Raw genomic sequence first — 72,089 nt, 5'->3', positions numbered from 1 at the left:
GTTGATAGTGTCGAGAAAGAATATCAAGACTAACTATAGGAACAGAGTCTTTGGAACAGGGAGAGGACCCAGGACATATGTGGGTAGAGGCAGTGATCAAGGACTCGTGTTCCTGATCCATATCTTGTCCCCTGTCTCTCCTCCGCCATCCACAGCATCATTCCATCCTGAGGCAGGTCACACTTGTAGTCTTAGGATGTTGGCTGGGAGCAGCAGGGACCGCCCCATGATTTCTCACTAGAGTCCAGGCTGGAGAAAAGGCATTGCTTCCACAGGCACTGCCAGAGGACTGAGGAAGAACTTCCCCGGAAGGCCCCGGGAAACTTTCTATATTTTGTTAGTCCAAAGTGGGTTGCAATCCCAATGATAAAGCACTCCCTGCAACGGGGAGTGGATAGACTTGGGGAAATAGGACTTCTTTCTGGAGCTGAGTGTGAGGTCAGCGTCTGCTGAGGCACGTGCCTTTTTCTGTTAGAAAGTAAGAAAGGGGGAAAGGGGTGTGGTACTAGAAAGACCGGAGGTCTGAGACCAGAAAGAACTAGCTTCAAATCTAGGCTCTGCTACTGGGGAGTTGTGTGATCTCGGGGCAAATGCTTAACTTCTTTATGGCTCAGTTTTGTCCTTTTGAAACTGTTGGGTGTGAAGACGGCAAGGGTTAAATGAGATGATCGCATTTAGTTACAGCAAGATTCATATTAACAGGGGTAAGCACTCTTTTGTTTTTAAATATAATTTGAACATCCCTTCTTCTGTTCACTGTAAGTGAGTATAATTTTGCCGAAGGGCTTGGAGCACATCTGTGGCTCCAGTCTTAAGCCCGTCCAAAGGGCAGTCTACTGGGAACATACCTGGGTGACTGCACTGAATGACGTAAACACAAAGAATTACACCTTTCCATTCCACTGGTTGTATATTTCAGACCCCATCTGCCATGTTCCAGAGAAAGGGACAACAGCTCAGCTGCTGTGTGCTAACATCTAACCATTACTATGAGGAGTTTTTCATCCTTTTTGAATAGCAAGGCCTTGATCAGATATCCTTTTTATTTTATTTATTTATTTATTTATTTATTTATTTATTTATTTTGAGAGACAGTGGGAGCAGGGAAGGGTCAGAGAGAGAGGGAGATACAGAATCTGAAGCAGACTCCAGGCTCTGAGCTAGCTGTCAGCACAGAGCCCGACGCAGGGCTCGAACCCACGAACCGTGAGATCATGACCTGAGCAGAAGCCAGAAGCTCAACCAACTGAGCCACCCAGGTGCCCCTGATCAGATATCCTTATTTATCCTAAGAGGGAGAGTCCACATTTTCTTTTATCTGGCACAAAGAATAGGATTTATTTTCCAGGTTGGGATAGCTCCTGATTTAAAAACGAACCAATGTCTCCTGACTCTTTCACCATGAGACAGTGCCTCATTTGTCTAAACTGTCCCAGCAGCACTGCGGATCTACATCTCTTTCTCCTCCTGGTCACCTAGACCAGAGCCACCATATCTTCCTCCTTTACTCAATTTGCTCTGTACTGCTCTCTTTACCACTATCATTTATTTTTTTTAATTTTTAAGGAATGTGAGGGTTACGGAACAGTTCCCAAAACAGTACAAAGAATCCCCGTAAACCTTTCAACCAGATTCTCTAAATATTTGTTTATTTCATTATCATCCTGTCTATCTACCTATCTACCTATCTATCTATCTATCTATCTATCTATCTATCTATCCATCTATCTATCTATAAATCATCTATCATCTCTTTTTCCTGAAATACTTGGGGATAAGTTGCAGACTTACTCCCTGAATATTTGTGTATTTCCTAAAAATAAAGCTATTCTCTTCCAGTTTCCTTACAAAAATCAAAGCGTTAATATTGATTCAATACAATCAGATAATCTACAGAACCTATTCAAATTTCTCTAGTTGGCCAATAATGCTTGAGGTATTTTTAAGGAAAAGAAAATCCTGAATCACAAGTTGCACTCAATTGGTGTACCTCTTTAATCGCCCTTAATCTCAGGTTTTCATGAACTTGACATTTTCTTTAAGGTCATAAGTTTATTTGTCTGAGACTCCCCTGTGATTAGATTCGGGTTATGCATTTCTCACAGAAAAAGCACAGAAGTGATACATCTCAATGCACATTAGAGACACGCTATGTCAATTTGTCTCATTACTTATGATGTTAACTTTGATTACTTGGTTAGAGTGGTGGTGTTTACCAGATTTCTTTACTGTAAAGATTATTGTTTTCCTATTTATATTTCATAAATCTCTTGTGAGAGATACTTTGAGACTCTGTAAATATCCTATCTCTCAACATCCTTGTACTTCATAGATTTTAGCATTCATTGATGATTCTTGCCTGAAACATGCATTACTACAGAGATTGCCAAATGGTAATTTTAGAATTTTATCTTTTTTTAATATTTGTCAGTTGACATTTTAACTTTCCTATCCCTCCAGTTATTTACATACTCATTTGTTTATTCATATCTCTATGGACTCATGTTTTTTTTTTATTCTATGGGTTATAACGCATGGCAAATTTTATTTTGGTCCCACCTTTGACCTCTGTGAGCTCCTTCAAGCTGGTTCTTGTGTCCTTGTTATATCTTCATTGAACACTTATTTTCTGGATCTAAAATTTGTTCCAGGTTCATCTTGTACTTCTGATATCCTAGTTCTGGAATCAACCATTTCTCAAGGCATCTTGATTTCTTATATTGATTAATGCTATTTAGAAACCAAGATCTGAGTGCTAAGTATGCCCCTGGCTACTGGGATGTCATTGCTCCTAAACTCTAGAACACATACACACACTCTCTCTCTATTACATCTATATTTGCACATCTCTATTTTAATAAATGAATTTAGGGGTGCTTGGGTGGCTCAGGTGGTTAAGTGTCCAACTCTTGGTTTTTGCTCAGGTCATAATCTCACAGTTACATGGATTTGGGCCCCGCATCAGATTCTGCACTGGCAGCATAGAGCCTGCTTGGGATTCCTTTCTCCCTCTCTCTCTCTGCCCCTCCTCCATTTGCACTGTCTCTGTCTCTCTCAAAATAAATAAATAAGCTTTAAGAAAAATTAAAAAATTAAAATAAAAAATGAATTTAAACTGAGCCATCATCAGATTTAATTTCCTAACACTTTGCTTTTACCATAAACAAAATCCTTCCATATCTATACCTTATGCAAAATTTTTAGCATTAAGGTTGTTTTTAAATTTATTTATTCATTCAGATAGAGAAAGAGAGAGAGAGGGAGAGCGTGCGCTTAGAGGAAGTGGCAGAGAGAGAGGAGAGAGAGATTCCTCTCACAGGCTCCGCACTGTGGTGTTAGTGTGGAGCCCAATGTAGGGCTCGAATCCATGAACTGTGAGATCATGACCTCAGTCCAAACCAAGAGTCAGACGCTTAACTGACTGAGCCACCCAGGCACCCCTGTACTAAGATTTAAGATATACTGTAGTTTGCCCCAAACCCAAGTCCTCTAGCCTAGCTCTCACCTCTACAATGTCCCTTCCCTGGTATTCCTCTGTCACAAAGAGAGTATCCACTTGCTGTACCATGAACATATCTGTATATAGTCACCTGAATAGATTTGTACTGTTTGAATTCTTCATCATTGAGCATAAAATGAAACTGTCTAAAATATTAGTAACAAGACATCAAACTTGTACAATGGCTACAAGAAATGATTAATCAATAAGAAAAGTATTTGATGTAAATAGCTTATGTACAAGAGCAGAGAGCTGATGCCAGTGATACCCAGCGTCCTACGTTGGGCCTCCATTCACCCCTTTGTCCACATCAAGTCCCCGCAGGTGGTGAGGGGAGCACTCCTCTCACAAACTTCCTCTTCCCATGCAGTCCCTAAGTGTTTATTTCTTGTCCTCCTATGAATAGATCCAGAAAAGAAAGGCATGAAACAGGTGGAAGAAAGAAAATATTAGAAGATAGGCTGAGGCATGTTAAAAAAATTTTAAGAGTTTATTTGAGCAAAATTCAATTCCAACTGGGTAGCACCAAATTGGAAGTGGTCAAGAGTTAGGGAGATGAATCACATAGACAAGGTGTAGAAACCAAGAAAGGAGATTGTTTGATTGGCTATACTGTAAAGTCTAGTTGGCTATTTGTCATTGCTTGTCCTTAGGTTTCAATTTTGTAAGCTTGAGGCATTTACAGGCTTAGATTTGGGATTGCTTATGTAGGCCACCGTGATAATCGTTGTAGTCAGAGTCTCATTGTTCAATTAATGAATGAAAGAAAGAAAGAAGGAATGGAAGTAAGAAGAGAGGGAAATAGATGTTATTTAATTTTTAAACTTTTGAAAATGTGATTTAACCTTTTGTGATACAGCAGTTTAAAAATTCAGATTCAAAGTTTATTTTTTTATTTTAATGGCAGTCGTACATAAAGAAACTATTTCACAACATTATTTAAACCTGAACGAAGAAATGGACAAATGGCTACAGCCACAAAATCATGACATGTATTTTTCAATCCTACTTATCAATTTGCAAAGGTTTTTGTTTAAATTCTACCAATAAATTTTCATCCTTTCTGACTGTTAATTGTAGGGGAACAGCTCTGCTGTGGTGCCAAAGCCAATGTGCATAGACCCCACAGGCAAAGGCTTGAAGCACAGCTAATCTGAGTTCTAGTAGGACACCTCATGACCCTCCTGGGACACTGGAGGATGGGAGGTCCACAGAGGCTGGTATGAGACCATCTCCTACTCACCTCCTTATCTTCTCTGGGATCCTGTCGTAAAGAGTCTCCCATTGCCTCTTGAGTTCCAGTGGGGTGTGGGACTCTCTGCCCCTTCCCCTCAGAACAGAGCTGCTGAGTATAAACCCGTTATTGGCAGTCTGAAATTGGCTCCTCAACAATATCCCACAATTCATATCACAGTCATCGGCTTCCTCTTGTTTTGATGTCTTCTTTACAACATGTGGAACAAGAACGATGGGAAGGGGTGCCTTCTGCAACTCCTTATTTCACTGTTTCTATAAATAATAAATGGTCTGAATCTAAAAGTAGTTCACTGTGTCTTTACTGGTAGAAGTAATCATCAGGCCTTGGTCTTTGCCTTGCTTTATCTTGTGCGTGCTTGACATTTATCAGTTCTTCTTACAAACTTTGCATTCTTTTTTTTTAATTTTTAAGATTTATTTATTTGGGGGTGGGGGCAGAGATAGAATCTGAAGGAGGCTCCAGGCTCTGAGCTAGCTGTCAGCACAGAGCCTGACGTGTGGCTTGAACCCATGAACTGTAAGATCATGACCTGAGCTGAAGTTGGATGCTTAACCAACTGAGCCACCTAGGTGCCCTGCAAACTCTATATTCTTATATTTTCAACAAACAGGCTTAGATGCAATTAGAACCCAGTCTTGGACAATTTTTCAACAAATCAGTAAATTATGTATATAAGTTTAAGTGTTCAACTCTCAAGGTTTTTATGTGTGACATACCTTCATAGTTTTCATTAACAAAAATTAGTTAAGAATAAAAAGCATGCCCAAACACTTATTTTCCAAATGCTCTCTCTCTAGTAGGAGTTTCTTCCTCCACAGGAACTCACTGGTCAACCTCTTCTTGGTCCACTGAATTTATTGGTGCTTTTAACCCCATAAGGTGGTGAACAAAGTACTTGGACCATGAATATTAAAAATATCAGGTTGACCATGTTCTTATTTCCAGTTGTGTTTACATTATTGATATTTTTCTAATCTGACATTTCTTTGCATCAATACTTCAAAGTCACCTATCCATTTTGGGGTGGTCATCTTTGTCAAATTTTAATCATGTATGTGTAAATCCAGTGAACCAAGCACCAGCAAGTGCTATAGACATACTATGCTGAAAGCAAAGGGCTAAGGAGCCCCCCTTTTCTCAAGAGCCTTCTGACATCTGGACCAACAAAAGGCACTGTGACAGTGCTTATCATTAATTTAAGAAAACTTAATTTCTTGATTTAAAATGAAAATATAAACAAATGTATTGATATCTTTTTCCACACTGCAATGGATTATCTCATTCCAAGAGTGCATGTAATACATACTGAAGACTAGTTCTTTAGATTTTCAGTTATTAAGGAGACCAAGTATCTTATTAGGAAGATAAATGTATTAATGAACAAAATAAATTACTTTGGTTCTTAATAGAGAAATCAAAGAATTTGAGATCTAAACAGCTGATTTCATGAAGAATACTATGTGTAAATGCTGGCCTTTTTTGAGGTCAGTAAATACCATAAATGTATAAGTCCTGGTACTTATAACTTGTCTGACAACATAACTCGTTTCTGACCATTCTCTCTCTAACTGAATCCTTACCCAAATCAGAAATGATATTTATTGGTCTTGATCACCTGGTAGTAATTGTTCCATGTGGTAATAATATCTTGATTTCTTATGTTCACCCAGTCCATATGTTTCAGATAGTGTTGAATCCATATCAAGTTTCAAGGGTGGGTCTGATGCAGGCGTGACCAATAAGAGTATTTCATACTTTTGATCATAGTCATTAGTTCAGGATGTTAATGTGATCTAATTTAGTCTACTGGGATTCAGATCTAAGAACTGCTTTTAAATTATTGAGGAGACAAACTATTTTCTGCTGAATTTCAACCTGACAGTCCCACAGGCCTGGAGCTTTCTGGAGCCATCTTGCCAATACATGGAACCCAAGAACAAAGCCAACATGGAGAAGAGTCAGTGCCCCAGTGACATCACTTGCATTCTGGAGCTAGCTGTAACTGTAAGCAGATTACCCCTAAACGCCTTTTAAAATTAAACTGGGTTTGAGTTGGGCTTTCTGTCCTTGCATCAAAAAAGAGCCTTGACCAGATACACCGGAATTTGAGCTCACCTCATTTTCCCCCTCTCACCCATTGTGGATCCCACTCATATCCTTGATCTCTAACCCGGAAAGTCAGTGATGGAGTGAGGTGAGGGACAGAGCAAGGGTCAAGGATGGGGTAAGTATGTGTAGCTCATGCATTGATTGGTCACTAAAAATAACAACTAGAAGCTTCAAGATTTTGGGCTAGCCATGTCAAACTGTGCCCACATCAAGATGGCTGTGTTAAAATGTCAAATACTTTTCAGGTAAAACTGCACCAGGCAGCAGCTTACCTGAATTGCATGCTTCCCGTCTTATGGGAAATAGGTCTCTGAAAGAATAACCCTGGAAAATTGAACTTGCAAAGTGACCAAAACCTGAGAGGTGTTATTTTGAGTGCTGTATACATTTTATGTGAGTAACACTTTCCTGAATATCACTTCCTAGTTTGTAGCGTGTTTCACAGAATTTCCTCCTTGTGATTCTACTAGCAACCCTTTAGGTCATGTATAGGTACTATTATTATTATTATTATTATTATTATTATTATTATTACTGTCTGCCCTGTTTTAAAGATAAAGCATTTTAATCAATTTTTCGTGGTAACCCAGTTAGTGAGGGAGGGAGCCAGGGATCAATCCCAGGTCTTCTGATTATTAGCACCATGTCCCAATTAGCAAGCTCCCTGAATTGGGGTCCACTTTTTACACTTCCTTTTATGTTCCTGTCCATACCTCCGAACCAAGCTGCATGCTTAGGAGGTAAGTCTACAAGGAATACAGGTGAGATGTGTTAGCATGAGCATTTGGTGATTAAATAGATACGGGAAAAAACATAGAGAAAGGTCATATGTAGCTTCAGCGGAAAGACATTCAAACCAAACTAGAGTTTTATCATCCCCAGCCTCCCTCTCTTCACTCCCTCTAACTTTCCATGACCCACATTCTGTAAGAGGACGTTCCAGGTGTCAGTCCCTGGCCTGACAGTAGACAGTCATAAATTGCTACCAGTCTATGTAATTATATATATTATGGGAGGTCCTTGTTTCTGATAATCTCTTACAAAAAAAACAACCTAGACTTGACGTAGTTAATGATATAGGAGGGAAAAAGAAAGAAACAGAACCAAGCTTCATACTTTAACTTTGGTTTTGGTTTACTGAATACATTAATAAACATATGACTGGATTACATATCTATATGACTTTAACAGTTGACAGAGAATTTGGATATGGTGTAGTTTAGATAAAAAAATTAATGGCTCAGAGATATTGGTCAAAGGGTGCCAACTTTCAGTTACACGATGAATAAGTTCTGATGCACAGCATGGTGTCTTTAATAATAATATATACTTGCAGGGCACCTGGGTGGTTCAGTCAGTTGAGTGTCTGACTTTGGCTCAGGTCATGATCTCACGGTTCGAGCCCCATGTAGGGCTGTGAGCTGACAGCTCAGAACCTGGGGCATGCTTCAGATTCTGTGTCTCCCTTTCTCTCTGCCCCTCCCCTTCTCATACATTGTCTCTCTCTCTCTCTCAAAAACTAAATAAACATTAAAAAATTTTTAAATAACAATATATACTTGAAGCTTGCTGAGAGTAGATTTCAAGTGTTCTTACCACATACACAAAAAGTAGTAACTATGGGCGGTGATGGATATGTCAGTTATCTCGGTAAGCATTTCACAAGGCATACTCGGTATACAAATATGATATACAAACATGCAAACATCGTATTTTATACCTTAAACACATACAACTCCTACTCAGAAAAAATGAATTAAAATGTCTTTTTGAATGATGTCTCAAAAAGACTCTGACTTGTCTCAAAAAGGACATTTGCTCAACCTGTTACCTAGTCTCATTTGATTATATTTTTATTCTCCTGGGGCCCAATTGGAGTCATTCTGAGTTTAGTCAGTGCTCACTCCAGAATCTCTCCGTGAATAGTTCAAGGCCATCCCAACACTGGGGTGAGCAGTGTTCTCAGCTCCTCGCCAAAGATGGTGGATCAGGAGAAAACTCAGTCTCTACAGAGATGGACAAAGCCTGGTGGGGAGTTCATAACCTGAATGTCACTACTGTGTTGGGATGGTGGGATTGTGGTCATTGTTTTTCTCTATTTATAATATTTTTTGAAGTTGAGTTCACAGTGTACAGAGCTTAAAACACTCCAGTTGATTTTATAGAGATCTGTCTTAGAACCTGAATAACGTTCCTTGGACAAAGTAGTTACTTAAACTGGCTAAGCCTCAGCTCTACCTACATTGTAAGCTTATTTTAAAGCTCAAAGGAGACGAAGGCTTGTCTATAACAGCCTCGGCCGTAAGGCAGGGCAGCGTGGGAGCACCCCGGAGCCACGAGGGACCTGCCCTGGTGTAGGAAAACAGGCAGGTGGGAGGAGGCCAACTCGGTGACATGGATTGTGGGCATTAGTAACAGAAATGAGGGTGATGCTGATAACCAACGTCTATTGTGTGTTTACTATTAAGGCACCACGCCTAGGACTTGACATACATAGATTTACTTCACTCCCACAACATTCCTGTACCTGTGAGGTGACGGTGAAGAGAAAACTGATGTCCAGAAATAAAAGCCTAGATTTTCAAGCCCGGCAAATGCAAAGACAGGCCTTTAACTAGATTGTACGGGGGCATCATTAAAAGCAGGGATTTTGAAATCTGAAGTGTGTCTCTTCTAGCACTTATGAGCCATGACTCAGATTTACTTTTTCCTCTGTGCCTTGGTTTCCTTGTTTTGAAACAGAGATGTAATATTATCTACTTTGGAGAATTCTTTCAGAATTAAGAGGATTAGGTTGGTTAACACGTAAAGCGCTAGCCTATTCCCAGCCTTTATATAGACACCAAGCACCTGCTTGAGTTGCTCCCATTACACTGAGACTGAAATTAAAGGACATGTGAAGAGCCCAGAACCCGAGTGGGGCCAACGTGCAGCTGGTGGGTGCAGCCCATGACCGGGGCCGCTTGGGGGCAGAGGAAGGCAATGGGGTGAGCAAGCCAGGGGCACTGGCAAAGCCACGGGTGGTGCGAGCTGACAGGGAAGTGGAAAGAATAGGGCTGATGGGGGAATAAAGGAGCCCTGCAGCTGCTGTGTCTTTGAGCAAGTGCCTAGCAGTGAGGACGGGAGGGAGAAGAAAATGAGGTTCTGGTGGGAAGATGAGGACTCCGCTGAGATGGACCATTATGGGTACCACTTATGGAGGTTTGATCTGGTTGGGGGTGCTGCAGCTTTTAAAAGTATAGTTACTAATCAACTCATTGTGAGTACATGGCATTGACCCAAGTGCTTTAACTTTATTAAGATATTTCACCCCCATAGGTCTGAACCCAGGCAGGCTAGCACGAAAGGTCGAGCTCTTCATACTAGGTCCTCTCTGTAGGAGACTCCAGTCATGAGGGTCGTAGTGCCGGCCACAGGTGGGAAGGATGGCCCGGGGAGCTGAGGGACACTTGCCTGGTAAAGGAGAGAGGAAATGAAAATAAATGCTGTCTGTCTTCCTTTTTTCTTCCCCTGAGGCCTGAACATATAAATCCTGCACAAATCAAGACTTAGAACTCCTGAGGCAGATTACCCTGAGGTGCTAGAGCTGTAGCTACACCAGGAATCAAACGGTATGCCCACTTTCCAAACATTTTCCTGAAGAGTGTATCTTAAGGACACTTAAAAAAGATGAAATAAAAAGTAGATACATTCTTTGAAAGAGGACAGATAACATATTGGTAAAACAACAAGCAGAAGCAGAGGATAAAAAACTTTAAGAGCTGTGAATGGAGCATCTGATGTGATTCTGGATCCAGGCAGATCACGTGACAGAAAACACCAAACAGCTTAATCAGTCCTGTTCTTTGTATTTCCATTCACCATAATGTGGTCATGGTCACAGTGATTTCTGTTCCAATGAACAGAAATCCAGAAAAGGAAAGGATTAGGTGAGAAAAAGGGGAGAGGGTGGAGGGGACGGGTAGGACAGGAAGTTATCTGATACTCTTAGCTCCACCCCAGAGGGACTTAGCCTGGACTGGGTTTTCCTTTTATAAGAGGCCACTGCTGGGTTCCTCCTCTTCTAATGAGGAAAGAATGTTCATGAAACATTAGATGTTAATGGAGCACTTGCTCTGTGGTGCCCTCAAGCAACTTGAAATCTTGTGGGAGAGAAGACATGTCTACAAGGCAAGACAAAGTAGAAGATATTCAACAGAGGCAGATGAAAAGATGAAGGGCTGACTAGACCTGACTTTCAAGGGTTCCCTCAAGGGCAGAGCTGGTGAGCTGCTCTTACCATCTGCTTTCTCTCTCGGTTCCCCAAGTGGGAACACAGCACGTGGGACTCCCCTAATGGAGTTTAACTCAGTTGACAGGATGCTTTCCTTCTGGACACTCAAGGAAGTGAGGGGAAATGAGGCAGGCAGAGAGTTTGATTCTCATAGAGGTTAACCAGAGGTCTGGGCCTGCTCCGGGCATAGGGAGGCCTGATGGAATGGACTGATGGAATGGCCTGGGGTAAACTGTGTGTGCCTAGGAGGGTGGGTCCAGGGCCAAAACCAAAGATGTCAGGAAAGAGGTTGCCATCCTGATGGAAGACTGGCTGACCGGCAGCTAGAGAGGGCATGTGTAGTTTCAGGGTATGAGAAGGAAGGGAAGGCAGCGTGATGAAGAGGAGGGCGGGGTAAGGCCCTCATGTAGCATCTAGGCCCACCCCATGGTTGCCCCAGGGCCGCTTCCCTATCTCCTCCCCACGTTCTGGAGATCTGCTCCCAGAGGCTTATATGGGAACTGAATGTATGTAAAATGGATTCTATTTTCACACCTTCCTATATTATGCTTCCTGAGATGTTTTATCATTTTGGTTTGGTCCTCAATTTTCAGTGGTTTCACAAACTTTAACAAACTTTCTCTATTGCAATCTTTCCTCCCCAAGCCAATCTTCTCCCTAATCCCTCCAACCTACATGTATACATTCTTAAATGTAAAGACAAAGTTTTTGTTTAAAGGAACACTCTGTGAATTCCTACTTATAATTCTGCTTTTCTAGTTACGGATTTCCCTACTATTTGTAAAGAGGCAGAGTGATGTCAGACCATCTGAGTCACATTAAGGCTCATACACTTAGTATCTGTGTGACCTCAGGTAATTAAATTATATCAGCCTCAGTCTTTTTCATTTAAAAAGTAAGGCTACTAATAACACAACAAATCCACCTAATTTAGGGCTTGTGCCGAGAACTAGCGGTGATTCATGCAGAGACCCTGGTGTAGTGCCTGGTGCATAGGAAGCATCCGGTAATGAATAGCTATTATGATGTCTTCAAAGAGGTCATGTCAGTGCTTTTTAACACCCTGGTAAACAACCCACAGCACAGTACTGGGAATTTGTACCTCTTATTTCATGAGAATTGCTCAGAATTTATGGAGCTTTCAGGCACATCCTGTTTGGGGGGAAGTTTAGTATTTCATCGGGGTTTTGGATATGAGAATCAAAATAAGTTCAGTTTTCACTGTGAAATGAGATCCTGTTTATTGTCTGACTTCACACATTAGAGTCTAATGTTCATGAGATTAGGATTTGTTTCTCATCTTACTTATTCCTGTATCCCCAGTACCTAGAATAGTACAGTTGATTGCTTAGTAACGTGCGGGTTAGATGCCTTGGCCTTCCGCGCAGTTGAAAATTTGCATATAATTTTTGACTCTCTAAGAACTTGACTATTAGCCTGCAGTTGACCAGAAGCCTTAAGCATAATATAAACAGTCAATTAACATATTTTGTATGCTTTATGCATTATGTACTTTATTCTTACAATTTTCTAGAGAAAAGAAGATGTTATTAAGAAAATCATAAGGAAGAGAACACACATTTATGGTCCTGTACCGTATTTATCCAAAAAAAGCCTACATATAAGAGGGCCTGTACAGTTCAAACCCATGCTGTTCAGGGTTTGCTTGGCACATGGAAGGCACTCAAAAAATATTTCCTGGTGAATAAATGTATAGTCAGATTATTCCCAGTAAAATGTTAAGGAAACAAACATGTATGCATATCCGCATGTATCTGTACATCCTTTTTAAAATGTTTCCCATCATGACAAGTCCACTCTCTAGTCTCCATCCCCTAGTTCACCCATCCCCCCCCACCTCCCGGCTGGCAACCATCAGTTAGTTAAGAATCTGTTTCTTGGTTTACCTCTCTCTCTCTCCTTTTTTCATTTGCTCATTTGTTTTGTTTCTTAAATTCTTAAATGAAACCATATGAGTGAGATCATCTGGTATTTGTCTTCCTCTGCTGACTTATTTCACTTAGCATAATACCCTCTAGTTTTGTCTATGTGGTTGCAGATGGCAAGATTTCATCCTTTTTATGGCTAAATAATATTCCAATGTATAAACACCACATCTGTATCCATTCATCTATCGATAGTTTGGCTCTTGTAAATAACGCTGCATTACACACAGGGCTGCCTGTATCCTTTTGAAGTTGTGTCTTTTGAGTTTGATGAGTTTAAATACCCATTAATGTGATTAATATTTGTTTGTTTTGAGATCTGACAATATTGGTAATTATACTAAATGCAAATAGATGAATCGTTTTATTGGGGCGTGCGTGGAAGGACATCAGTGACTGAGGAAGGGGTGCCAGTCTGTGAACTTGAGGAAAGCTCATTGTGTGTGAGGTGCCCTGGGAGGCACGAGAAACCATCACACCTAAAGAGGAGGCTTAGAAGTGGTTGGGAACCAGATGGTCCACCAGAAAGGCCTGGCATGAGAGTCAGGAGGAAGCACAGTAAAAGGGCTCTGTCACCAGAGGTCACAGTAATGTGTGACCATCCAGAGTGAGGCCAGTTCAGAAGGATGAGGAACAGATGAGGACCACTAAGCCACTGCTCAGCAGAGCCAGGCACCCCCGGCGATGGCTCTTGGTGCAGACACTTCCCCCTGGAAAAAGGGGTGAAAGGTGGAGAAAGGTAGAAAATTTTGACCTCAGTTTAAACTCTGAATGCACCATGTTTAAATATGGAATTATGGAATTACCTTAAACTTAACACACAGGTACCCATACTTTGTGCAGGAATCCTGCAGGACGAAAAGCTTTTCTGGTATCCAAAGTCAAGGGCTTAAAATCATGTGATTTTGAAAATAACATGAGTAACAGAACAGAATTTGAAAACACGTGCTTTCTAAAAACCTGGTGAAGTGGCTTGCCTGGAAGGTGCCAAGGTCACGTCTAATTTGATAACTAATTATTTATCAGAAATGCAGCTGCTTGTCGGAATTATAACCGGGTTGAACTTTGGTCTGAGTTGGCAGTTTCTAGAGAAAGCAGGTGGCTGGGTGAAAATCCAGGGTTGAGTTACAGGAGCCGGTATCTAGCTTTGTTTTCGATGGGGTATCAGGACTTTGAGGGCAATGACACGCAGCTGCTACAGGTGTCACGCAGGCTTAGGATACTCACAGGGGTGACCTGAGACCCTCGGGTCTCAATGGCTTCCACGTCTTATAATTTTGTTGCCCTTGCTTTTCCGGAAGAGCGCCACAGGCTGTGTTACCCAGCTGTAGGGAATCTGGGTAGGGGGAGACTCAGGAGGACAGCAGGTGATGTGGATAGGGGGCGGGGGTGGGGAAGGCTGCTAGGCCTCAGAGTGGAGTAGGAAATACATGAGAAATGAGACTTGAGCGAGAATTGGGGTGTTCCAAAAGGAGGCTGGCTGTCCCTGGCAGTAACCCAGATATCAGACCGGGGGCTAGTCCAGCTGCCAAGAAGGCTTGATGCTAAACTCCACAGATGTGGCTGGTCTGGTTAAATCACTTTGCATTGGTTCAAGATAGGGCCTGGGAGCCGGGAGCAAGGGTGACATTGCTGGTGTGGTTCCTACAGCTTTGGCCAGGGACAGGCTGGGTCCCGGAGTCTGTTCCAGCAGGTGCTGCCTTGAATGTAACAATCTGACAATGTACAATCTGAGAAGAGTGCCACCTGCCTCTGAGTCCTATCAGCCCGACTAGACTGGAGGGCAGCGACCATTTGCATACTTTTTTGCATCAAGTGTTGGTAAGTAAACATATGCTCCGAAGCATATTCTATGGATTGATGGCTTTGCTCAGGTGGGAAGGTTTGATTAAAGGCAAAAGGTCCACAGAGAACCCGTAGCTCTGACCAGATCATGGTTTTCTTTTGAAATAGTTCTGCCCTTAGAAGATGGCAAGAACATATATGAAAATCCTAGTGGAGAATCTGAAGAAGCAGTTAGAGGTACACCTACATTTATTCCCTTACTGTTTGTAGCCTCTGTATTAGTGCCGTAATAATACCCATGTCCACCCGGTGTGGCAACGTGGCAAGAGTTGTAGCCAGGGTTCCTGGAGCTTGCTCCTCTTCACTGGGAAACCACTTTTCTCTCTGAGCCTCAGTCCACTCATCTGTAAAATCAAACAATAACAATGCTCTCAGTGTGCTGTGAAAATGGGATGAAAACAAATAAGTAAAGGCATTTCCTAAGACGTTCAAGGACAAAACCCATTGTAAGAGAAAGAGTTACAATCATCGGTTTTCCCGGCTATGGGAAGATGTGGATTTGGACAGTTGTTGTAGATGGAGATCTGTATAAAACACTGATGATTTTAGTTCCTTTCCAATGTTGTCTGTTTTTTCTCTTTTGGTCAGATAAATAGTAGGGGCCTCTAAGGCCAAGTTTTAAAAGGTAAAGAAAGATATCAATGAAATATTTGATAGATTGTGAGCAGAACCCAGTCTTCTGATAAGATATTTACATTTCCACTGGTTATTAATGGACATGTGTTTTAACAGGGAAAAAAGGGCTTTCTAGGCTTTGATAACAGGCTCCCTGAACCACATGTCTTAACTGAGTATACTTCTGCTTGCCCAGAAAAACAAGGTCTCTGTTGCTATTGGGTGCTATTGAGTCTTTGCTAATTATCTTAATAATCCTATCATGATCCCGCCTCTTTTAAGTATTTTATAAATAGTATCTTTACGGGATATTTTGAACCACAAAGATTTCAAAGAATTCTGAGGACATAGTTGTGTAGTGTGTTAACAGGATAAACCTATATCAAAGTGGGGTGTTTTTGATAAAATAGGGGTTTCAGGGTCTTACTCATAAATTGTTAGGAGAGGGAAAGAAGACGTCTACTAATTGAAATAAAAATAGTTCTTGGGGCGCCTGGCTGGCTCAGTTGGTTGAGTGTCCGACTTTGGCTCTGGTCATGATCTCACAGTTTGTGGGTTTGAGCCCCGCATCGGACTCTATCTGACAGCTAGCTCAGAGCCTGGAGCCTGCTTCAGATTCTGTGTCTCCCTCTCTTTCTGACCCTCCCCTGCTCGCACTGTCTGTCTTTCTCTCAAAAATAAATAAAACATTTTTAAAAAATTAAAAAAACAGTTCTTAAATAGCTAGGTTAACAAGAATGAGAAAAAAAATTTTAATGTGACACCAGGAGGAGATCTGATAGAAGCACCAGGAATCCTAGTGAAAACTTTAAGAATTAAGATAGCAATAGGCAGAGCGATGCCTCATAGAAAAGCTTAAGAAATGGGATCAGAGGTTTTGGGGTCCCCAGTTGTAAATCATTGCTTTTGTCAGTACTATTTAATCAAAAATAATGTACTGAAAGTATTTTAATTTGAAGACTCTGCTAATATTTCAAAGTATTAAAAAAATCTCAAAAACCAAGAGGAGACATCAGCCATAATGCTACGCCCTTACCACAATGGTTAGGATTTTTTCATACATCCTTCCTTCATCCCTGTCTATGTGCTTACTTACCAGGATTACAGTTGTGCGCTTCATACAATGTTATACATTTCCACATTGTTCTAGTCTTCACGGTTACAGATTAAATGGGCACTTTTTTTTTTTTTGCTTTCATCACTGATTTCTGCCCCTTATCCCACAAACATATTCAAATTCCTTCCTTGTAAGAAAAAGTCTTCCTTAGCTCTTTGTTTTAAATTAGAGTCAATATATATTGTCAAATGAAAAAAAGTGAAGCTCAGGAAAAGACTGCTTGGCCCTTATCAAAGTAAGATATCCTTTTTGATTATAGACAATATTGATTTATTTAAAAAATTTTTAATACTTTTATTTGTGTGTCTTCTCACACTTAAAAAAATGTTTTTTAATGCTTATTCATTTTTGAGACAGAGAGAGAGACAGAGTGTTGTCCTGTCCCGTCCTGGCCATCCGGCCCCCGGGCGGTGAATCCTTGTGGGTTCTTGATCCTGAGGGAGGGAGAGAAAGCAGGGCAGGAAGGGGGACGCACAGAGAGTAAAGACAACACATGCTTTCGATCAAGCCTCTTCTTCTTTATTCAGAAAACCCCGTATCTTATAAAAGTCTCAAGGCGGGGAAAACAAGGCGGCTGACCTAGGTCGGTTGCTAGGAAACAGGGTTAAGGGATTAAGGCTGGAGTAAAGGAGGAACCAGACTAGAGGGTTTTAGCACAGCGCCTGAGGGGCTGATGCTACCCTGCCTGCAGGCGGTTAATCTTTGATCTTCTGGCTTCTCCTCTGACAGGGAGTGGCGCTCCCCTGCCTATTTTGCAACTCCCCACAGGGAGTGACAAATCCGGCTAGCAAATGGCCAAGCAGCTGAATCTTTGCTGCTCCCCACAGAGTGTGAGCAGAGGAGACACAGAACCCGAAGCAGGCTCCAGGCTCTGAGCTAGCTGTCAGCACAGAGCCAGACGTGGAGCTTGAACCCACCAACCGTGAGATCATGACCAGATTTAAAGTCGGATGCTTAACCGACTGAGCCACTCAGGTGCCCCTATTTTTTTAATTTTTTATGTTTATTTATTTCTTTGAGAGAGAGAGAGAGAATTTTAACCGGGGGGGGGGGGGGGGGGGGCCGGGAGGCAGAGAGAGAGAGGGAGACACAGAATCCAAAGCAGGCTCCAGGTTCTGAGCTGCCAGCAGAGAGCCCAATGCAGTGCTCAAACCCGTGAACCATGAGATCATGACCTGAGCAAAAGGCGGATGCTTAAACAAAAGAGCCACCCAGGCACCCAGCAAATACTGATTTTTGAGACTTCTCTTATTAGGAAGAAAAGTTCTGCTCTTTTTAGCAATTCCTTGGCATTTTTCTCTTTGCCTTAGGATATCTTGTCTTCCTCATATTGCTTCCTAATCTAATGAAAAATTGTTTCCATGATCTGCCCTAAGAGCCAGATCTATAAAGTCATAGCCTCAACTTCCTAAGACAACATCTAATAGGTTCCCATGGTTAAAAGATAAACCGAGACATATTAAAACATGTGAGTTGGGGGCGCCTGGGTGGCTCAGTCAGTTGAACACTGGACTCTTGATTTTGGCTCAGGTCATGATCATGGGATCAAGCCCTGAATCGGGCTTTGCGCTAAATGTGGAGCCTGCTTAGATTCTCTCTCTCCCTCTGCCCCTCTCCCCCATTCACGTGCTCTTTCTCTCTCTCTCTCTCTAAAATAAAAATAAATTAAAATAAATTTTGTGTCTAGTTGGGCAAAAATCAATTCCAACTGGGCAGCACCAAAGCAGAAATAGTTAAAAATGCTCCACCATCAGAAGCTCAGGGGGAGTTTTACAGAGAAAAGGTAGAAGCAAAGTATGGAAATTATTGGCTGTAACTGAAAGCCTAGTTGGCTGTTTATGTTTGGTTGTCCTTAGGGTTTGTTGTTATAACCTTGAGACAGGCTTAGATTTTGTCTGCATATGTCTGCCGTTGTGTTAGAGCTACCGCAGTCTAATGGCCTCCTTGTTTAATTAGTTTAACACCATTTAAAGGACCCAAGGAAGACCTGATAGAAATCCCTTAGACCTGAGCCCAGAACTGAAACTTAGTTCTGTACTTCTAAATACTAAATTGCTCCCAGATTGTAGTCATTGGTCTGTCTGAGTTCCATTAGGCCCCTGAATTAGTCTCTACAAGTGTCTAGGGCATGCCAATATTGTGCATTTTTATTTCTGTATCCTATCAGTACATATATTTAGACCAGTATTTCTTGAACAAAAAAGCAGATATGAGCCAAGTATTTTAATGAGGTCCACCCCCCATTTAGATGAATTAGCATCAGTACCTGATGGAATCGGTCAGGAGGTTGTTTCACTTTTCTGAACCGTTTTCTAACTCAGACACTCACCCCATCCAGCACTCACCTTTTTAGAGCAGCCAAAGCCCACGTTCTCTCCTGCTCTCTCCTCTTTTTAGAAATACACATCTCAGCACTCTGAACACTGCTTAGCACATAGTAGGTACTCAATAAATCCATCAAGTCAGTGAATGAAAAGCATTGATTCTTATAGTGCATTTACTGAGATACTATACAAGGTGTTTCACATCAGACCTCCTTCATGTCCTGTAACCTTGCAAGGTGTTGTTATCTCCGCTTTAGAGAGGGGCAAAAAGGAAGATTCCAAAAATAACGTGACTTTTTTCAAGTTTACCTATCCCTATGTGGGAGGCTGAATAATGCCCATCCCCCAGAGATGTCCATATCCTGATATCCAGGACTTACACAGATGTTACCCTGTATGGAAAAAGGGACTTTGCATACATATTACATCAAGGATATTGAGATGGGAAGATTATCCTGTTTTATTTGGGAGGGGCAGTACGCAATGCAATCACAAGGGTCCTTTAAGAGGAGACAGGAAGGTCAGCTAGAGAGAAGGCAACGCGACACCTAATAATGTGAACTGGTGATGTGATCTGAGACCACCAACCAAGGAATGTCGGCGCCTCCAGAAGCTGGAAAGTGTGAGGGAGTGGATTCTCCTCTAGAGCCTCCAAAAGAACACAGCCTCGATTTTGGCCTCTAAACTCATTTTGGATTTCTAACCTCCACAGTAGTCAGATAATGTGTGTTGTTTTATACCACTCAGTTTGGGGTCATTTGGCAAAGCAGCAGCAACAGGAAGCTAGTACACCTCTGTAACTGGCCATTGAAAGGGCAGGACTCATGAGAACAATCTTACAGTCTCTTCTCACTGCTGCCCTGCACTTCCGCTGTGGGGCTGGGTCTTCCCTGGCCTGAGATAAAATGCCGTGTGAGTGCTGCAAGTTCTCTGATGTCATAAAAGTCCCCAGTCACCTTAGTCTGCCAGTGGTCTCAGATCCATAATGAAAATGCCCATGTTACATAATTTAATTTTTTTTAACACAAACCAATCACACACTTCCCACATAAAGCTTCTCCCTTTTCCCAACTAGGACCTACTGTAGGAGCAAATCCTGCTGTGGCCACTCTGGCTCTCCTGATAATACCCACATCTCCTTCCCTTGTCTGAAGGGAAAATTCTGAAGACTGCAGACCTGCAGTGGTGAGAGGGAGGCCAGGCAAAGGACAGGAAGGGTCTTATTTGACCAGCCCCTTTCTGATTCTGTTTCCTCTGACCTAGGAAGATAATTTTCCCTTTTGTGGATTTGTTTCTGTTATTTTTTTATTTAAAAATTATTTATTTATTTATTTATTTATTTATTTATTTATTTATTTATTTTTGAGAGAGAGAGAGAGGAAAAAGTGTGAGCAAGGGAGGGGCAGAGAGAGAGAGGGAAAGAGAGAATCCCAAGCAGGCTCCACACTGGCAGCACAGAGCCCAGTGCAGAGCTCAGTCTCACAAACCATGATAGCATGACATGAGCCAAAATCAAGAGGCCGATGTTTAACTGATTGAGCCATCCAGGTGCCCCCCTTTCTGTGGATTTCTTGAAGATACATTTCCAGGCTGAAAATCTTTTCCCTGACATTTCTTTGTTGAGAGTAGATATATATCTTCTGGCTGGTCACTTAGTAGCTCCTTCCTCTGCCCCTCTGTCTCTCTGTGCCACTTAGGCCATCATTTTTCCAAGGCTACCAACCCCCCGTTTCAAAGCCTCAAGGTGCCCAGGCAAGCCTCTCTGCAAAGGCCCCCGTCTGGTCCTGGGCAAACACGAACACATCCTTGCACTTCCGGGAGTGTAGTGACTCCCCAGTGGTGCAGCCCGCTCTCTGCCCATGCTGCTTCCGCCACCCTGCCCCTCTGGCTGTCTCGCCCACAGAGGAAGCCCTCTGAGTAAGTCCTTCGTGTCCGTGCTGAGAGCTTGAGGGGGAACGCCCCAGCACACACGTACCCCCTCTCTGGAGTGAGGGCTGGGGCCCACAGCACACTGGCAGTTCTCTGCAGACATGTTCCAATCTCCAAGGTCTCTCCAGCTCTCCAGTTCTAACACACAGATCTGCCAGTGGTGACAGGGTTTCAGCCACCTTCTTTGAACACAAAATTGATACTCTGCCCTGCTGTCATTTTAAGTGATGTGTACATCATTTTTTCACAACCAGGGAGGGGGAAAGAATCCAAACCAGATTGCCCTGGGAGATAAGCCAGAAATAATAAGCTCATCAAGTCTGGTTCTGGTCCCCTCAATAAATGAAGCCTTGACCTTCTCCAGTAAAGACCAGTTTCCAGACTATACAATCTCTACCTCTCCCAAAGGGCGTGGGAGCTGTCATTTGATTCCTGACTCCACCAAAAACTTTACCCTGACTTTTGCAGTGTTGACAGCTGACCCTATGTTATGGCTTTTGAGGGTATGACAATCATGTGAAAAAGTTGCTGCTTTTCTACCATGACAGGCTAACATCGCTTAGGTCACCTTGCCATAACTGAAGGTTTTTTCTTTCCTTAGAATCTCTGTCATAGATTATATTTTATAGAATATAAAATTTGTATTATATTATTAGCTGATCCTTCTGAAGTCTGACTCCCTTGAAAAAGTAAGTTTCTTTTCTCTCCTAAATGTTTATGTCTCTGAATCTTCTTTTCTCAAATCCTGTGCAGGCTGTGAGTATTGCACTTTGGAAGGTGGGAGTGATGGGCACCTAGGGTCTTGGAATTTCAGGCAAAACTGTGACCAACCTCATTCTCTTGTCACATTCTGGCACACAGGTCAGGGGCATGCCTAGGATTCAAAGCTGGGTAATCTGAAGCCAGCCCATTTTCTTATATTTTAAAAAAGTTTTTGAGACAGAGAAAGACAGAGCATGAGCAAGGGAAGGAAGGGGCAGAGAGAAACACAGAATCTGAAGCAGGCTCTAGGCTCTGAGTTGTCAGCACAGAGCCCCATGTGGGGCTCGAACTCATGGACTGCAAGATTATGACCTGAGCTGAAGTCAGATGCTTAACTGACTGGGCCACCCAGGTCCCCCTGGAGCGAGTTCATTTGCTACCACACTTCAGTGTCCTGGCTATTACAGAATTAAAGTACACTGGTTTCATTAAAAGTTAAACAACCATCAACTTAATATAGACATCTGTTTGCAGAAGAGGTAACACACAAACCTAATGGTAACTATAGATCAAAAGCCCTTCATAAACATGGAAAGAATAAAGAGAAAGAAATCCAAATATATCAGTAAAGAAAATCAGCAAAACATGAAAGAGAGAAAGACAAGAAAGGCTCAGAGAAAATCTCCAGGAACAACTCCAAAACAAGAAATAAAATGGCAATAAATAGATATCTATCCATAATTAGTGTGAATGTGAATGGGCTAAATGCTCCAATCAAGAAACATAGGGTGTCAGAATGGATATAAAAAAAAATAATAAGACCCATCTGTATGCTATCTACAAGAGACTCATTTTAGACCTAAAGACCCCTCCAGATTGAACAAGGGGATGTAGAAACATTTATCATGCAAATGAACATCATTAAGAAAGACAAAGCAGCGTGACTTATATCGGAAAAATTAAACTTAAAATTTTTTTAATGTCTATTTTTTAAAATTTTTAATGTTTTTTTTTTTGAGAGACAAAGAGAGATAGCACAAGCAGGGGAGAGTCAGAGAGAGAGGGAGACACAGAATCCTAAGCAGGCTCCAGGCTCTGAGTTAGCTGTCAGCACAGAGCACGATGCGGGGCTCGAGCCCACAAACTGTGAGATCATGACCTGAGCCGAAGCCGGACCCTTAACCAACTGAGCCACCCAGGCGCCCCTAATGTTTATTTATTTTTGAGATAGAGCGAGACACACACACACACACACACACACACACACACACACACACAGAATCCAAAGCAGGCTCCAGGCCCTGAGCTGTCAGCACAGAGCCCAACACAGGGCTCAAACCCAAGAGCAGTGAGATGATGGCCTTAGCCAAAGTCCGATGCTTAGCCACCCGGGTGCCCCAGACAAACTGTACTTTAAAACAAAGACTGTAATAAGAGGCAAAGAATGGCACTATTTAATAGTAAAGAGGAGAATCCAATAAGATGTAATAATTGTACATATTTATGCACACAACATGAGAGCACCCAAATATATAAAACAGTAACAACAAATATAAAGGAACTAAATGATAATAATACAATAATAGTAGGAGACTTCAACATTTCACTCACATCAATGGACAGACCTTCTAAACAGAAAATCAACAAGGAAACAGGGGCTTTGAAGGACACCCTGGACCAGATGGACTTAACAGATATGGAACATTCCATCCTAAAACAGCAGAATACACATTCCTTTCAAGTGCACATGGAATGTTATTTAGAATAGATCACATATTAGATAACAAAACAGACCTCAACAAATAGAAGACTGAGGCCATACCATGTGCTTTTTCTGACCACAACACTATGAAACTAAATCAACCACATGAAAATATCTGGAAAGGCAACAAATACATTGAGGTTAAACACCATGCTACTGAACAATGAATGAGATAACCAGGAAATCAAAGAAGAAATTTTAAAAAATACATGGAAACAAATGAAAATGAAAACACAATAGGCCAAAACCTTTGGGATGCAGCAACAGCTGTCCTAAGAGGGCACTATATAGAAATGCAAGTCTACTTCAAGGAACAAGAAAAATCTCAAATGAACAACCTAACCTTACACCAAAAAAAAAAAAAAAAAAAAAAAAAAGCTAGAAAAAGACAACAAAAAATGAAGACAGAAGGGAATAATAAAGATTAGAGCAGAAATAAATGATATAGAAACTAAAATAATAATAGAACAGATCAATGAAATGAGGAGGTGGGTCTCTGAAATAAATTAATAAAATTGATAAATCTCTAGCCAGACTTATTGAAAAGAAAAGAGAAAAACCCCAAATAAATAAAATCACAAAAGATAAAGGATAAATAACAACTAACAGCACAGATACACAAACTTATAAGAGAATATTATGAAAACCTTTATGCCAGCAAATTGGACAACCTAGAAGAAATAGATAAATTCCTAGAAAAATATAAATTACCACAATTATAACAAGAAGAATGAGGAAATTTGAACAGACCAATAACCGGCAAAGAAATTGAAGAAGTACTCAAAAACCCCCAACAAACAAAAGTCTGGGACCAGATGGCTTCACAGGTGAATTCTACCAAACATTTAAAGAAGACTTGATATCTATTCTTCTCAAAATATCCCAAAACGGAAAAGGAATGAAAACTTCCAAATTTGTCCTATGAGGCCAGCATTACCCTGATACCAAAACCACATAAAGACGCCACAAAAAGAGAGAGAACTATAGGCCAATATCCCTCACAAACATAGATGCAAAAATCCTCAACAAAGTACTAGCAAACTATTAAAAAAAAACATTAAAAAAAACCCCACAATCAAATGGAATTTTATTCCTCAGTAGCAAGGACACTTCAATATTCACAAATCAATCACCATGATACATCGCATTAATAAAAGAAAGGATAAGAACCATAAGAGCCTTTCAATAGAAGCAGGAAAAGCATTTGACAAAGTATGACGTCCATTCATGATAAAAAAAGTCCTCAACAAGGTATGTTTAAAGGGAATATACCTCAGCATAATAAAGGCCACATACGAAAAGCCCACAGCTAATATCATCCTATGTGGTTAAAACCTGAGAGCCTCCCCCTGAGGTCAGGAACAGGACAGGGACGTCCACTCTCACCACTGTTATTCAACACAGTACTGGAAGTTCTAGCCACAGCAATCAGACAACAAAAAGAAATAAAAAACATCTAAATTGGCAAGAAAAAGTAAAACTTTCACTATTTGCAAATGACATGATACTCTATATAGAAAACCCAAAAGACTCCACCAAAAAACTGCTAGAACTGCTAGAAAATTCAGTAGTCACAGGATACAAAATCAATGTACAGAAATCCATTGCATTTCTATACACCAATAATGAAGCAGCAAAAAAAAAAAAATTAAGGATTCAATCTCATTCACAGTTGTAACAAAAACAATAAAATATCTAGAAATGAACTTAACCCAAAGAGGTAAAAGATTTGTACTCTGAAAACTATAAAACACTGATGAAAGAAATTGAAGATGTCACAAAGAAATGGAAAGGCATTCCATGCTTATGGGTTGGAAGAACAAATATTTTCAAAATGTCTATACTATCGAAAGCAATCTACACATTTAATCCAATCTCTATTAAAATACCAACAGCATTTTTCACAGAGCTAGAACAATCCTAAATTTGTATGGAATGACAAAAGACCCCAAATAGACAAAGCAATCTTGAAAAAGAAAAGCAACGCTGGAGGCATCACAACTCCAGACTTCAAGGTATATTACAAAGCTGTAGTGATCAAAACGGTATGGTACTGGCATAAAAATAGACACATAGATTAATAGAACAGAATAGAAAACCCAGAGATACACCCACAATTATATGATCCATTAATCTTTGACAAAACAGGAGAGAATATCCAGGAAAAATACAGTGTCTTCAACAAATGGTGTTGAGAAAACAGGACAGTAACATGCAAAAAAATGAAACTGGACCACTGTCTTACACCATATACAAAAATAAATTCACAATAGATGAAAGACCTAATGTGAGACCTGAAACCATAAAAATCCTAGAAGAAAACCCAGGCAGTAAGTTCTTTGACATCAGCTATAGCAACTTCTTTCTAGATATGTCTCCTGAGGCAAGGGAAACAAAAGCAAAAATAAACTTTTGAGATTACATCAAAGTTAAAAGCTTCTGCACAATGAAGGAAATAATTAATGAAAACTAAAAGGCAGCCTATGAAATGAGAGAAGATATTTGCATATGACATAACCAATAAATGGTTAGTATCCAAAATATATAAAGAACTTATAAAACTTAACACCTAAAAAACAAATTTTCCAGTTAAGAAATGGACAGAAGACATGAATAGACCTTTTCCCAACAAAGACATACTGATGGCCAACAGATGCATGAAAACATGTTCAACATCACTCATCATTAGGAAAATGCCAATCAAAACTACAATGACCTACCACCTCACACCTGTCAGAATGGCTAAAATCAACAACTCAAGAAACAAGTGTTGGCAAGGATGTAGAGAAAAAGAGACACTAATGCATTGTTGTTAGGAAAGCAAATTGGTGCAGTCACCGTTGAAAACAGTATGGAGGTTCCTCAAATGTTAGAAATGGAACTACCCTATGATCCAGCAATCACACCACTAGGTATTACCCAAAGAATACAAAAATACTAATTTAAAGAGATACATGCACTTCGATGTTTGTAGCAGGATTATCTGCAATAGCCAGATTATGGAAACAGCCCAAGTGTCAGTGACTGATGGATGGATAAAGAAGATATAATATATACATACAATGGAATATTACTCAGCCATGAAAAATAATAATGAAATCTTGCCGCTTGCAATGGCATGGAGGGAGCTAAGTGAAATAGGTCAGTCAGAGAAAGACAAATGCCATATGATTTCACTCATATGTGGAATTTAAGAAATGAAAGAAACAAGCAAAAGAGAAGAAACCAAGAAACAGACTCTTACCGGAAAAGAGGTGGGTAGGAGGATGGGTAAAATAAACGATGGGGATTAAAGAGTGCACTTATTGTAATGAGCACTGGGTGTTGTATGGAAGTGTCGAATCACTCTGTGGTACACTTAAAACTAATACCACAGCCTATGCTGAAACTAACTGGGATTTAAATAAAAAACGTTAAAAAAATAAAGTACTCTGGTTTTCCTTCTCAGTCTGTGTTGAGACTTTCATCTTTCCTGGTATAATGGAAGGTGTTGTCACCAGTGCCTCCATTTTCTTAGCGGGTCTCAGGGAAGGAGGTTATGGCAGGTAACTGTCCCAGTGTTCCTTCAAATCTATCATGTGCGACCCCATAGAAGAAATTTAATTCTGGGAAGAAAAGTAAGTCAGTACTAACCTCATTTTACAAATGGGTTTTAGCTCAGTGGTGACAATGAGGTCAACCCATAGTGTCAGGTCCTACCTGGGCTCTAGGTGTCTGTAATTCCTTCTCCTCCCATAGCTGGGGCTCAGTTGATTCCTGTACACAGGACTCACCTCACTCCCAATTATCTGGTTCAATCCAGCTGGAGGAAGGTGATTTTCAGTCTGCTTTGGCCCTGTGTTCTGGGCATTGAGACCCACCCCGCACCATGCCAATGAGAAGGTGCCTTCCTGCTCCCATATGTTTTGTTCTTATCATCAAGCCTTGACTCTGTACCTTATACACAAATCTTTCTCCCAATAAACTGCTCAGAACCCTATTCTCTTCAAGGGACTTTAACCCAGAACTTGAGGAAAGACTGCTGCCTGTCTCACATGTGAGCATCCTCGCTTTTCCTCCATTGCCAACATTTGCCTGGATTTGCCAGACCAATAGGATTCCTGCTCACCAGACGGAGCCTCCGCTGGCCACTCGGGGGAGGTGCTCACAGGCTATGCTCGCCTGGGTCCTGGGATCTGACAGGAAGCCTTTGTCTCAGGTGCTCAGAGCAAGTGCCTCCATGACCTCTCACTAACCAAGCAATTAGCAGAGGCACTTCTTTTTAATATGGAGATGAAGGCAAAACTAATGACCTTCCTAATTACCCAGCAAGGTATAACTGATTTCTATTCCACTTGGCTCCCAAGCGGCTGTTTTTGAAAATTAATTGTTAATTTCCCACTCACTTGTTGCCCCCATAGATTCAGTGAGAGGACAGGACAGGCCACCATGCAAAAAGCGCAAATTGAATGGATTATCAAGTCTTAGCGTCCTTTCTCTTTATCCCGGTCTCTCCTCCTGCCTAATGGCTTCATCACACGTACACAGTACACATTTGCTCTTAGAGCAGCGGGCTGGAGGGAGCAGAGCATCTTCAGGACGATGTGCAGTAAGAGGAGACTACACAGTACCCAACCCCCATTGGAGGGGAGCCCATTGGAACATGGTCAATCAGAGCAGACTGCCTAGCTTGTCCCTTTCCAAACCATGTGCCGTCCCATCGCTGCCTTCTTAGCATTGTCCATCACCTCTACCATGTTTCTGTTTCGGCCTTTCCCTGCTCACTCCCAGATGCCTCCTGCCTCACTTCCTGTCTCAATACTGCCTTCCACCCGCAGGTGGCACCTAGCGCCCCAGTGCACTCGATACACCTCCCTCTGTCTCTGCCCACTTGCCCCATGTACCCTTCTCCTGCAGGGCCTGACTTGAGAGTCATGAGCATATTATTAACAGAATTAATATTTGCATACTGGCTTGAGCAAGGTGACTGAAGGGGGGTTTAATCTGTCCTTATGGCTCTCGTGCTCATTATTTTTCTTTAAAATGCGTTTTAAAGATCAGTGGTGTGCTAGGCATTATGGAGACGTGGCTAACCCGCAGCCTGATGAGAGCAGCACACTTGCAAGCAAATAGTGGCCATTCGGTGACACAAACTGCTGTCGTGCTCATTCACAAAAATGGACAGCGATCTTAAGGTGGTCTCCTTCCCAGGGGAGGCCTTGTATGGTGTCAGGTACTGGGCTTTGACTCATTCAATGAGTTTCTTAAAGTGGATTAGGCCCCATGATAGTTGTGTGTGGGAAGAGGGGGTGCGTGTGCACGTGAGTGTGTGGGTACACTCACACACACATCTCCTGGGGCTTCTCAAAGCCATCTCTCCTTTCTGTGATGTGCAGCATAGGGCCAACCCCCAGGATTTATCAGGAGTCATACACTCAATTCCAGACTCTGCTGAGTGATCTGGAGAAAACCATTCGAATTCTCCAAATTTCAGTTTCCTCATCTTTGAAACAAAAATCAGATCCTGCCTCGCGGGGCTGCGGGGAGGATGAAGAGAAGTAATACACGCATATGAGAACTTGGTAAACTCTGGAGTGTTGAACACAGGTGAGATGCGATGAGTCCGGTCAAGGTTTGCATAAACGCCTCTGGCTCCCAGAGAACCTGGAGGAGCATTGCTCGGCCCCTGCCCCCACGTCTCCTCCCATCCCCTGTGTCCAGCGCTTTCTGGAGGAGAGCCTACCTGCCTACCGCTATGGGCAGGGCACGCTGGCGGCTGCTGGGAAACTAAGAGGAGGGATTGAAGAAGCAAGGGCAGCAGGCCAGGAAAAATAGGAAGTTGGTGCATTTGGATGATGATGGGATTTTTTGGGGGGGGAAGATAAGAGTGTTTTTGTTAGTATAAGAGGGGTAGGGAGTTCATGGCGTTTATCTGAACGGACCTTGTTTGTGAATGGCTCCAGATTTTGAGACCAGGCCAGTGCTGGCACTAGGTGAAACTCAAGTGTTTTTAACCCAGAGGAACATCCCCAAAGTCTGCTGCTGATCGCTAGAGTGCTGAAGTCTGCAGAGGGAACAAAACACTCAGGCCACGTTGTACCCCACCTGAGGAGGCCTTAGGGACACTGCAGAGGCCCTGTCACTTCTGTTGGGTTTCTGCTGAGACCAAACCAGCTGGGGGCTGGGAATGGGGTTGGGGAGGAGGAGAGGAGAACCCTGAGAGTGTCAGGGTAGAGGCCTGTTCCTCTCTGATCTGCACTGAACTAACTAAGCAGCTGATCAGGGGAACAGCTACTGCTTCCCCATGTTCCCAAGGCCTCCAGGGTGAAATTGGAGACAACAGACTCTACCCATGTTGCTTATGAGCACTGCAGTTCAGGGTCAAAGCCCTTGGTGAGCTAGCTCGGTCCAACCCTCTCTCAACCTCACAGCCATCCTCTTGACCACATGCTCTTCACTCTCTGCCCTTCCCCGACCTTCCAGGGATCCTTTCACACCTCCACACCTTCCCCTTGCCTAAGCCTTTCTTATGTGTGACGCAGAGGTGCCCTGGGGCCTTCACAGTCCTTCCAGGGAATGCGGACACTTCTTCCTAGATTCCCACAGGATTTGTACAAACCTGAAGTATAACTCTTGGTGCAACCGCACACGTAGACATTTGTCCGCCCCTTGAGGGTTGGAGGCAGGTCCTGAGTCACTTTACTTTTATATCAAAACTCTAATCTATGGCAACATATTCTGACAAACAGAAATATGTATCTACTTTTATCTTTCTCCCATATGGCTATCCAGTGATCTCTAATACTGGAATATTAGAAAGTCCAGCTCACCCTTACTGATTTGGTATGTTCCATTTGCTAGTTCCAAAAGAATATTTAATAGAAATCAATGAACTGATTCTAACATTCACGTGGAAAACATGTGAACTAGTTTCTCCCTCCAAAATATTTTTGCAAAAAAAGAACAATAAATATTTAACTTACCAAATATCAAAATGAAATGAAAAATTATAGCAAGTGAAACAGTGGCATTGACATTGGACTAGAGATCAAAGAACCTAAAGCAGAAACAAAAACAGAGCCCTGCATATTTGAAAATGATGATTGTGATAAAGGAAATATTTTAAATCTTTAGGAGGATGGATAACATTTATTAAACTGTGCCAAGACAACTGGATTATTATCCTTTTATGAAGAAAATGTCTTCCAAGTTTGTTTGCATCTATAATAATATAGTCAGAGAAAATTTGAGACTTTTCTTTTTGGTCCAGGGATCTTCTGGCTAACACCTCATATCTTTGCGACTGCTTATAGAGGGTTACCCAAACAAATTAGAAAGATCTTAGGCTTAAAAATAGAATCAGCTTTATTCTTTTTAAAAACGTTTATTTATTTTCGAGAGCGTGCAAGAGCACGCATGTAGGAGAGGTGCAGAGAGAGAGAGGGGCAGAGGATCTGATGCAGGCTCTGTGCTGACAGCAGGGAATCTGATGCAGAACTTGAAACCACAAACTGCAAGATCATGACCTGAGCCCAAGTTCGATGCTCAACCGACCAAGCTACTCGGGCACCCCAGAGTCAGTTTTATTCTGATGATACATGATACATGTTCACAATGAACACATTAGTGTGACTTGGGGGAAGTGGAGAAGCAAGCTTGCTGGGCACGTCTGCTAGTGTCACAATGGCCCCAGATAAGCTCTTGACAAAGGAAATGCCTTAGCAATGAGCAGCCCTCCTGATGTGCTAAGTGCTCATGGAGTGCCGCCAAGGCTGGCAGTTATGGCTGCAAATGTCCCATGTCTCTTAGCGAAGAAGCCACTCCTTACCTTCAGGGGCCCTGCAGCTGGTCCAGCTGAGAATACAGCCCAATGTGTACAACTGTGCATGTGCCTTCTGGCTTCCCTAACCCTACTTCCAACCCTCTGGGTCAAGGGCCAGTGGAAGGCAGCACTTGGGTTTTCACTTCAACTCTCTCGGTGTATATGCTCTTTGTCATGAGATCTAACCCAACACCAACAATAACAAGGCTCCTGCGATGGAACAGCAGAAGTAGGACACAGCAGGAGCCTAAAGGAGAGCATGGGAGGCCAGGAGGGGAAGAGGGGCTAACTGGGGGAGGATTTAGGACAAGGGAGTCATTTTGGTTTTCTTGGTTGGTTCTGTTTCTGAAGATGAGAGTGATTGAGAGCTATTTATATTGAGGGGAAGATACTATTTGTCAAAAGGGTTCAAGATCGAGGAGAAAATTCTCCCCAGAGTCTCACTAATGGCCGCAGCTTCAATGACCAGTTAAACTACTCTTCCCAGCCCCCTCCGTCAAGATCCATACTTTCAACTACCTACCTGACTTCAACCTTATCTGCAGCAGCTTTATTTCTTACACAGATGATTGATGCATGTAATTAATGAATAATTGGAAATTAATTTGAAATCACAGCCCCCAACTTGGAAGAGAAGAAGTTCCTTCAAAGGATGAGGCCTAGAGCATAGATGATGTAAAATTTAGTCTTGGATAAAGAGTGAACAGAGTGAAGATACAAGACAATTAATGCACAAATACAACAAAAGGTATTACCTGTCTCTGTGAAGTGGTTTTCACATCCTTTCCCCTGCTGGTCATCAGTGGGAATGTTTTTTTCTAAACTTTGTACATTGGGGGAGGGTGCAGGTGTCTTCTGATCTAAGGCTAGAAAATCTGCTGGTGGGTTAGGCTGGCCTTTATGGATTAGCAGGGGCATAACACACAGGTGAATCTGGTTGGCATACAGGACTATGAACAGAGTAGGCAAATCAGAGAGGAGACCATCTATTGAATGTCAGGGAGTGTGGAGCAGAGAGAGGGCAAAAATAGTGTGTAATGGAAGCTGCTGACTAGCCCTCTAAAAGAACTGCCTGTGGGCATCAAGGCCCCAGTGGAAGTTCTTAACCATTCTCCCCATATACGAAAGGGAGATGAGTAATTTCCTGTTTCATTTTATCTGAAATATCCCAACTTCAGGGGTGCCTGTGTGGATCAGTTGGTTAAGCATCCAACTTGACTTTGACTCAGGTCATGATCTCACAGTTCATGGGTTTGAGCCCTGCAATGGGTTCTGCACTGACAGTGTGGAGCCTGCTTGGGATTCTCTCCCTTTCCTTTTCTCTCTACCCCACCTCTCAAAATAAATAAATAAACTTAAAAATATATATATTTTAAGAAATAAATAATAAAATACAATATCCCAACTCAGTAACTCATTAGTACTACTGAAAAATGATTATGTGTCTAAATTTTCCCAGGGAATCCTACATTTCAAAAGCTTACCTATAATATCAGTGATCTGGGAATGGTCAGTATTTGTACTGCCCTGTGTTACTTACGGTTGCAAATCAATGTCTTCCAGTAAAATACAGGCAGTTTCCCAACATCCTAACCTGCATATTCTTTTTCTATTGCAGACTTTATTTTATTTTACTTTAAAAATCTTTTGACATTTATTCATTTTGGAGAGAAAGAGATAGAGTGTGAGTGGGGGAGGGGCAGAGAGGAAGGAAGACACAGAATCTGAAGCAGGCTTCAGGCTTTGAATGGTCAGCATAGAGCCTGACACGGGGCTCAAACCCACCAACTGCAAGATCATGACCTGAGCCAAATTCAGATGCTTAATTGACTGAGCCACCCAGGTGCTCCAACTGCAGACTTTATTTTAGTCTTTTTCTCTAGAAAGTAGTCAAAGTACAACAGCTACCTTAACTTAGTGGTTTAGAACTCTTACAAACTTATTAAGAACTCTAAGAATCTTGGGTGTGAATCCTGATTTCACTATTACAATCATGTGACCTTGCAAGCCATTCAATTTCTTTGATTTCAGGTTCCTCATCCTGTATAATGTGACTAATAATGTCCTGGGGCCCATAGCAGTATTATGAGGATGCGATAAGACAATCTATGCAGAGCATTTTACACGGTACCAGGATCTAGTAAATCTTGAATGCATCCTGGCCATAAACAACATGCATGTTAAAAATGTTAAAAGATGCTGGGTAGCCTATGTACTACCAATATATAAATCAGAAGCTTAGAACTTGAAAGGGATGCTTGAGATCATTTATACCAGTGTGGCAAATACCTAGTTTATTTTCCATCATTCTTTCCCATCAGCACCACATCAGACATTACTAATTAACCCCAGCATTCTTTTCCACTGAATCAGTTAGTTCAGAATCCTCAACATGGTGTTTTTTGTGATTACTACCAATTGATTAGAGTTGATCCTTGAAACGAAACTCATGTGCCACCCCTAGTTGTACTCAATAGGTGAGTAGGTGACTTTCCTAATGTGAAGAGTTGATTAGTTTCAGACAAAAACACACTTGCACTGTTGATTATACCCATTGCTGCATAACTTCAGGTTATATAATATAAGCCCTTAAGAGGTTCTTTAAAAAAACCAATGTTCTTTGAGGGAAAATGGAAGAAAAACATGTGGACTAAAGAAAATGGGAAATGGGAATGGTTTGGTGAATGAAAGGAACTTAGCTGACTGCAGAAACCATAGATGATGCATCATTCCAAGAGACTTTGTTCCTTTACTTATTCAACAAACATAGATTTGGTGCCATCTTTGTACTGAGCACTATACTAAGCACTGAGAAGAAAAGAATATCAAAATATGACCTTGACTCTCATTCAGTACAGGAAACAGTAGGGAAGACAGACATGGACAAAACTGGTTGCATCAGCAGCGTGCACTTCAAGAAAAGCACATACATGTTACCACATGAGCAAAGTGGTCAATTCTAAGGGGAGTGGGAATCAAAAAGGCTGCTTGACCTGAATCGCTAAGGAAAAAGGCAACCTCATAACAAGAGATCTTGGAAAATGTTAGTAACCATTCCTGGAATGCCAGAAGTTGCACTTTTGGGTGATGAAATATTTGTGGACTTAGATTTACTTCATAAAAACTGCTCTTATAAGCCCATATGGTTTTGTTAAGAGAGGGTTATAGTAATGTTGCTGCCTGCTGTAAGATTGATGACACAAAGCAATGTTTGTCACAATCATATTTTCAGGGGTAGATTTTTTTGTACATTTGCCTGAATGGCAAATATACTTCCTATTCTAGTAGACTCTCCACATGTGTCTGCAGGGCTGATGTCAGGGAATTTAGTCTGACACTGGGTGAATCATGTGTGGTTCAAACCTGCTTGAAACCACCTGCAAGACCAAACTGATGCTTTACCCAGTTTGACGTCATGGCCTTAAAGTCAAGTTTGCTTGACCTCATTATTTTATTGTTAAACACACTCTGGTGATTGTTCTGCTCCTTAGGTAAGAGAGAAAGATAAAGAGCCCGTATCCTGAAAATGCTGTGTTATAAACAAAAGCTTGGTGGCTGCAGGCCAACCATCTAGATGCCCTTGGGCAACCAGTGGCCAATAAAACCCAGAGCTAAGTAGGTCGCCTAGCCTGTTAAGGCTAATGTTGGTAGACCAAATCCTAAAAGTATTTTTCCACTCTCTTTGGCAGGGATAAGAGGAAATGTGTTCATTTATAGAGGTCAAGAAAATCAACCTTGCCTAGGGCTCTACGTCTAATGAATGGCTCTACCCCAAAGTCAACCATGACAAAATGCCATTGACCTAGATTCTATGCTGAATCAACGCCATTAAAAGACACTTGCCCAGCTCCCACATGGCCTTTACTTTCTCTTTTTACATTTGTATTGCCTAGATTACTGCAGATGGTAAGAGACAAAGTTCCCATTGAGTAAAAGACTTGGTGTGAATTGCCCAATTTTTCCTTTAGGAACTCTTGAAATGAAATCTGAAGCTGAGCCTGTAATGCTCTTGGATAGTATCTCACACAGAGTGGATTCTTTTCCCATTTTGAGAAAATTTGCCTAAAACAAATGTCAGTCTTACTCAGTGGTAGTTCTTAATGCTGGAGACCCCAATGGGGTTGGGGGCAAGATTAGAAGTTAACTAAGATGGATTCAAAGGAATGGTACATTTTGGGATTTGGTACAGGGGAGGGCGCAGGATTGAATAAGGCACATGGGTACCCTGGGCAGGAAAACAGTTTAGAGCCCCTTCCAAGAGTTGTTGTTCACTCATTTAGAGGGGTGGCTTGCCTGGGGAAGACCAAGGAAGCAGGTCTGTCACCACTAGGAGCCACTGGTCGGAGCAATTCAGCTCTGGATCCAAACTTCTAGACTTCACTTGACAAAGCAAAACTCTGAAGCCAGCAAGGGTATTTACTACCTATTGTTACCAGAGCAACCCCTTTGGGGTTTTATGTCCTACATCAAGCAGCTTATAACTACAGGGAGTTCAGAGTTGCAGTAATTATGAGGCATTGCATTTTTGGTGGGGTTTCAGTGCCTCTTATAGAGGACTACCCAACTGGCTCAGGCCGCCACGCTGAGAGAAGAACAGGTAATAACCAGAAGAAAAGTCAGCATTCCCCACTAAGAGTCTGCTCTGAATCTCTGAGGTGTCCTTTTGATCAGCTGAGGATGTGTGGCCAGGGCCAAAAGCTGAGTCCTGAGACCAAAAGAATAGTCAGCAGGTCGAAACAGCCAATGGCCGAAGGGCTGGGCTTGCCAAACAATGGTCCTATTGTGCTAAATATCTGTAAAACAGAAAATCTGAAAATGTGATAGAAATACAATTTTTGAAGAAGTGTGAGCCTTGACATCCAAAGCTTCTCAATTAGTGACAAACTCTTCCATGTTAACTTTTGGCCATGTTAACTTTCATGCCACTTTTCTGCTGTCCTAATCCTCTTTCCTTCACTTATTTAACAATATTTAGATAGCATCCACTTTTGTAGATCTGCTATATGGCTTTGTATAATTCCAGCACAGCTCTAGGTACTGAACAGTGAGGGAGACAAACCAACTCTCTGTTCTCTTGGACACTATGTTCTAGTGGAGGAACAGACGACAACATACAGCTACAAGTATATATTATGTATGTATGTTTTACATATCACAATTTATATTATATTATATTATATCATATTATATTTACACATTTTTAAAATGTGGTATTAAGTCCATCTTCCCCTGGAAAGAAGGCAGAGAGATGCTGGAGAGACACTTCCCTTGCATATTATGCCTCCTTGGGTTTAAAGCATGAATCCCCTCCTCTCCATGAAAACTTGGGTTGGGGAATAAGTGTTCCCTTTAACAGGAGCAATGCAGGGAGCAGGGAGTGTGTGCAAGATGAGAGGGTGACTACTCCCTAGGTCAGGCACACTACAATATTCCTAATCCTTCGGGCTGACCTCACATATCCCTGAGAGCCCATCTCTTGTGCACAGTTGGGCCCTGGGGAAGCAAGCTGTCAGGGGCAGCTCACAATCAGGGCTTCTCGTCCCTCTCTGACTGCTTCTGTACCTTCACTCTGCCTGTCAGTGGAAGCTAGCGAGCTAGGGGCTTCTCTGCTCTCGGGGGTGACATGGCATTGGGTGGTGGAGCCATCATTCATGGTTCATGAAATGACAATGATGCTGGCCTTGCGCTCAGCCCAACGACTTCATTTCTGATCAGGCATCTGCCTAGTGATGACTGGGGGGTTCAGGAGGAGAGGAGGGGGAGCAAACCAGTCTAGATGGGTGTTGGGACCCAGTGAAGAGACATAGGGAGTGACTGCCAATGGGTGTGGAGTTCTTTTTTGGAGTGAGAAAATGTGGAATTCAGGAGTGGTGTTGGTTGCACAACTTTGTGAATACGCTAAGAACACTGAATTGTCCCCTTTAAAGGGGGGATTTTATGGTATGTGGATTATAACTCAATTAACAAAACAATTCCAAATTTAGCAGAAACGAGAGGTGTTCTGACTTCACCTGTTACATTCTTTCCGTCACACCAGGGCCACCTCCTAATTATATTATTATGTTACCTTATCTTCCCTCAAAGGAAAAAAACATAAAATCAAAACCAGTTGACCAGTTCTGCCCCAGGGCTCCCAGGGACTTTGGTTCTGCGTTTGCTATAGGCTAAATCATTTAATCCCAGTTCAGATAAAAGTAAGAGCAGTGCACTAACAGGAAGTCAGGACCAAACCCTGCACACAATAGTACAAGCGCAAATTACCACAAGAACAACAGGCTTCTGAATCACCAGTGTGATGAGTAAGTGAAGGGGAGGCAAGTGGGGACACAGCAAAGCTGAAGGTGAGAGTTTAATTCTGTTTCCCAAACTGCTGAATTCTGGAAAGGCCTGAGAGGGACTGTGATGAGAGTCAGTAACCCCATATTCTGAACACAATATGGCAACACCAGCTTGATCAGAAAGAACAGGAGTACCTTGTACAGAGGTGAAACTTTTGTTGGAGGAATGGAAGGGTCTGTCTGCTGCTTCCCTACAAACACAGCAATACCTACAATCCAATCGGGGTGTGGAACCTCACCACGATCACTACTGCAGTGACTGGAAAATCTAGCAAAGGCTCTCCTGGCTCTGCCACTTACACCTGTAAGACCCAAGCGTAGTCACATCCCCTCCATGAACCTCAGTTTCTTCATCTGCCTAGTGGGGAGACGAACAGTTCATCCCTGGTAAGCTTGTTGAGAGGTTGAAATGAGATACTGCATGGTCACACTGGCTGCACGTTGCCAGATGTCAAAAATGTGGTAGCTCTTCTTGGCTCCTGGCTCTGAAGTAGCTAGGGGAGGTCTTATGGTCTGATTTGACTGTTAGAGAAACTGCAGCCAGAAAGTGGGATTCACTTAGAGACAGACTTGCATAAATTCCTGTTTTATGGCTAGCCTGATAAACTGCCAACGTTGTCTTAAAGACAATATACAAAAGAGATGCACAAAAGCAAAGCAGAGGATGGAGCTTCCCAAGACACCTACCCCAAGGAGCCCATGTTGTTAACTGTCACCTGCCATGGTTTTTGAAATCCTAAGCCCTCTCTTGATTGACTACCCTGCTCACCACATGTATTAGTACCCCTCTTCTTTGGGAAAGAATTCCTGGCTCCCTGCTGTGACGTTAGAGGCCCTTCAGAGACTGGCCCAGATCCACTGCCTGGCCTCCCCCTCTGCCTCCCCTTCCCTGGTTGGCTCTTTGCCTTTCCTGTTGTGTGCCATGTGCACTGCCCTACATGCCTTTGCACAAGCAAGGGCCTCCGCCTAGAGTGCCCTTTCCCTAGCCTGTCATCTCCCACTCATCGTGAAGATATATTTTGAATACTGCAGGCTCCTAAAGGTTCTTCCCCGACTTGGCCCTGGTTAGTTCCTCCAACACTGTTGCCCATACATCAGTGACTTCTTAAGCCCAAAGACTAGGAACCCCTAGGGATGGGAGGGGAGAATTTTTGCACTTAAATAACTTCCTAAAGGCCTTCTGAGAAAAAGAATTGAAGACAGGGAGGTCATAGATCTACAAACAGCCTTATTTCCATTTTTACACCTAAATAAAATAGTAAGAGCTGTGCCATTACTAAACCATCAGTAATATTTTTATATATATCAAGTAACAATTTCTTAGAAATGTTGTAGAATCTGCCTTCATCTGAGTTCTGATGTTAGGCTTGTCTATACATTTACTTTATATGCGTGCTAGAAGGTGTTTTGTTTCCCTTGTCTGATTTTATGGCTCAAAACAAGTAACTCTTGTCATCAGTACCACTTTGTCCCCAAAACCCACTTAACTGCATGCCTTAACTCACTTCTTTCTTATGAATGGGGGAATATACTTATAATGCCATGGTTTACTTTTCCTTTGCATTCTGAATATTTCCCCAGGATGTTTGGACATACCTTTACTCCTGCTCTGCCATATGGGTTACCATCCTTTTTCCTTCAGGCAGCCTTGTTTTTCTCCCCTAATTATACCCAGAGAAACGACATATAATTCTCTGGTTGCTGAGAAGGTGGGTAGAAGCCAAGCTGCAAAACCCAAAATTTGGCAAAAAGAGAATGTATCCCTGGGATGTAATTAACTTAATTATCTTAGCTGGGAATGATGGAGAAATGCTGACTGAACTACGAACAAGTTAAGTACAAGAATCTGTCTCCCTGGCTGTAAATTGTTTGCTCTATGAGACCAGGTCTATTATTTATCCAGCTCTGTACATCCAGTTCAGAGCTTGCCTCACTGTAGATTTCCTAAGATAAGTTTGTCCAACCAATGAATGGACAAATAAATTTTCAAAGAAAGAGTTGGAATGACTAATATCCTGGATGAATTTAGGCCTGAAGAACTATAATAACAACTGTTTTTATTTGGTTCAGAGCAGGAAGAACCACAAAGGCATGAGCTCATTGTTTAGGGCAGATGATGTCATGTTTATAGGAGACAAAGAGAAAACATAACTGTTTTCTGTTAAGGTTAATAATCTGTAGGATGAAAAGCATAGGCACCAGGAAATGGAAGCCCAGGATGGTGGGGGGGAGGAATGGGGGAGAAGACCTACTTCTTTTGAATAAGTTCATATTGTGGTCAGACAAATAGCATGTAAATGGACTAGGCATGTCTGTCAGAATCATGGAGAACAGGAAAGTAATAAAAGATAGAAGATAGGAAAATACGGCCTTTTTAGTCTAAAAAGGAAAGAATATGGAGTCTAGAAACTACAACTAACTGTTAAATGGATGCTTTGTCAACTCTTAGTTCAGTGATTAAAAATTCACCAAGAGGCAGCAGGGATTCACTGTAAATCATGCCCGGTGATCTTGATGTCCCTTTTAAATATGACTATTGGCAGGTCAGGCAGGGGTATACAACAGGCATAGATTATCTGGATTATTAGGAGGCATTAAACAGACTCTTTAATAATAATTTGGGGATAAGATTAGGAAGTTGAATTAAATTATGAGAGTGATTAGTCTATAACTTTTTGAAAGATGGAAACTGAAATATTATTGCTTGAAGAATAGATGACAGACAGGAAGACTGCTAGATACATTCTGTCAAGTTTCGACCTTCATCATGTTCCATGTTCATATTAATGACTTGGATGTTCACTGTATGTCTTGAGGTTATAAAGATGAACGAGAACGTGAGTTTGATGGTAGAAGAAAGACCCAAAATCAGTCCAGCAAGGTGGAACAGTGGCCTGATTCCAACAAGGTGGAATGTCGTGGACATAAATGTAAATAAATCTTTGCATTTAGATTTTAAATATTAACTGACCTAGTACAGAGTGGGAGACATGAGACATGAGAACAGTCCACACACTAGTGAGTTAGGGGTTTACTTGTTAAGTAGCTCTGTGAGAGCCAACGGTATGTTCTGGCTTCCAGAAAAGTGAATTTAAATGGCAATGTTGTTGGAAGTAATAGGACCCATTAACCAGAAAATAAGTAATGACGTTTAAAAAAATTGGAGTGTGGTGTTCGGATGAAAAATATTCCATCTTCCGTTTTGCAAGGCAGACAACATCTGGAGCACTGAGTTGTGTTTTGGGTGCTAGAGGTTAAAGAAACTTTGATACACTGGAAAGCATCCCAGAGACACTAGGATTTTAGGCAGTATGGGGGTTCCTAGAGCTGAGAGTGTACCCACAGTCTATCCCTGGGGGGCACCAGCACATCAGCAAATCTGAGCTTTAGTGTCTGATGGTGGGCTTGGGGCTGGGCAGGACCCGACGTCCTGGCTGGTGGGTGTGTGCATGCTGTGTGCCACTATTTGACACCTTCTCTGCAAGTCAAGATCTGACCATTGGCATGTCAGCTGTTAGACACAGCAGCCCCTGTGTCACACTTCTTCTTCTAGCCTTCCAACATAAGCTGAACAACCTTCCTACCAACAAGCCTCCTTGAATTGTCGAAAATGCAGCTCTAGAGAAGAGCCCAATGGGTGTGGGCACTCCCTGTGCTCCTGTGAATATGCTCTGTCTCCTCATAAGCTCAGCTGGAGAGAGACCCCATTTTCCTTCCAGTACTGTCTCTGTTTTTTTTTTAAATAACTACCAGTTTACTAAAGAATCACAATGCATTCCATATTTTACATGCCTGAATTACATAATTACAATGGCAAAACCTCAACAAGTTGTTACTCTCAGCAGAAAGTACGGTGTGTATACAAGGCCTTTGTCAAATGTCTCCTCCAAACCTGCACGGATTTTTAGGGAGTGCTATGGATGAGGAAGATAGTCCCTGTTTTTTGTTGGGCCGGTTAGAGAGGGTCCCTGTTCTTTGTTCCCGGGCTAGGACTAGGATGCTTAGTGACACAGGGATAAAAATGACAGTATTTGCCTGAAGGAAGGGGAGTATGAGCCGTGAGGAAGGAGTATGAGCCCGAGGAAGTGGCCTCGGGGGCCTGAAACAGCCTCTGGGTGGGAGGGGGGAATTAGCTTCACCGAGAAGGCACTAGAAAGGCGTTTTAAGTAGTTTGGGTGTGGATGGGAGTGGAATTTATTTGTTAACTCCAAGTTTAATAATCATCCCTTTGTTCCGTGATAAGAAAATGTGGGCTCACCCTCTAAAAATAGGGCTTCCCTGTCATTGGAAAACTTCGTATTTTATTCTCATGTTTACCATATGTCAGCTCAGCAGAGGGAAACACGGCCCAGCGGTGACATTAGTATTAACACGTACAAAAGGAAATATGAATAGTATTTGTCTCTAACAGAGAAAAACACACAATACTGACGAGAGAAATGTGAGTAAGTTATTCTGATAGGGACTCTAATTCTGCTGCCCTAAATGAATCATTTGTAGAGACCAAACAAGTATTAATACAGACGACATTGTCCCAAACAGAGGGACAAATCTGACACTCTGTAATAGTTCTCTTTGTCATTTATGATCCAAAACAGATGAGCTTTAGAACACGTAATTTTATTGCTGAAATCAATAAACGCTGGCCAGGGGCCAGTGCTTAGAATAGCTGTTGCAAAGGCCTGGCAGATGGAGAGATTGCTGCTGCAGGCTTCCTGACCTCACCCTTTGTCTGTCAGTCTAGACTCAAATCTGCCCACACCATGGCCTTCTGTCCCAGGCCTAGAGGGCATGGGCTTTTCCCCATAGTTACTGCAGGGCTTCCCAGCACAGACCCGGCACCTTCACAGGTTGGTGTGATGTGTCTTTTTTCTTTCCTCAAAAATCAAACCAACCGAGCAAACCATATTCTTCCATGCTCTGCAGGCTGAGCTATAAAGGTCATTTTGGGACTCTCCCCTCCATTGTGGGATGTCATGCTTGGCTCCATGCTGATGTCTGCCACTGCCCTTCCCTTGGGGCTTGCTCTGGAGCCTCCTGGTCCTTTGGGATAGTGGTAAGAGCACTGACCTGGGAGCCTGAAGTTTACGGTTCTCATTGTCTGCCACTAATGGGCTATGTGAACTGGAAAAGACCCCGTGTTTCTCCGGGCCTTGTTTCTCCATCTGCCTCGGGTTGGGATTGGGCTGGGATCAGGAGCTTTCAAACTGTTCTGCAGAGGTGCTTCAAGGGATCTACTAACTTTTAAGTAAAATTTCATTAAAATATTAAAGTGTCTTGGGGAACCTGGGTGGCTCAGTTGGTTGAGCTGAGCCTCTGACTTCGGCTCAGGTCATGATCTCATGGGTTGTGAGTTGGAGTCCCGTGATGGGCTCTGTGCTGATGGTACAGAACATGCTTCAGATCCTCTGCGCCCCCTCACTCTGATCCTCCCCTGCTTGCACTCTCTCAAAAATAAATAAACATTTTTAAAAAATATTAAAGTATCTTCAAACAGTAATAAAAGAGAAGAATAACCAGATAGATTGTATTCTAATTTTAACCATAGGATATATGAGCACATTAATTTGTATTTCCATGTGAACTGATTCTGTGGCCTTGGAAAAATCTTGCCTAGACATCTCCCGTATGCATGTGGTATTTAAATATCTTGTAGAGGCACACTGGCCTGGAAGGCTGCCATTCCTCACTGCTCTTATCTTAAAATCAGGGCTGTATATGTGCATTGCACAGCTCCTGTGCGATGAGTTAAAGGCCATGCCAAGCTCAGATGCATCTGCTTGGCACATACTCTCCTTACAGAGTAATTCTCACTTAGGCAATAATTTGTGAATGCCAAACATGTTGCAATGTGAAAATATTGTGTTATAGAGAATTTAAGTAATTTTGTAATTTCTGGGAGCTTATTAGCTGATATATATATCATGTATATATATTCTTACCTAACACATATAATAGTTTATATTATAATATAAATGTTATCTTATAATATACATGTTATATTTATATTATATTATATTTTATAGACTCTTTCAAGCTTTAATATGGTTTTATCAAACAAAGTCTCTCCTGAGATTGACAGAAGAGCTGTTCAAAGACTGGAACCATGAACAGTTACTTATCTGAGGGGCAAGGTTTTTTTGATACAGAGCAAAACCAATGAACAACAATGACAATGACAAAATAAGTTACCAAAAGGGACAGTATAGTTGTCATCTATTGTTCCAAGATCAAACTAGTCTCTTGGTCATATTTTTCAGGTTATAAAATGCAAATGATAAACTTGAAGTAAAATACATTTATCTTAATAGAATACAATATGTGTTTGTTTTAGAAACATCGGGATCCAAGATAAGATTTAGTTTGAATGAGGAGAGCTGTTTCCTACTAAAAATGTCTGCAGTCCCCTGGGAGGATACGCCTTCCTACTTGCCCTGCCAGGGCACAGAGGTTACCCTGTGAGACGGGGACACCCGTTTGGTGTGTCATAGGGCTACCTGAAGGGTCTTTGATGTTGGTGTGGTTTTCTTTGCCAGAGGTCAAGTCTTCTCCATGAGGAGGCCATGCTTCTGGAAGAAACGTCCAGAGAAGTAAACCACATGCGATGGGAAAGAGTGTCATTAGAACCTTCTCAGAGAGTAGGCTTGGGCTACTCTGGAGGTTCTGGGCACCGAAGTGCGGCAGAACTGGAGAATTTCAAGAACAATGGAAACGGGAATTTTCTTATCTCCTCAGTGGTTCTCACAGCAACATTTTCATTCTAACTCTAGAGAAAATAATTTTCCAGTGTTTGGGGGAGAGGGACTATAGAATATCAATCATGGGCTCACTGTACTAGGAGACATTCCCACCTGTGTGATTTCTTAATCCTCACAACTTTGCAAGGTTATTTCCAAATTACCATTATTTCCAAGTTACAGATGAGGAAATTGGTCTTTCTTTTTTAAATAGTTTATTGCCAAGTTGGTTTCCATATAACACCCAGTGCTCTTCCCCACAAGTGCCCCTCTCCATGACCATCATCCCCTTTCCCCTTCCCCCTCCCTCTTCAGCCCTCAGTTTGTTTTCAGTATTCAAGAGTCTCTCATGCTTTGCCTCACTCTCTCTCCCTAGCTCTTTCCCCCGCCTCTTTCCCTTTCCCATGGTCCCCTGTTAGGTTTCTCCTGTTAGACCTATAAGTGAAAACATATGGTATCTGTCCTGTGCCTGACTTATTTCACTTAGCATGATCCCCTTAAGTTCCATCCACATTGCTACAAATGGTCAGATTTCATTCTTTCTCATAGCCATGTAGTACTCCATTGTGTGTATATATGTACCACATCTTCTTTGTACATTCATCAGGTGATGGACATTTAGGCTCTTTCCATGATTTGGCTATTGTAGAAAGTGCTGCTATGAACATTGGGGTACATGTGCCCTATGCATCAGCACTTCTGTATCCCTTGGGTAGATCCCCAGCAGTGCTATTGCTGGGTCATAGGGGAGTTCTACTGATAGTTTTTTGAGGAGTCTCCACACTGTTTTCCAGAGCGGCTGCACCAGTTTACATTCCCATCAACAGTGTAGGAGGGTGCCCGTCTCTCCACACCCTCGCCAGCATCTATAGTCTCTTGATTTGTTCATTTTAGCCACTCTGACCAGCGTGAAGTGGTATCTCAGTGTGGTTAGTGTGGTTTTGATTTGTATTTCCCTGATGATGAGTGACGCTGAGCATTGTTTCATGTGCCTATTGGCCATTTGGATGTCCTCTTTGGAGAAGTGTCTATTCATGTCTTCTGCTCATTTCTTCACTGGATTATTCGTTTTTCAGGTGTAGAGTTTGGCGAGTTTCTTGTAGATTTTGGATACTAGCCCTTTATCCAATATGCCATTTGCCATTATCTTTTCCCATTCTGTCAGTTGCCTATTTGTTTTTTATTTTTATTGTTTTCTTTGTAGTGCAGAAGCTTTTTATCTTGATGAAGTCCCAATAGTTCATTTTCATTCTTGATTCCCTTGCCTTTGGGGATGTGTTGAGTAGGAAATTGCTGCGATTGAGGTCTAGGAGCCTATTTTCTGCTTTCTCCTCTCAGGTTTTTATGGTTTCCTGACTTACATTCAGGTCTTTCATCCATTTTGAGTTTATTCTTCTCAAAGCTAGAACAAACTATCCCAAAATTCATATGGAACCACAAAAGACCCCAAAGTAATATTGAAGAAGAAAACCAAAATGGGAGGCATCACAATCCCAGACTTTAGCTTCTACTACAAAGCTGCCACCATCAAGACAGTATGGTATTTGCACAAAAACAGACACATGGATCAATGGAATAGAATAGAGAGCCCAGAACTGGACCCACAAATGTATGGCCAATAAATCTTTGACAAAGCAGGAAAGAGTATCCAATGGAAAAAAGACAGCCTCTTTAATAGGTGGTGTTGGGAGAGCTGGACAGCCACAAGCAGAAGAATGAAACTAGACCACTTTCTTATACCATACACAAAAAGGAAATTGGTCTTAAACAATTTGACCTAAGTGATCGTCCTGGTCTTGGCTGAAGAAGGACTGAGCCTTTAGTACGAGAAAGGGACTGTGCTTGCATACCATTCGAGGTCTCTTCACACAGACAGGACAGAGAGCCACCGGGTGAAACAAGGACAGCAAGTCACGCACTGTAGGACTGAACTCGTTATTACTTCTGGGTTTTTGGCTTTTGCAGGGAATCACACTGTAGTCTGAGCTGAGTCGCATCTGGTTTTAGCCTGAAGAAGTGTAAATTAAGCTCCTGGCAGGGCAGACAGGGGAAGAAAGTAGAATGAGTCTGAGTCTCTAAACCTATCCTCAAAACTTTCTGTTACTGATTACTAACAGTCATAACAAAGCTTTCTTGCAACCAGCTGATTCTAATCACTGATTGAATCAGGATGTGGTAGTGTTATGTGGCTGCTATTCTGTGATGAGGCTTTGGAAGACGTCACTTCCATCCACTGGCCTAGAGCTCCAAGTGGGAAGAGGCTGTCCCATTCAGCGCCCTACCTGTCCCCAGCATCTGGCATACCAGTTCTCAAGCATGGCTTTCCCCTGCAGAGATGGGGCCCAGAAAAGTGAACTAAAAACCGAAATCTCCACCGGTCATTTTGTCATATAATCAGGTGGAGACTCACATACCTAAGTACCTAATAGGTGGTCAATTTATTTTTCTTGAGCAATTTACTAAATGAAGACTGAATATTGTGGTGACCATGGAAATATGCCACTCACATCGCCTGATGGCAGGATAACTAACTGATGGCCCCAGCTGTAGCCCCTTTGGATCCATCACTGTTCCCACAAGGCCATGCTTCCAATGGGCTGCTTCCTGCCAATGACATAACGTGGTGGGAATCCTCAAGGAGTCCCACTACTGTGAGATGCAAGTCTCCTCTGATGGGCAACTTTGGCTTCAGGACAAAGTTATAGCCTGTGAGAGGCTGAATTATCTCTCCCCAAATTCACACCAAAGCACTCAGAATGTGACTATGTTCAGAGATGGAGTCTTTAAAGAGGAAATTAAATTAAAATGAGGTGATGGACCCTAACCAATATGACTGATGTCCTTACCAGAAGAGATTAGGACACAGCCACAGACAGAGGGAAGATGATGTGCTGACACAGGCTGAAGGCAGCCATGTACAAGACAAGGAGAAAGGCCTCAGAAGGAGATGAATCCTGCCAACACCTTGACGTCAGACTTCCAGCCTCTAAACCTGTGAGAGATTTACTGTTGCTTAAGCCACCCAGTCCACAATCCTTTGTTACGGAAGCCCTAGTAAACCACCTTCTTTAACTGAAATGTTCTTGGAACGTTGCTGCCTTCTGAGGCTCTTCCTCCCGTGCCCTCCTGTGCCCCCTCTCCTTTCACAGGTGGGAGGCCCGCCGGGGGCCTGAAGGCTTTCTCCACCTCCGTGGCACTCCTGCCTCACAGCTCTTTCCTTAACAAATCTCTTGCGTGTCTAAGCCCTTCTTGGTATCTGTTTCTAGAAGGACACAAAATATAACAAATGTGATGAAAAAAATAGTTTGGAAATGCAATATATTTCCTAAGATTATTAAAATTAAGTTATTATATTAGATTACAGGGGTTTTTTTTAAGGCTTTACTGAAGAAACTTACAAATCAGGGCTAGAGTGTGAGAGAGCATGAGTGGGGAAGGGGCAGATAGAGAGGAGAGACAGAATCCCAAGCAGGATCGATGCTCTCAGCACAAGCCCAACACGGGGCTCAACCATGAGATCATGAACCATGAGATCATGACCTGAGCAGAAATCAAGAGTTAGATGCTTAACTGACTGAGCCACCCAGGACCCTCCAGATTTAAAAAAAAAATAAGCCCAAATTTATTTAGCCTGCCGTAAGTTCCACTGGCCAGGGTAGACAGGTTTTCTGCCATGACCATGTTTCCTGCCCTTACCCTCTGGGCACTAGAGCTGTCTTGGGGCCTCCTATCTCTGCATGGGAAGGGAGAGAAGGGACCCCCATGGATAGAATTATAGCACGCCAGAGCTGGAAAGGACCTCAGAGATGATCACTCAAGTCCCGCCCCTCCCCTCACACCTTGGGAGACAGTCCAGTTGACTCACCCAGGGTCACAGAGCTGACAAAAGGCTCATATTGACAATTCCAGGAATGCCTGTCTTGGAAGGAAATAGAGATTGTTATTTAAAGTAACATGTTTGGATTACCCGTAAGTCATTAGGCTCTTCTACTGGTTATCTCTAGTCTTATGAAAGGAATACTGCTATTTGGGTCACGCATGTGACCAGAAGGAGAGGCCTCTCACCTTTGAGTCAACACTTGAGGCCTTGTGTAGGCACAAGCTTCTGACAGTATGAGAGCGGGCTGACATCTGATGAGCTGTAACAGAGGGGAAAGCCTGGCTTGGAAACTGAAGCCGTGACACACCCACACAGAGTAGCAAGACCTGCCTCGGGCTGGCAGAGACTGGATAGGGCCTGCCTCCTCATGCGTGTGTCTCTAGCCGGCCTCCAGTGCCCTCCCCAGCAAGCTGGCCGAGCCTGTCCTGGCCAGCGTGGGGGGGACCAGCTGAGTCTGGGGCTGGAGATTTTAAGCAGAAGCTTAGCTTGAGTCTGAGCCCTTGACGCCCGACCCATTTCTTCAAAATTACTTATCACTGAATGGCTCATGCTATTAATAGGGGGATGATGTTCTTTGGGATGGAGTGTTCTCTGATCCATAAAACTGTAGTGGGCAAATTGACTAAGGCAATGATTGTACGTATCTGTGACTATCCTGGAAACCACTGAGTTCTACACTTCAAATAGGTGAAATGCATGGCACGTGAATTCTACCTCAATAAAGCTGTTTTAAAAAATACATAGGGATGATCTTAACTGTTAGTGAAATGGGTCATCCTCTGCCTTCCCGCGCCTCTCAGAATCAGAAGGCCGATTTAGAGCTGAGTCACAGGACATGAAAATTTCACAATTCTTGGATTAAAAGAGGCCTCGAGGCCCAGACTCTTTCTTCCAAAACATCAAGTTTTGTAGGCAGTGATGGGGCAGGACCTATCTCCCAAAAGAGGTAGCCGCGCCACTGTACTAAAGGTGTACTTAAAAAAACAGGCAGCCTGCCTGCAGGCTATGGTTTGCCAGTTCAATTTTCTTTAATATTGTATAAAAATATTATTTACCTCGCTGTTGGGTTTTTGGTACTTCTTTAAATTTCACACTTGAGGCGAGGTGGAATACTTACGGCTTTCTAAGCCAGCATTTGCCCTCCCACCTTCCTTCCGCCAGGAGGCCAAGTTTTCCCTTTGAAAACAATCCTGTTTGGGGAGACTGAGTGGCTCAGTTGCCTACATATTAGATGATGCCCACCACCCTAAATCTGCCTCTTAAACTCTGTGCAAGACCTTGGTTCAAATTCCTAACCCAGGCTTTAGACAAAATAAAGTTTTGTAATTCCTGTGTAGTGTATCATATACTCATGGTAGTTATTTTGGGGTAGCTCAGAATCTATTCACTCTATTTCTAGTGAGAGGGTTTTTTGGTCTTTCCTCCCCTCCCCCATTATTCATCTGTTTTGTTGATTGGGAGCCATCATTCAGCTGATGGACCCATCATAGTTGATGGGCTCAAAATTCAGGTTGGAACACATTCAGGTTGATATACAATATCGAAATATATTGCATTCTGCCTGGCCACCGCCTTCGGCTCTGGGATGGGCATGAGACTCAGAGTCCATCATACTCAACTGGTCTTTTATTGAAACTTTTGGGGAAGAGATGCTTGGTCTCTCCTGAAGAGGTGTAAGGTCTAATAAAGTATTAAAATTGTCAAAGGAATTTTAAGATTGTATGAGATGGTTGTAGAGAAGGGGGAAACCTGGACTAAATTTAGCCATCTTTGCTACCTGCCTGATACTTGGGAAAAGAGAATCCAGGTTTCATTGTTAGGTTGAAAGATATCCAGGTTACTACCAAAGGAGAGAAGACACCAAAAAGGGAACTGAGGAGGATAAATAAAAAATGGAATTTTATTTTCTTAAAGAGACATTCAGCCCCTTGACCTTTAAGAGTAAATGATAGGCCCAGCCAAGGGCAAAACAATCCAGTCTCTCAATAGCCAGAAAAATTTGTAAACATTAACCAATGGTCCATATACTTCAAGTCACATTTAATGCCTAGAATGTTTGAGTTGGAAGAGCTCTTCTTAAAAGACAAGATTTGGAAATAGAAGGATTTTGCTACTAAAAATAAATTTCATATTCAAGAGTCTGACTTATAATTTTTATTAATCTTCTTTCTCAAAGCAAGACACTGGGAATCCCTATCATAGAGATCATGAAATTGCAAGACACATTCAAATCATGATAGCCCCTTTCTCAGTCTATGTGAGAATGGTTATGGATCTATGTTCCCCACTAGATTTTAGCTCCTTCCAAAGGCCTTGATTATGTTACATTTTCCCCCCAACAAAGCCTGGCATAGAATGGGCACTCAAAGTAAGTTAGTCAGGAGCACCTGGGTGGCTCAGTGGTTAAGCTTTCAGCTTTGGCTCAGGTCATGATCTCACAGTTTGTGAGTTTGAGCCCCGCACTGGGCTCTGTGCTGACAGCTCAGAGCCTAGACCTGCTTCAGTTCTGTGTCTCCCTCTCTCTCTCTGCCCCTCCCCCTCTCTCTGCCCCGCCCCACTTGCATTCCATCTCTCTCTCTCTCTCTCTCTCTCTCTCTCTCAAAAATGAATACATGTTTTAAAAATGTTTCAATAATAACATAAAATAAAAACTCGGCAGACTTAGGTTTGGAATCTCTGATTAGATAGATATACTTGAACAAATTATTTTAACCTTTATGAAAGCTCTCAGCGCATGCTTGGTGCAGAATATATGGTCTTCCCTTGAATATATAAAACTGAGGAAGAATGCTGATTTCCGTGCAAACTATTAAAAAGAATCCATGACTTTTGCACTGTTGGCCTAAGAGTCTTCTGTGCCAATCTTTCTTTGGTCAAGAGGAAGACTTTTCTGGAACCCATCTCATAATCCAGCTTTTTCATATTGCACAGGAAAGCTGTAACCCATAGCAACTCGTAGTCCTGACAGAATACTCTACAGAAGAAACCATGTGGTGGGGCTCAAGCACAGCTGATTAAATATTTGAGCAACTCATTTTATAATGTGATTTCACTAAGTGCCTACCTATTGCACCGAACCCACTGGCAATTAGAGGACACAGAAATTGCCTCAGAATGCAAAGGCACATCTTTCATCGCTTAAAATAGAAAAATCACTAATACTCTCCTGGAGGATGCAAATAAAGATGTTGGGACATATGCCATTTTTAATGAGTCAGGCAGAAGCAAGTCTATGTCAATGGGACTCCTCCAAGTTTGGCCAAATGTTACATGACAAGCGGTTGTAAAGTATGACTTAGAATTCCTGTTTTGGTGGCAAAACCCAATGAGTGTAGCTAAGGTTGGGATTTACATTCATATTTACCTCCTGGAAAGCAATCACTTCTTTTTGAGTTGTCCATGGCTGCCTGATTTCCTCTGACGTCAATGAATTAGGCAGACTTCCTTCTAAACACATTAAAAAAAAAGAATCTAATGAGTTAGAATTTTCCACTCATGTGGATCATAGAAAACCTGAGCATCCATCACATGTAATAAGAGAAAGGGATGTTCCATTCAACATGTGTTTTAGTTTCATAATGAAATGCATTATGATATAAATGTATTACTTACTGTGGAAGATTATAAGAAAAAAAACCCCAGAAAGCCACTGGGTTTTAGGATTCCTGTTATTAAGGTGATTTTACCAAGTCTTCATCTATTGTCACAAATTTCAGTGAAAGTCAAATACAATTATAGCTTATCTTTTTTTTTTTACAATGTTTATTTTTGAGAGAGGGAGCGAGAGAGAGTGAGCATGAACAGGAGGGGAGCAGTGAAAAAGAGGGAGACAAAGAATCTGAAGCAGGCTCTGGGCTCCGATCTGTCAGCATAGAGCATGATGTGGGGCTCCAACTCACCAACCATGAGATCATGACCCAAATCTAAGTTCAACACTTAAGTGACTGAGCCACTCAGGTGCCCCAAGTCACAGCTTATATGGATAATAAAACCTACTATTTGTTGGATACCCACTACATCCCTGGTAGTATGGAAGATAGCGCCCATCTTATTTTCAAGGTAAGGTAAAAATTCTTATTTTAGTATTGAGGCATCCAAGGTTTTTACAACTGTTTATTGGTAAGTCTAACATCATACCACTTGCAAATATCTCCCTCTAGGCCTGCCTCCTTTTCCCTTATGCATAGCATTTTAATGAAAAATTAATTAGCACAGCATTTAATGAAAAAATAATTAAGAGTCTCAAAATCTGTTCATCTGGGGTTGGAAAAGATTGAATTATTCAGACTTGGTTGTTTAGGAATTTGCACACACAAAGGTCTGGATCCTCCGGGAGAATGTCGGGAAATACAGGGGCGAAGGAGGATGTACGTAGCCCCACTTCCTAGAAACTGACTCAAGTGATCTAAGGAAGATAAAAATTGGAGACATTCTGCATCAACCCTGAAGCCAGAGAAAGATGTCCTCTCTACTGCAGGCTTGGGGAGATTTCTTCCATGTACAATCACCCAGGGTACAATCACCCAGGGTCTGTGTCATAAAAAGTCCAGCAGTGTCCCTGGCTGGATATCCCTTAATTTAAAGGGCTGATAAATGGGGCTCTCCAGTTCAAATCTCTTCTCTTTCTCTCCCTCCCACCTTGCCTATCCTGGGATTGCTTGCTCTGAGGAGATGTCCTTGTTCTCTCCCACGTCTTAGCTCTGTGTCATCGGGAGGAGGGGCGTAAAAGCTGACTCCTGCAAGCTGTGTGTCTCAGGCTTGTACATCTACTGGCTGCTACCAGCGGGAGGTGCTGACGGTAGAAGACCGGCAGGGAGGAGGGAAAAGCCAGAGCAGTTCTTTCTCTTTTTCTAACTCAGGGAGTATCTCCAGCAACTCTGTGTTTCCTCTGTGGCTCCAGCTGCACTTGGAAAGACCCACCATAATTCCAGTTTTACCTGTTTGTCCCTGGCCTAGAGGTCATAGTATAGTGGTTGCCTGCTGTTGCTAATCACACACTCCCCTGGCTCCTTGCTTTTCCAATGCTTGTGTAATTTGTTCCCTGTACTAAAGCCCCATAGTTTTAAATACTCAGGGTCATTTCTATTTTCCTGGTTGGATCCTGACTGATACAGTGGGGTGGGTGGGCCGCTGGCCTAGAGCCAGTCTCTGAATCAAGGTTAGGTCCGGTGGGAACTCCTTGCTACTTGTTTACCTGAAGACAAATAACTATGGTCGTGTGCATTGGTAAATAATCAATATAAGTATCTGAGAACCTACTGACATGGAGATGTGGTAGTGGATGCAGGCTCTGCTTCTGGGTGACCTATTTCTGCGAGCAGCCTCATGACTCCTCCCTAGGTCTGACTCTGTGGTTGGGCTTGCATCATTCTTGAAGACCAGGGCTAGCTGGATCTTGCTAAGCATGGGGAAGAAGGGGGGACGAAGGGGGGAAGGAAGGAAGGAAGGAAGGAAGGAAGGAAGGAAGGAAGGAAGGGAGAAAGGAAGGAAGGGAGGGAGGAAGGGAAGGAGGGAGGAAGAGAAGGGGAAAGGAAGGGAAGGAGGAAGGGAGAGAGGAAGGAGGAAAGAAGGGAGGGAGGGAGGGAGGAAGAAGGGAAAAGGAAAGAAAGGAAGGAAGGGAGGAAGGACTCCATCTCCACCTCCACCCCACCATACTTAATTCCTGTCTAGTAACTGTGGACCAAATAAAGATCTTGCCTGGTTGTGAGAAGGACAAGACCCCGAGATACCCTGGCGTTTCCAGCCAAAGTATATTCTTCGCCTGGCCATGGCAGTTTGTTTCTTCTGCTTTTATGACAAATAAAATATATCCTGAAATAAAATTCATAGATAATAAAACTTACCTACACTTATCACTTTAGCAAAGAGTGATATAATACAATTATAATATAATGGAGAAATAAAATAAGTGTAATGATGATAAAATTTATTTCATGGAGATGGTAAGGTCTGATTTTACTAGAAGATATTAATTGGTTGCACCCTTGCATCATAATACGTGAGTCAAGCTTTAAGAAGAGGAAGCAGATAAGATTCCACTCAATATAAAAGATGTAAAGGGAAGTAATAGAGCAGTGGTCCTGTGGAGGACACCAAGGTGGCAACTAGTGTTAGGATACATAACGGCAGACCAGAGTTATTTATCTATGATAAGAGAAAGCAGGAAGTATTCTTAATTGAAGCAGGACTAACATGCCAAGACAAATGACATAGTGACATAGTGGAGAAGATGAGGAAGTGTGACACAGTCTCACTAATGAGCTGGGGCTTATTTATAAGCATAGTATCAATTATTGCCTTTATTATGAGACAGACTGAGTGACCGTTTCATGGAAAGCACACTTCCTATGTTGAAATCTTGCCACACGTTGACTCTTTTTTTTATTCCATCTTTAACACATTAAAGACACTTTGAGGGGGGCTCCTGGGTGGCTCATTCAGTTAAGTGTCCCACTCACTGGGCTCAGGTTATGATCTCACGGTCATGAGTCTGAGCCCTGCATCCAGTCCTCTGCTGATGGCCGGGAGCCTGCTTGGGAATCTCTCTCTCCCTCTCTCTCTGCCCCTCCCCCACTAACACTGTCTGTCTCTCTCAAAATTAAATAAATATATATATATATATTTTTTTAAAAGACACGAGGAGTGCCTGGGTGGCTCAGTTGGTTGAGCGTCTGGCTTCGGCTCAGGTCATGATTTCACAGTTTGTGGGTTCGAGCCCCACATCGGGCTCTGTGCTGACAGCTAGCACAGATTCTGTGTCTCCCTCTCTCTCTGACCTTTCCCTGCTCTTACTGTCTCTGTTTCTCAAAAATAAATAAAAACCATTAAAAAATTAAAAAAAAAAGACATGAGGATTGTATGCTTCAGTAGGTGACAGGGAATAAAGGATGGTCTGGGCAAAGAGCCATCATTCACGAGTGGAATTAATGGTCACTATTAGAATAATATGGGGGGGAAAAAACCAGGCAACCCTGAAATAAATGTACAATGTGATTACTAGACTTTTTTTATCATTGTTCTAAAATTTTATAAGGGATGATAAAATTGTGACTATCAAAAAGTTTATTAATGAAATGCCATGAGATTCTTGCATTTATTGTATATCCATACTTCAATAGTATTTGGAACTAAATCTAAAGAATCTGCCTAAGGGAGTTTCAAATTTCTTTTGTTACATATTCACACGAAGCAGCTGGAAGTGGAGACTAACAGAGAGTGTGCAGTTCAAAGCAAGTTCACACTTCTCTACAGGATGAACAGCTTCTGGTGTCATTCCCAACAAAAACAAAGTGTACCAACTTCCCCCGATATGCATAGAGTTTTATTCTTGGAAAAATCAGTGTGTACATTAAAACCAAGCCCAAACTGCTTCGTGTTATATGCAAACCAGAAGTAGTTTCCAGGCTCATATACTTATAAAAAGGGTTTTCCACTATGTGAATACCTGCTGAGACACTCAAAGGTCATGCCAGGCTCGGGAAGAGTTATCACTCTATAGGACCGTCCTACCTGTTGCTGTTTATTTTAGCATCGCCAGTCTGGCCACCAAATGCAGAGAGTCTTCCTATAATCACCATGCTAACCACAACTGCTCTTCAAATTACAAAAATGCGCCCCTGAGATTTGATATCACCCTTTGGAGAACCACTGCTTTAAGTTAGGAGATGACCGAATGTACCTGTTCCTAGCTGTTCGTACAGAGCCAGTCTTCACTCTGCTCCCTCCCGTCCGTAGGCCCCCAGGGATGAGCTAACGGCGTTGCCCAGCGCCAGGCTGACGTGGCTTTCCTGGGACATGATCCAGCTGTTGTCGTTCTGCACCCTATTAATGGGAGACTCCCCTACCCCTTCCCTTTAGGAGCAAGTGGCAGAGATTCCACTGACTGGGATGTGACCTAGGGAGAGAGAGGAGGAAAGGTCCCCAGGTACCCCACTGAGGTGATACAATGTATTGGCTCCTAAACTCTTGACTATGAATGTAACAATTGCTTAGTCAGCTGGATTCCTGTTGATCTCCACCCTCCACCCGCCTTTCAAATGATCTCAAGATTTCTTTAAAGTTAAATGCCTGTCCATCACTTCCTCTGCCCAGGCTGTTGCTAGCCCAAAGGATGGTCATGATGGTGCCTTTTTGTAAGTGAGTAAAAGACACCCATCTTAGACACATCTATAGAAAAATGCCATAATACACTGATTTTGTCATAATAAATCTATAGATATATACTGTCTACAATGTGAATGTTTCCCTTCCTCCACTCTCAGTGCACAACCTGTTCAACCCTTTCTTCCATGGGGTTCAGGTCACTGCTACCTCCTGGTTTGGCTCATATTTCTGTTTGTGATCATTCTGGTTCTGAATTAAATTAAGTACTGGGGCGGGCGCCTGGGTGGCTCACTTGGTTGAGCATCTAACTCTTGTTTCACCTCAGGTCATGATCTCACGGTCGTGGGATTGAGTCCTGCGTTGGGCGCTGTGCTGACAGTGCAGACGCTTGGGATTCTTTCTATCTCTTTCTCTGCCCCCCGCCTCTCAAAATAAATAAATAAACATTTTAAATTAACAAGTACCTATTGGTCACCTACTATGTGTAAGGCTCTGTGCTCACCACTAAGAGGGAAATATAAAAGACATCATGACCTGGTGCCCTGAGAAATTCATAGTTTGAGTTTGTGAACAGAAAATGGGCTGTGTATTTCCCCGGCTGCCGCTTTTGGCCAGCAACTTCATGTTCGATAGTTTGGTTAATACTGCAGATGTTTTCACAACAGAGATTCCACTCCTGAGGTCATAGTAATTGTTTGAGATATGATGATTTGGACAAAGATCCAGGCAACTTAGACATTTTAAAAGTAGGGGCTTACATGATTTCCTTCTACATAAACATAGCTATTTTGGAATCTGAGTCTTGTTGGGGAAGTGTAAATTCTTGCCTTTTAAGAGACTCAATTTTGGGGCGCCTGGGTGGCTCAGTCAGTTAGCCTCCGACTTCGGCTCAGGTCAGATCTCATGTTCGAGGGTTCAAGCCCCACATCAGGCTCTGTGCTGACAGCTAGCTCAGAGCCTGGAGCCTGCTTCTGGTTCTGTGTCTCCTTCTTTCTCTGCCCCTCCCCCTCTCATGCTCTGTCTCTCTCTGTATCAATGAATAAATAAAATATTTAAAAAAAAGAGAGATACTCAATTTTATCTTGAGACCAGTTGGAAGATATGCCACTTTAGAGAGCGTCCACTGAGAATTTCCTTATAGTGATTTCCTGGTGCACTCCTTTTGTTTTTTAGCTGATAATGCACACAGAATGTGCCTTTCTCAGGGAAAACTACAAATTTGTAATAAGAAAAAATTAATGGCTTTAATTAGTCTTCTGATATGATGCAAAAATACAAGAATCCTATTTTCCTTTAGAAGCTCTTCAGCACTCTTTAACATAATTCAAGTGCACTAATAAAGTTGTCCCCATCATAGAACAATGAGCAAACCATGCAGAAGTCCTTAGGAACATTGGCAGGGGATGCTTCCTCCACCCCGCTAGCCAAGGTTCTTGGTTGCAAGCAGTGGAAACTGTCTCTAGTCAGTTATGCAGAAAAGAAATTTATTAACAGAACATTTTTATGGGATTCAGAAGGCTAGAGAACCAAACGTGGAAAATGGGGTTGGGAGAGAGAATCTTTATAGTCGGAACAAGAGCCAAGGACACATCTACCACTCAGTCAGTCCCATGAAGAGTCAGATGCAGCCACCAGAAGCCCGAATCCTGCCGCTGTCCCCCACTGTCACAGACAGCAGGTGCTGTGGCCATCCCTGGCCCTGCTTTTCTGAATCTTTATCTGGAGGCATCTGACTGGCCAGGCTCAAGCCACAGGCTCCTGCTCTAGTTATAAAAGAGCCTGGGACAGTGAGTCTGGCCTTTTCAGCTTCTGTGGCAGTGACAGCTGGGCTCTGCATCCTACCAAACCTCAAGCTCAGGGGAATTCTGAAACACGGGAAGATGGTTCAGACGCTAGGCCATGAAGGCAGGCAAACGTTCCTTTCCCTCATGCAATGACTAAGGAGAATAACTGGGACAAGAATGTGTTTTATCTCACTCGACTGATTAGCTTCATTACTTTTTAAACCATTATCCCTTCTTTTCTAAAATTAAAAAAAAAAAAAAGAAAAAATCCAAAGTAACACTTTGGCTATGTTTGTCCAAGAGCTTATGTTTGGGGATAAATGTCTTTTTCCTTGCTTAAGAAGCCAAAAACAGGAAATGTAAATTGGTGCAGCCACTATGTAAAAAAGCATGAAGACTTCTCAAAAAATTAAAACTAGAACTACCATATGATCTAGAAACTCCACTTCTGGGTGTATACCTGAAGGAAACTAAAACAATATGTTGAAGAGATATCTACAGTCCCATGTTTATCACAGCATTATTTACAAAATCCAGGGCATGGAAAAAACCTAAGTGGGGATGCCTGGGGGGCTCAGTCATTTAAGTGGCCAACTTCTTCAGCTCAGGTCATGATATCATGGGTTGTGGGTTTGAGCCCAGAGTCGGGCTCTGAGCTGACTGACAGCTCAGAGCCTGGAGCATGCTTCGAATTCTGTGTCTCCCTCTTTCTCTGCCCCTCCCCTGCTCATGATCTGTCTCTCAAAAACCTAATAAAAACATTAAAAAAAACCCCTAAGTGTCCATCAATGGATCAATGGATAAAGAAAATGTGTTAATATCGATCACCCATAAAAGGAAGGAGATCCTGGCATTGTGACAACAGAAATGGAATTTGAGGGCAACATGCTAAGTGAAAAGTCAAATAGAAAAAGGCAAATAATATATGACTTCATTCATGTAGAATCTGGGGGAAAAATAAATTCACAGAAACAATAGATTCGTGGTTTTGCTAGACAGCAGTGGAAGGCAGGGGAGCAGAAAGTACAGACTTCCAGTTATAAGATAAACAAATTAGTAAGTTCTCAGGATGTAAGGTGATATAGTTAATATATACAACGGAATTGCATGTTTGAAAGGTGTTAAGAAACTAGATCTTTAAAGTTCTCATAGCAAGAAATAAAAAATTTGTATCATGTGGTGATAGATGTTAACTAAACTTAATGTGGTAATCATTTTGCAATATACACATATATCAAATCATTATTTTGTGCACCTAAAATTAATGCAGTGTTAGAGTTATATGTCAAGTGTATCTTAATTCAAGAAAACCGACGTGGTACTTGAAGCACTGGGTTTCCTATTGCCATCCTGTGTCTTTCATCGTTTCCTTCCCCCTGCAAGAACTTGAAGTGCCTATTGCCCACCAAGAGAGTCCCCACTTCTCACTTCACAATGAACATTCAGTTTTAGTAGGCTACCCTGTCCCCAAATGAATGGAAACTTACCAAGCAATCTGTCAGTGACTCTTGCCCCATTAAATTAGCTTTCAGGTGCTAAAGAGCTGACTCCTTCCTGGTGTGGAACTCTCTGGTAGCTTTCCTCTGTATATGGCCAAGGGAAAGTCGGCCACAGAAGTGTCCCTAGGCTAATGCGGCCAAAGTGTGCACTTCAGCCTGTGAGCCGGGGAAGGTCAATGTGAATGTCAATGAATGTTTCAGTGGTATAAATTGCAGCTATCAAACTAGTTATTGTACTTTAAAATGGGCATGTAATTAATTATATTGGTCCTGAAAAGAAACTGTACTTGTAGGGATACCAACTTTGGCTAGATCTTCTTTCACATCTGGCCATAGCCTCATGGTCCGGTTGTACACATTTTGATTTGGCTTTGTTTTTTCATGACAGTGAAGGGAGAAAACAACATAACTGTCAAAACACATCTGTGCTCTACTCTAATGACCTACATGTAGTAAATTATCCAGCCAGTTGCACAATCCTCCCTTCTAGTTCCTAAATGGCTAAGCGGTTTCAAGGCCAAATTATATAGTACTAACTAAAAAGTTAATATGGATGTGGATTACTGAATTAGCCTATATCATTCAGGTTTCTTCTACTTCTGCTGAAAGCTGCCCTTCTTTTACTGGTTACTCCTTAGGTTATTGGAATAGAGGATAGCCCACCTGGATTATTATAATGCTCAAAGAGATCATTCGTTTTACCCAAATGTCCAGAGTGTCTGTGAAAGAGCTGTGATATTTGTCAGCCTTCCAGAAGGAGGCTTCAGAAGCTTTTCCACAATCAGCAAAGATAAAGAGTAGTCATGATGATCGTTCTTCAACACCTGACCTCTTTTTAGTCAAGAGGATGTGAAGGTCTTTGTTAGAATCATATAATATTATAAATGTACAGGTCAAATGGAAATTCATTTCTCAGTCATTTCCTTCACCAGAAAATTTCCTTTCTCATATACTTAGCAGACTCGTATATTTCAAAAACCCCTTTACTGTAAAATATAACATCATAGAGCAATGAGCAAGAGAACAGAAAGGTACAGCTCAAGGATTAGTCACAAAGCAACTGCTTATGAACCCACTACCCAGGTGAAGAAATGAAACATGCTTACCTGAAAACCTGGATACAAATATTTATTGCAGCTCTTTCTGTAATCACCAACGGTTGGAAACAACATTAATGTCCTTCAGTGAGTGAATGAATAAAACTATGGTAAAGCCATACAATGGAATACTTACTCAGTAATAAAACAGAACTGGCTACTACGTGCAACAACGTGGATGAATCTCAAAAGAATTATGAGAAATAAAAGAAGCCAGTCTCAAAAGATTACAAATTGTATGACTCCAATTTTTGTGATAGTCTTGAAAACATAAAACTCCGGTGATGGAGAACAGATCAGTGATGGCCAGGGGTAAAAGGGTAGCACTGAGGCTATTTTTGGGGGGTGACAGACCCTCAAAATCCTTATTTTGATGATGGTTACATAAATCTACACATGTGTTAAAATTCACAGAACTGTATGCAGCAAAAGGGAAAAAGTCATTTTTACTGTAAGATTATTTTAAAAATTAAAGTAAATGAAAAAGAAATGTAACAGAGCAATCGCCCTAGAGGCCTCCTGGCTTCCCCTCCCAGGGACTACCTTCCTTCCACTGAAAAGATAAGATTATATTTTAAATAGTTGTAGATCAACTACTTTGGCTTATCATGCTTAAATCCAGTCTGATTGCCATCAACTACCCAACAGTGTTCTAAGTGAAGGGACTATTCAGCAAAACATAGATGTCGGGGGATAGAGGTGCTGGCTTGTTTGCATTTCCTACTCCAATGTATTTCATTCAGATCGGTGAAAATAACATAGTACAACCTCAAGAAATATTTACAGAATCAATAAATAAACACTTAGCAAAAGGTGTAAGATTTGCAAGTCACTTGCAATTCATTGTCAGTTCTATTACCACTTGACCCAAAATCATCGAAAAGAGAAAGTGAAATTATCTGTAGATTTGCTATGATAGCATGACAACCACGAAATAGGGGCAAGTTGTTTTGAAGTAGATTCTTTACAAATTTTATTTTTGACAATTTGCGTTATTATATCTGTAGCAGAATGTTTTCTCTCTTCCCAGATAAAAACTATTTAAGGAACTCTGTGGGACAAAAAACTGAACAAGTTAGCATGATTTTATCTTTGGGTTTTGCTTTAAGGTTTATTTATTTTGAGACAGAGAGAGCAGAGGAGGGGCAGAAAGAGAGGGAGAGAGAACCCCAAGCAGGTCCACAATGCCAGTGCTGAATCCGATGCAGGGCTCCAACTCACAAACCGAACTGTGAGATCATGACCTGAGCCAAAATTGAGAGTCAGACACCCAACTGACCAAGCCACCCAGGTGCCCCAATTTACCACAACTTTGAATAAAAACCTAGGGAGCTAAAAAAAAGAGAAAGTTACAATGATCTGATTAATATTTTAAAATTTATTATTTCTTGAGAGAATACTTTCTTTGCTTTTTGTTGCTGTTGGCTTTAAGCATCTAAGTTGATATACATGGTAATTTTTCTTTCACCACAAAGAATATTATTTGGTTATTAATAAAGTGATGTACCCATGTATGACAAAGTATACTTATTTTTATGTACGAAGGGTGGGTGTTGAAGGACTAACATCTGTTGTTTTGTTTTGCATCCCCGTGCTCTCCCTTCTGGGACAGCACCTGCTTCCTTGGAGAGAAACTACCCCTCCACTGCTCTGTGAGGCTCTTGGCATCGCTGCCAACAGTGGTACCCTTGACCATGGTGGTACCCTTGGCCGTGGTGATTGGCTCAGGGGAGCTCACATGACCAATCCCAGCCCAACAGAAGCTTCCTTAGAGAGTGTGTTGCTCTTCTTTCTTCTGGGGTCACTAGGCTAGTTTAACATTCTGGAAATGTTGGGAGCCACTTCCTCCACCCATCATTCTTCCCTCCCCAGGAAGAAGCCTAATCATAGTAGGAGAGAGAGAGAGATGGAGAGAGAAACAGAACCATAGACTGCGGCTGCTGCGGCCAAGCATTGTTGAAGATCCCCGTTCCTGCCCTGCTTGATAATACCCTTGTGCATCCCCCTTGCCAGCGTCGGGTGTCAGTCTTCTATGCCAGGTCCTCTTCCAGTTGTAAACAATAAGAGTAATAACAATATCGGCAAACACTCGCTGAGCTTCTATGATGTGTTAAGCTGCACTAAATCCTTCACCCTCAGTGTCATATTTTATCCTCACCACTCTAGAATTTTTAGGTTCAATCACTACCCCTAGTTTAGAGTTGGGGAAACAGGCACAGAAAGGTTAAGAAATGTAGCCAACGTCACAAAGCTAGTAAGAAATGGAGGTGGGATTTAAGCTGAGGAAGTCAAACCTCAGACAGGTTTCTAGGCGTCCAGTGTGAGAGAGATGCAGACACAGGAATTCTTGCTTCTTCCTTGAAGCCTTCCTGCATTACACAGGCTACATTAAGTTCCCTATGTCCCGGCTTCATTTATACTTATGGCCATATCACCAAGTGCTTAATGTAAGAGGTAGTACAGAGTTGTTGGTTAAGAGTTGGGGTTCACATTCTCTCTTGGCCTCCTACTAGCAGTGCAACCCCAGCCTCAGTTTACTCATTTGTAAAATGGGAATAAAGATAGTACCTGGCTCCTGATGTCATTGCAAATATTAAACGTGTCAGCTTACTTAAGCCAGTTAGGGCATGATCTGTCATGTGAAAAATTGCTTGTGTTAGCTGTTATCATTCTGATGTTCTTCAAGTGCTTTTGGCATCCTCATTGCCTCCACACATAGAGGTTCAGCTCTGTGAATGCTGGGTCCTTTGGTTCCTCTGGTGTCCTCTACAGAAGCTGGGGTGGTAGGGATCGAACAGTAGGCATTTATGGGTTGAATGCTTCCGGGTGAAGCCTGCCATGTTTGGAAGCATTATTAAAGATGCATAGGGGCGCCTGGATGGTTCAGTTAGTTAAGCATTTGACTCTTGATTTCAGCTCAGGTCATAATTCATGGTTTGTGTGATCAAGCCGTGAGTCAGGCTTTGTGCTGAGAATTGAGCCTGCTTGGGATTCTCTCTTTCTCTCTCTCTCTCTCTCTCTCTCTCTCTCTCTCATTCTCATTCTCTCTCTCTCTCTCTCTCTCTCTCTGCTCCTCTCCTGCTCACATGTGCATGCTCTCTCTCTGTCTCCCTCAAAATAAATAACTAAACAGTTTTTTAAAAGATGCATAAGGCATAAGTGCTCATTTGAAGGTTTACTTTTTATGCCCTAAATTCATATTATCTGTGTCAGTGGAAACCTTCAATTGAATATTGATGTCCTATAAAAATCAGAAATGCAGACCTGAAAAATCAGGCACACCTTCTGGGAAACTTCCCACTCACGGTTCAGCATTTGGAAACCTGATGTTTCCCAGCAACTGTCCCAAGAGGAGGCGGTCTGGAGAGGAGTGAACAAGGGAGGGGACTGGACAGGAAATGTGAGCTCTAAGAAAACAGTCATCTCTTTCAAAATATCACCAGCAGAATGAGGCGCGTCACGTCCAGCTGACATTTCCATTTTATTGAAGAGATGTAAACAAATGATTTGGTCAGGGTTTCAGCCTTTATTGAATCAATGTTAATTGCCCTCGGGGCTTTACTTAGTGAAATCACAAAGATCACCAGGCTCAAGCTACTGGAATCATCTTTGAGAAGAACAGCTTCACCATTTGTCAGCTGGAGACATCCATTAGTAGCTAATTTCCCTCTGCATGAGGCTATGCCTGAGCTCATAGGGCTGACTCCAAATTTTTAAGAGAGAAAGAGCCAAGTGTTGGAGGTGAACAGAACTGGGTTCAGAACCTTTATTTGCCATCCATAGCTGTGTGACATTCCAGACTCTTCTCTGTTACATGGAAATAATCACGCCCACTCCGCTGGATTGTGTTAAGAATTTGAGATAATAAATGGAAAGAACCTAAATTGTGCCTTGCAAGTAATGGGTGCTCAAAAAGTAGCTTTCAGGAAAGGTATGATGCCAAAGGCAGGGAACAAAACAGCTGAGTTGAATGTTACCAGATTTACATTTAACAATTATTTCCTAATTAAGCAAATTTGAGCCAGGATGTATTCAACTTAAGAATTAAAATACATAGGGGTATCTGGGGAACTCAGTCGGTTAAGTGTCTGACTTCAGTTCATGTCATGATCTTACAGTTCTGAGTTCGAGCCCCGTGTCCAGCTCTGCACTGACAGCTCAGAGCCTGGAGCCTGCTTCAGATTCTCCATCTCCTTGTCTCTGGCACACTTTCTGGGAAACTTCCCACTTCCCACCCCTGTTTGTGCTCTCTTTCTCTCAAGAATAAATAAAGGAACATTTTTTAGAAAAGAATTAATATACATAGTTGAGAGATGGAGCTTACCCTTCAAAACATACCTAACAGAATGGATTTTCAACTAGCTTCATTATTGGTAACTTGTTCTGTTCGTGTTTGTATTTTAGCTAATGTCTTTGAATACAGGGCCTTTTAATGCAAAAGAAAGGCTTAAAAGGGACAAAATAAGTGGCGATACCCCCTTACCATGTGTACATGACAGACTAATTCGAATTACAGTTTTTGTTGTTGTTGAACCTGAGTGTGGCTTCTCGATCTTTCTCAACACATTGCTCCAGATGGCCTTTACTAAATGAGCACGTTTAGTATTTGAGATAAATCCTGGCTTATTATTATTTGGCATCCTGGCTTACATTTGGATAATTCCAGGAATATGGAAACCTATAGGGTAGGTGATTTTGGTAGATAGGCCTTCTGTGCCCTTTAGATCCTATCACAAGCAGCTGCCAATAAAATCTAACTAACAGGAACAAACAGAAGCCTCCATTCACCTTGCAACTCTTTATTTTTGCTGCTTTTGGGGCAGCTGGGTGACTCAGTCAATGAAGCTTCTGACTCTTGATTTTGGCTCAGGTCATGATCTCATAGTTCATGAGTTCTGTGCTGACAGCAGAGAGCCTGTGGGGGATTCTCTTTTTCTCTCTCTCTGTCCCTCCCCCACTTTCACACGTGCTCTTTCTCTCTCTTTCAAACTAAATAAACTTTAAAAACTTTTAAAAGAAATTTTACTCCTTTTACTTTTGCTTTTATTTATTTTTTAATGTTTTTTATTTATTTTTTTTTTTTGAGAGAGAGAGAGAGAGATACAGAAAGAGAGAGACAGCGTGAGAAGGGGAGGGTCAGAGAGAGAAGGAGACACAGAATCTGAGGCAGGCCCCAGGCTCTGAGCTGTTAGCACAGAGCCCAACACGGGGCTTGAACCCATGAACCCTAAGATCATGACCTGAGCTGAAGTCAGACGCTTAACTGACTGAGCCACCCAGGTGCCCCTACTGTTGCTTTTCTGTGGCGTGAATTTTAATCAACACAACCTACTTCCTTTTAGAACCCGCTGCGTGTGAGGCAGAGCTGTCATGAACACGACAATGCAGAAAGCACAGGCTATGGAGGGATCGGAGACTTGAGGTGCCAAGCGGATGCTGGTTCCTTCCTGTCATCCAGAGGAGGAGGGATGGACATGCACACCAGGGACCACGGCATGTTGGAAGCCCTCACAGGAGTTCTTCGCTGCAGTCAGGCACTTGAGCCCGCCCTCGGAGCTAGACTTGGGGTAGATTCTGGTGATGACTTACAAGCCTAAATATTTCTCATTACCCAAAATTTAAATGTTTATCCAAATTATTTATCCAAATTAGGTTCAGCAGGTCACAACATCCCTTAAACACAAGTGCCCCTGATCGTCTGGAGATGGAGATCAGTAGCGAACAGGTAGAAAGACTTGCAGGTCAAAATGCTCATGGCTTTGCAAATTGTGCCCCAGAAGTCTGAGGGATTCCAGGAGGTACCCTGGAGGCAGCTAGGGGAGTGAGTTGGTGGCTGAGGGGGCGAGGCCTTGCAACTATGTCCAGACCCCAAACATATTTCTCACCCCCCCTGCTGCTACTGCCCTGCTCTAAGCCGCCTAGTTTCTGGCTTGAATAGGGCAAGAGCCTGCTATCAGTCTCTTCCCGTCATCCTTCTCACCATCTTGTTTATCAAGGCAGCAGCCAGAGTGAGCCTGTTCAAACAAGTCACATGAGGCCACTCCTTGGCTCGGAGCCCTGAAGTGACTCCCCATTTCCCTCGGCGTACAAGCCAGATTCCTGCGAGCAGACTCACACTGTGGCTTACACAGTGCAGCGCCCCTCACCTCTCACTGCTCGCTCCTTGTTCATGCACTCCTGTGCCCAGGCGTCTGTGCTGTTTCTCTGTCATGCAAGGTGTCTCCGGAGCAGGACCTTTGCTCAGACTGTTCTCTGCCTGGATCCTCTTCCCTCAGACATCTCTTTGGTGGTTTCCTCTTCGTCGTCGTCTTCTTTTTTTTCAAATCTTTGCTGAAACCTCAGTTTCTCCATGAGGCTTCTCCTGACTTCCTTCTCTCTTACAGTTTTCACCACAGCAGTGGGACACTCTGAACCCCCCCTTCCTTTGGCTTACTTACTTCTTTCTGTTAGATGTATTGCCTTCTAACATATAATTTATTGATTAGCTATGTTTATTGTTTATTATCTGCTTCTCCTTGCTAGATAATTAAATCCATAAAGCATATTTGTCTGTTTTGTTTCCTAATGTTTACGAGGCAGTTAGAACATTGCCTGGCATGGAATAGGATTTCAATCAGTGTATAAATTAATAAATGAGTGAGTGAGTGAATGAATGAATGGGTTTCTAGATCCATCACCTCTTCATCAACCATAGCAATTTCATATTTTTAAAAAATATTTATTTTTATTTTGAGAGAGAGAGAGACAGAGAAAGAGAGTGGGGAAGGGCAGAGGGGCTGGGGGAGGGGAAAAGAGACAATCCCAGTGCAGAGCCTGACATGGGGTTTGATCCAACAAACCTCGAGATCATGATCTGAGCCAAAATCAAGAGTCAGACACTTAACTGACTGAGCCACCCAGGTGCCCACAATTTCATCTTTAAAATTGGTTTTGATTTTAGGCTTCTGCATAAAATTCTATTTGAAGAAAAGGTTCAGCGGCTAAAAAGTCCATTTAGAACCTACCACTGTGATCCAAAGCCTCTTTGTAAAAATGGAGGAGCCCGGGCCCCCGGGAGTCACACACCTGGTTAGAGCAGAAGTGGAAAATGACCCACATCTCCTGACTTACGATGTCAGCCTCTTTGGTCTAGTTCATGCTCATCGATCCCTGCTCCTGCTTCAGTCTTTACATCTGCTTTTAAAGAGCAGCATTTCCCAATTAGTCAAGAGTTGGATGCCACGGAACAGGAGCAGGAGCTGTTCTCTGAACAGCCGTTCTCCCTTTTTTAAGCTCTGATTACCGCAAGTGACAGCTTTGTAAGTGTGTGATAAGCTGGGCTTTCTATTTCCAGCTCAGCCACCCCAGGTGTGATTAGGCTTATTGATGCTGTTATTGCTAGTAATTCGCTTTTATATATAGTTTTTCTTCTGGCAAGGCCCAGTTCCTAGAAATTTCGCAAGCATTTCTCACATATGCAAAGGCGAATGAAGTAAGCACCACCTGTTTGGTATTTTCCTCCACGGAAGGTATTTCCCCCCCTCTCCTTTTCTCTTTTATTGTATCTCATCAAGGAAATAGTTGGCCAATCATCCAGCCAGAGTCACAGATCCACTTTATGGACTTTGTCTTGTTCCCAACTTTAAAGAAAAAAGGGACACCTGAGTGACTCAACTGGTTAAGTGTCCAACACTTGATTTCAGCTCAGGTGTTGATCTTAGGGTTGTGAGTTCAAGCCCTGCATTGGGGCTCCCCACTGGGCCTGGAGCCTACTTAAAATAAAAAGAGAATTCCCCAAGGGGTTAGCTATGCTGGTGACATAGCATTGTAATGAGAGTCATTCGAGGACGAGCGGTCAAGGCCTCTAGCAGTGGCTGTTCCCTCTGCCTGGGATGCTTTGCCCCCCAGGCCCGGCTGGGTTGGCCTGAGCTGCCTCAGCATTATCACCTTCCCAATCCATCACGTGTCTGTTATATCATCCTCACGTTAACTTCCCTTCCTGTACCTTGTTTACCTACTGCTGTAAACTCATTGTTGTCTGTCAGCAACCCCACCTAGAATGGAGACGCCATCAAAGTTGGGACCTCATCTGTGTTGTTTCTTGCTGCACCCCAGTGCCTCGAAGAGGGCTTGTCGTGAGTTAAGTATATACTTTCACTTACCAATGGTTCAGAAGTTTTACCTCATCCAGAGTTACTAATCTCTGTGCTACCTCAGCCAATGCTTTTTCTCATCCTGTGTAAGCAATTCCCTGTATTATTTTACCTTTGTTTGAAATACCCAGAGAGGTTTCTGTTTTTGTGACTGGACTTGTCAGTGGGTATGAGACCACCACTCAGTATCTGAAATAAAAAAAAAACAAAGCTGAATGTACTGCTTACTACAGTAAGGGGGGACATAGGCAAATACATTCTCTTTAAGCAGAGACATCTACTAATATTATATAGGGATTTGAGGAATCCTAAAGCTCAGAAATTGGAAGACTTTTGGAGGCAAAACTCGTGTGGACATGATCCGCGGAAGTTTGGTTACTCAGCAAAGGCCGTTGCTGATTGGGGGTCACTCAGAGTCATGTATATTGAAGTGAGTCCATCTCTGATTGGCTGACTTTGAGAAGTGAGAGTTGACCGTAATTGATTGGCTTGTGGAAGTTTGTTCAGTGAGGCAAGTTGTTGACCAATTAAAACAAGTTTAACACCAATTTTGGTGCCTTCTTGTTACCAGGCCACAAAACAAGCAATCCTTTCTCAAGTTTGTGGGAAATATTTTTTTAATTTAAAATGTTTTTATTACTATTATATTTTAATTCCAGCATAATTAACATACGCCATTATATTAGTTTCAGGTGAACAATACAGTGATTCAAGAATCCTCTACATTAGCCAGTGCTCATCATGATGAGTGTACTGTTAACCCCCTTCATCTATTTCATCCATCCACACAGCCACCTTCCCTCTGGCTACCAACAGTCTGTTCTCTATATTTAAGAGTCTGTGTTTTGTTTGTCTCTTTTGTATTTTGTTTGTTTTGTTTCTTAAATTCCACACATGAGTGAAATCATATGGTATTTGTCTTTATCATTATACCATCTACAGCCATTCATGTTGCAAATGGCAAGATTTCATTCTTTTTTATTACTGGGTAATATTCTATTTTATACATATATACACACCACATCTTCTTTATCCATTTATCTTTTGATGGACATTTTGGCTGCTTCCGTATCTTGGCTATTGTAAATAATGCTGCAATAAACATTAGGGTGCATATAACTTCTTAAATTGGTGTTTTCATATTCTTTGGGCAAGCAGCCAGTATCGGATTTAATCCATACTGTTTTCCACGGTGGCTGCACCAGTTTCCATTCCCACCAACAGTGTATAGGGGTTTCTTTTTCTCCACATCTTCAACACTTGTTGTTTCTTGTGTTTTTTATTTTAGCCATTCTGACAGATGTAAGATCAGGTCTCATTGTGGTTTTCATTTGCATTTCCCTAATGATGAGCAGCATCTTTTCATGTGTCTGTTGGCCAACTATATGTCTTTGGAGAAATGGCTGTTCATGTCTTCTGCCCATTTTTTAAATTGGATTATTTATTTTTTTTGGTGTTGAGCTGTGTGAGTTCTTTATACATTTTAGATATTAACTCCTTATTGGATATGTCATTTGCAAATATCTTCTCCCATTTGGTAGGTTGCCTTTCTGTTTTGTTGATGGTTTCCTTCTTTGTGCAAAAGCTTTTTATTTTGGCATAGTCCCTTGCCTGAGGAGACATGCCTAGAAAAATACTGCTATGGCCAATGTCAGAGAAATTACTGTCTGTGCTGTCTCCTTGGATTTTATGGTTTCAGGTCTCACATTTAGGTCTTTAATTATTGAAATATTTTTATTCTCAGTTTCTCCCTTTCGGTCCTTAGTGAAAGCTGCAAGTGAGATCATCAAGGTATGTATGTCTAGATCATTGCCAATATAACTGATTTTCCTGAAAGGTGTGGTTTCATTTGTCGACTTCTGGTTTTCAGTTTGCACATTGATCAGTGTGATCGCATCTTTTTTCATCATAAAATGATTTGTTGAATGATCTGTCAGAATAATGACTTCATAGTAGCACTTAAAACTCTGGAATGCATACATTGAACAACTGTAAGACAAATGAGCGTAACTAGAATTATGATATAAAAGGGAATGCGAAGATAATATAGAACCATGACCAGGATTTTCTAGGTCCAAGTAAGAAAGCTGGTCCAAACATTTCCCTGTATCTCTCTCCGATTGTCATGTGTAATTATTTCTTCTAGGTTTGACATAGCTTGCTCTATCCCACCCATGGCATGAATCAATTTACAACATGTAGCACAATGGTGTGGGCTACCACTCAGTTGGGGGAAAAAACCCAGTGCACAAAAGTTTTTTTTCTGGACATGAAGCCTTCTGGAATTATGGAAACATAATCATGGGGATCTTCTTCATGGACTATAGAATATAGCATTGCTGGATTAGGAAAGGTACTCCAGTGGATGCTAATATAAGAATGAGAAAGGAATAATAATTCATAATTTTCTAAGCATTTAGTAGAAAAACCGGGGGTGCTTTCTGCTAGCAATAGGGATTTGGATATGTAACACAGATTTAAAGATTTTATATAAATTCTGAAGATGTTTTACCTGATTTTATTGAGGTCTTTAGTTGCTCTGAAACAAAGAGTGTAAGCATTGTTATTAAATTAAAATTAAGGTAGGTCTTAATAGGCAATGATCTTTTGAGGTGTCCCATGCTGTTAAGTTCTCATCCTGGAATATGGCCTGATTTTCCATAAACAAAGTTTATATAATCTAGAAAGAATCAGTTTGGACTCTAATCTACTGCTCTGATTAATCTGTTTTGTCTATGGAGTCTGGTGCCCATAGGGATTCTGGGACCATAAAATTGTGGGGAGTTTCTGGTTTTGCGTTGTTTTTTTTCTTTTTAACTTTTTAAAATGTTTTTATTTATTTTTTGAGAGAGAGAGAGAGAGACAGCATGAGCAGGGGAGGGTCAGAGAGAGAAGGAGTCACAGGATCTGAAGACAGGCTCCAGGCTCTGAGCGAGCAGTAAGCACAGAGCCTGACGCGGGGCTCAGACCCATGAACCATGAGATCATGACCTGAGCCGAAGTTGGACGCTTAACCAACTGAGCCACCCAGGCACCCCTGTTTTGTTTTTTGTTTTGTTAACATCTTAGTACTCTAGGTGTTCTCACACCTCGATCACCTGTAATTTGACCGTGTGCAGCTCAAGGTCAAAATGTCTGAAAGTAGCTTTTATTTATTAAATTTGTACGCATTTTATCACAGAGAATAAAGGTGTATTCTTCTGATAATGATCTGAAAACATCAGTTACAGTCATTACATGTCTTCAAATTTGGCTTTTATTATTATTGTTGTTGTTGTAATTTGTTATATGGTACAACCAGTCATTTCTACATTAAGTCAAATTTTCTTTTTTCTTACC

This window comes from Suricata suricatta, chromosome 9, assembly GCF_006229205.1.
Source record: "Suricata suricatta isolate VVHF042 chromosome 9, meerkat_22Aug2017_6uvM2_HiC, whole genome shotgun sequence".
Classification (NCBI taxonomy): domain Eukaryota; kingdom Metazoa; phylum Chordata; class Mammalia; order Carnivora; family Herpestidae; genus Suricata; species Suricata suricatta.
This window is presented reverse-complemented; position numbering follows the sequence as displayed.